Below are 72089 nucleotides of genomic sequence, written 5' to 3' on the forward strand. Positions count from 1 at the left end.
CTTGCCGACACAGTCTTGTGTAGTGTTTATACTTTCACTGAAGGTAGAAACAGATGTAGCAGAGTTGAATATATCCTTTTATTGTAATAGTGTGTCATTTGATCAGGATCAGAGACTGTGGATGTCCCGTGCAAAACAATAAGGGGAAAGAGTAATCAAAACTGGTGCAAAGAAAAAGTGCAGAAGATTCCAATAGTAACCAGATTACCTGCTCATTTCCAAAAGGTCACTACAGAGAATTGCTCCTTTGGAGGGGTAGCTAGGTTTTCCAGCACCTGGGTCAAAAATTACATTTGCTATCCCATTCCAAAGCTTAACATTTGTTACAACCACTCGAATTCGTATGACGCAACTTAAGGGCTCTTTCACAGGAGCGTATATCGGCCACTGTTTTCACAATATATGCTATGATCTGATGCATTGGATTCCAATGCAGCAGATCACATGGGCGTATTCCCGCGGTGTAAAAGCGCCCGGCCGGGCAAATATAGTGCCGGGCGCTTTCACGCTGGGCCAAAAAGATAGTCCTGGAACTATCTTTCCGGCCGGAATATGTTGCTGCAGGGCTCCTTTGGCAGCCAATGACAGCGGCCAGAGAAGGGAGGCGGGAGGTGTGACTGCTAAACTCCCTCCCTCTTCTCTCCTCCTCTCTCCTCTCCTCTGGCTATTTGCTTTGCCCCCTCCCATTTCTGGCTGCAGACAAGGGGAGGGGGCGGGTGTTTTGCTCCATACCCATCCCGCCCATTCCCATTGCAAACAGCCGAAGAGAAGGAGACAGGAGGAGAGTCAGCGAGGGGGAGGGAAGGGGAGGCAACGGCATTGCGGCCTCGGCGTATATGTGCCGGGGCCTGTGCCGTCTGAACTGGCGCACAAACATTAGATTTGTGCGCCCGTTCACGCGTTAGTACAGCGCCAGCGGGTGCATGTAAAAACACCTACAGCCATGTGAAAGAGGCCTAAATTCTGCATTTAGACAGAATGATTATTATTGCAAAAATCATTCAAATGAACTAAAGTGAAGAATCATCGTTCAGTTTGAAGGCGAGCCAACAAGGAATGAGAATCGTGCACTCCTCGATCATCATTCAGATTCAGTCAGCATAAAAATCATCGTCGTCATGCTGACTTCTCATTGCATTTTACATTTATTGTTTAGTGCTTCATATAGGAATGGGAATTACCGGGCGATAAGTGAACGAGAAGCTCGGGATTCGCAATGATCATTTGGCTGCCTGAACAGACTGCAGTGGTGTCAACGAGCTGGTGATGACGATCATGAGGTTCTCCTTCAGTGTAAAAGGGACATTAACTCCTTAATGCTCCGGGATGTACATTTACGTCCTCCAGCAAAGGTATGTATGTACGCGGGGTGACCTCTCCTCATACAGCGCGGGCGTCAGCGGTTTATTACAGCTAACACCTGCAGGCAATAGCTGCAATCAGCTGCACAGCTAATCAGCGCTATTAACCCTTTAAATGCCACTGTCAATTCGATGTTCGGGGGTCCTATACGGCCCCCCGTGATGAGATCGCAGGGAGCCATGCAGGTGTCATGGCAGCCGGGGGCCTTCTGAAAGGCCCCAGGGCTGCCTTAGCAGACTGCCTATCAAGCTGTCCCCATGGGGTGGCTTGATAGACTGCCTGTCCAATTGCAGTATCATGTAATGCTATGGCATTACATCGTACAGCAGGAGTGATCAAAGCATCACTAGTTGTGGTCCCCTAGGGGGGCTAAAAAAAGAAAAACGAAGATCAATAAAGTTTTACTAATTGTAAAAAAAAAAAAAGTAATAACATTTTAAATCACCCCCTTTTGCCATATCTATAATTTAAAAAATCAAAATCATAAAACAAAAATACATATTTGGTATTTCCACGTCCGTAAAAGTCAGATCTATCAAAGTAGTGTGTTATTTACCCCGCATGGTAAACGTCATCAGAAAAAAAAAAAAAAGAACGCTAGAAATGCACTTTTTCGGTCATCCTATCTCCCAGAAAAAATGCCATAAAAAGTCGTATGTATTCTGAAATGGTACCAACATAAACTACAGGATGTATCACAAAAAATGAGCTCTCACACAGCTATGTCAATGGAAAAATTTAAAAAGTTATTGTGCGCAGAAGATGGCGGCAGAAAATAATTTAAAAAAATTAAATTTGTTTGAAAAAAAATAAAAGTAGTATGGCAAAAAAAACTATACAAGTTTGGTGTCATGGCAATCATACTGATGCATAAAATAAATTTATTGTGTCATTTTTGTTGCAGTTTGTGTGGTGTAGAAACAAGACGCACTGAAAGATGACGGAATGTGTTGTTTTTTTTCATTTTACTACAATTTTTTTAACGTTTTTTCAGTATATTATACGGTACATCAAATAGAAATGTTGAAAAACACAACTCATCCCGCAAAAAAACAAGCCTCCATATAGCAACGTCGATGGATGAATAAAGGAGTTACGATTGTTTAGGGCTTGGTCAGATGAGCAGATATCCATGCGTCTTTCCGCGCGGAAAAGAAAAACGCACCGCGTGCCTGGCCTCAGATCTGCACCTACCAAAGATAGAACATATGGGTGGCAATGGACGTAGTCATGTGGATTTTTTCCCGCACACGGTGCGGTTTTTTTTCTGCGCGGATAAGCGCTCATCTTACCAAGCCCTTAAAAGGGGGAGGAAAAAATTAAAATGGAGAAAAAAAAGGGGCGGCGCGTCTTTAGGGGTTAAAGATGCAGGTATTTTCTGGGTCATGAGGCAACTGTTAGATGGATTCACAACTGGCTGAGTGATCGTACTCAAAGAGTGGTCATAAATGGCTGCACATCCAAGTGGAAGAATGTATCAAGTGGGGTACCACAAGGCTCTGTCCTGTGCCCAATGTTGTTCAATATTTTTATAAGTGATCTGGAGGAGGAAACTGATGGGAAACTGATCAAATTTGCTGATGACACAAAACAAGGAGGGATAGCTAACACTAGTGTGAGCAAAACCATAATGTTTGCTGTCCTCCACTTTGTTCTTACTTGACACGTATTCAGAAATCTTGGTACATGAATAGCAACAATCAGAGGTTTGCAAGGCCATATACAGAGGCCTCAGGTAGAAGAACTGCAATCAACCTCCGCCCAAGCTAGTGTGTACTGCGCACGACCTTCACAAAGGAACTATATGGTTAAGGCTGGATCTCAATCAAAAAGTATACATCACGCTACATAATCAGTCTGCTTAGCTTATAATAAACCAGATGATAAAGAACTCTTTATAATGATATGCATGCCTAGATAGATAGACCTGCTTACAGGTTAAGTAACGATTTCAGAGACAATTAACATATAAACAGCAGTTGACTAGAAAAGAGTTTTGCCCAGAGACCGATGTCAGTGCATGTACTACATTTTAGTAACCAACAATAATAACAAATCGTAACCAGTTATGCAGACGTATAAGTAAGTTGCCGTTTAGCCTCGTTTTCCATGCCTTTTTCTGGAAAGGCTATAAATACTTGTGCTTGTTAACAAATAAACAGAAATAAGTCTTTATTACACGTAGTGCTCTGTGATTCTCTGATCAGCTGGTACTTAACCCCTGATTTGGAACACAAGAATATATCTGTAGCACTCCATTGCATTGAGAGAGAGAGGATTCATAAAGATCTAGACAAGCTTGAACAGAATGGCATTTAACAGGGAAAAATGCAAAGTCCTACATCTGGGCACGAAAGATGAAAAAAGCACATACAGAATGGGAGGAATTGGGCTAAGCAGCACATGTGAAAAGATATAGGTATGCTAAAAGTTCACAGACTGAACATGAGTCAACAATGTGATGCAGCAGCAAAAAATGGTAAACACAATTCTGGGATGTATTAAGAGAAGCATAGAGTCTAGATCACATAAGGTAATTATCCCCTCTACTCTTCCTTAGTCAGACCTCAACTGGAATACTGTGTCTAGTTCTGGGCAGCCCACTTTAAAAAAGACAGACAAACTGGAGCAAGTTCAGAGAAGAGTTACCAAGATGGTGAGCGGTCTGCAAATCATGTCCTATGAGGAACGTAGTAGTTATGGACGGACCTCCTCTTGAGGCTGAGAAGAAATAATGATAGCATGAAAATGGGCCTTACAAGGTGGTGGAGGGGTGCACTTCTGACCCAACTTCCTTCCTATGCTGTCAACATCTATCAGTGGGTAGAAGTTCTGTACACTTAGACAAGTCAACTTTCTAAGTCTTACTGAATGCATTGTCCCTTATCTGTAATCACATATGGTTGAAAATTTTTAGTTTAGAGTGAAAACTGTGGAGGCCACAAGTGTTGATGCTGTAGGGGCGTAAGAGGAAGGTTGTGGTTTTCCATGTGCATGCCGCTTAAAAATGCTGTTATTTCTGTGCAGTGAGTTATCTAAGAGACCAGAACTGGAAATTGGCTGACATTGTTTTCAGACCTGTGTGAAAGGTTGCGGAATCAGAAATTTTGCTGACGAGAGAAAAAGAATGACTAAAGAAAGGCACTTTGGTGCCAAAGTTCAGAGTACAAGTTGGCCTATACTTAGCCGGGTCCTAAAAACTGCTTCCTAGTCACTCCTTTTGGCTGTAGCCATACTGAATGCCAGTAGGGAATTATTTTACAGCCAAGCCAGCTTGCAGAGTGTGTTGATATGATCCTGCAGGATTCTGCTTGCAGCTACTTATAAAGCGGACCCTGCACCACAGCAAGAGAGAGACCATGATGACCCGACCTCCATGCTTAACGAGCCTGGTCAAATTCCCCCTAGGCCCATTCCTAACCTGAGCAGAGCTACACCTGGAGACCACTCTTTTTGAGCACAATTAAAAAGGTCAAGTTTTGCCTGAAAGGAAAGAAGGAAGATTGTTTTAAAGTGAGTGCGCACCTTCTGACACTGCAATTCTATGTTCACAACCCTGTGCTGATAAATTCAATAATATATACTATCTTTAGTGTCATTGGAGCGCCATTTATTTTGATAAAGCGTGTCAAATCTCCTGAAAAGAGATACATCACATCTTATATTCCTATAGTCCTCATTAGAGGGAGCTCAGGTGTTTAATGTATACTAATTATACAGAACACAGTATACAGTAAGCTCCTGAGCTCCCTCTAGTGGTGGCTGCAGGCAGCCATGATTGTATCACTCAAAGTGTGGAGTTATATAACCTGCTGCCATCCTTTTCCCAGTTTGACTACTGTTTCACCAATTTCTGGGGTCTCTCTTCATATTTTAATGGTCATTCTTAGACTAACCGCTGAACACTTACAGTCTAAGGCAGTTGTGTTGAGCTCATTTTTGCCAAAGGCCACATCAGCCTTATGGTTGCTTTCATAGGGTCAATTCTAATTGTAATCCTGTATAGTAATAGTGACCCTCATAGTGGCTGCAGTAGTAATAGTGACCCCAGTAATAAGAAAGACCCCCCATAGTGGCCCCAGTAATAAGAGTGACCTACATAGGGGCCCTAGTAGTAAAAGAGTCCCCCATTGTGGCCCCAATACTAATAGGGTTCCCCATAGTGGCCACAGTAGTGATAATGACCCTTCATAGTAGCCCCAGTTGTAATAGTGATTCCCACGATGGCTCCAGTACTAATAGTGTCCCCTATATTGGACCCAGTAGTAATAGTGATCCCCACAGTAGTCCCAATAGTAATAGCAACCCCCTCTATTGGCCTCTGGATGGGCAGCATCCCTACAGGTATTCCACTCGCCCACCCTGCAGCTCCAGTTTACCGGCAGCAGTCACTTCTAAGTTTGTGACTACAAACCTCTCCCCGCAGCATCTGCGCTGCATACATGACGGCATATGCAGACCCCAGATGGGATGAGGTCAACGGACACAGACTCTGCACTGCTACCGCCAGGCCGGACCTGCAGGCTGGGTGAGTGGAATGCCTGTTAGGTTGCTGCACGGCCAGCAGACCACATAAAATGATATGGTGGGCCATATTCAACCCACGGGCCTTGTGTTTCCCATGTGCGGTCTAAGCCATTGCATGCTGCTCTGAATGCCCAGCACTGAATCAGAAAACCACATGCACTGTCTGACAACCCAAGCAGAGTACGTATCGAGGAGTAACAGAAGCGCTGCAGCCATGTTGGAAGACTGAACAGGTGGATCGGCAGCAATGGGTAATATAACTCCCCCCTCCGATCCCTGTACCAATGTTGTTCCCAGGGCAAGGGCATTGCTTTAACTCTATGGAGGGAATTTATAAAAGTACTTACACTAGAATGTTTGTGTAAAAGTGTCACAAATCTTTGCACAATCTATTCTTCCTCAAACATTTATGCGGACTCATAGCTCTGCTGTTATTCTCTCAACTGAATGGACGGGCAGAGATGCAATAAATGTATTAGGATGATGATGAAGAGGAGCATCTTACTCCAGTGGCATTGCACTAATATGGCATATTATAGGCCAGTCTTAGGTAAATGTTCCCCTATCTCTATAAAGGGGATTTAGAGCTGTCTTGTGGAACTACATGAATTCTCATCCTCTTGGCTCTGTCTCTTCCACTCTGATCTTTCAAGGCCCTAATGACAGCCCATTAGCCCCCTGCAATACAATTGTTTTTATATTATGAATAGAGATGAGCGAACGTACTCGTCCGAGCTTGATACTCGAGTATTAGCGTGTTCGAGATGCTCGTTACTCGTGACGAGTACCACGCGATGTTCGAGTTACTTTCACTTTCATCTCTGAGACGTTAGCGCGCTTTTCTGGCCAATAGAAAGACAGGGAAGGCATTACAACTTCCCCCTGCGACGTTCAAGCCCTATACCACCCCCCTGCAGTGAGTGGCTGGCGAGATCAGGTGTCACCCGAGTATATAAATCGGCCCCTCCCGCGGCTCGCCCCAGATGCATTCTGACAGAGATCAGGGAAAGTGCTGCTGGTGCCGGGGTGCTATAGGGAGAGCGTTAGGAGTTATTTTAGGCTTCAAGAACCCCAACGGTCCTTCTTAGGGCCACATCTAACCGTGTGCAGTAGTGTGGAGGCTGCTTTTTGCAGTGTTGCACTTTTTTTTTTTTTTTGTATATCGGCCGTGCAGAGCATTGCGCCCTGCAGTAATTATACATACTCCAGGGCCAGTAGTGGTGAGGCAGGGACAGAAGACATATTTATTGAATATAGGCAGTGGGCCTTTCCAAAGACATTTGGGGAAAAAAATCTATTTGGGCTGCCTGTGACTGTCCTCAGTGTACTGGGTCAGTGCTGGGTGTAGTTGTCCTCCTAATTCATACGCAGCCAGCTAAGTGTTACAGCAGGCTTGTGCAAACTTCTTTCCTGGCTCTGTGTTGGCTGTTACATCACCGCTGTATTCCAGTCCACAGTGCAACAGTCTGCAGTTATTTTACATACTCCAGGGCCAGTAGTGGTGAGGCAGGGACAGAAGACATATATTTATTGAATATAGGCAGTGGGCCTTTCCAAAAACATTTGGGGAAAAAAATCTATTTGGGCTGCCTGTCCTCAGTGTACTGGGTCTCTGCTGGGGGTAGTTGTCCTCCTAATTCATACGCAGCCAGCTAAGTGTTACAGCAGGCTTGCGCAAAATTATTTCCTGGCTCTGTGTTGACTGTTACATCACCGCTGTATTCCAGTCCACAGTGCAACAGTCTGCAGTTATTTTACATACTCCAGGGCCAGTAGTGGTGAGGCAGGGACGCTCTGCTGTGCGTTCGGTAAGCGAAAACAGCCTCCAACCACAGGCCAATAAGCGGCACATTTAATTACAGCGTTCTGTTTCTGCACTACTGGTAATACACCATGCTGAGGGGTAGGGGTAGGCCTAGAGGACGTGGACGCGGGCGAGGACGCGGAGGCCCAAGTCAGGGTGTGGGCACAGGCCGAGCCAGTGCGGTGGCCAGGGGTAGAGGCAGGGCCAGACCAAATAATCCACCAACTGTTTCCCAAAGCGCCCCCTCGCGCCATGCCACCCTGCAGAGGTCAAGGTGCTCTACGGTGTGGCAGTTTTTCACAGAGACGCCTGACGACCGAAGAACTGTGGTGTGCAACCTTTGTCGCGCCAAGATCAGCGGGGGAGCCACCACCACCAGCATGCGCAGGCATATGATGGCCAAGCACCCCACAAGGTGGGACGAAGGCCGTTCACCGCCTCTGGTTTGCACCACTGCCTCTCCCCCTGTGCCCCAACCTGCCACTGAGATCCAACCCCCCTATGAGGACACAGGCACTACCGTCTCCTGGCCTGCACCCACACCCTCACCTCTGCTGTCCTCGGCCCCATCCAGCAATGTCTCTCAGCGCAGCGTCCAGATGTCGCTAGCGCCACTGTTTGAGCACAAGCGCAAGTACGCTGCCACACACCCGCACGCTCAAGCGTTAAACATTCACATTGCCAATTTGATCAGCCTGGAGATGCTGCCGTATAGGCTTGTGGAAACGGAGGCTTTCAAAAGCATGATGGCGGCGGCGGCCCCGCGCTACTCGGTTCCCAGTTGCCACTACTTTTCCCGATGTGCCGTCCCAGCCCTGCACGACCACGTCTCCCGCAACATTGTACGCGCCCTCACCAACGCGGTTACTGCCAAGGTCCACTTAACAACGGACTCGTGGACAAGCACAGGCGGGCAGGGCCACTATATCTCCCTGACGGCACATTGGGTGAATTTAGTGGAGGCTGGGACCGAGTCAGAGCCTGGGACCGCTCACGTCCTACCCACCCCCAGAATTGCGGGCCCCAGCTCGGTGCTGGTATCTGCGGCGGTGTATGCTTCCTCCACTAAACCACCCTCCTCCTCCTCCAACGCAACCTCTGTCTCGCAATCAAGATGTGTCAGCAGCAGCACGTCGCCAGCAGTCGGTGTCGCGCGGCGTGGCAGCACAGTGGTGGGCAAGCGTCAGCAGGCCGTGCTGAAACTACTCAGCTTAGGAGAGAAGAGGCACACGGCCCACGAACTGCTGCAGGGTCTGACAGAGCAGACCGACCGCTGGCTTGCGCTGCTGAGCCTCCAACCGGGCATGGTCGTGTGTGACAACGGCCGTAACCTGGTGGCGGCTCTGCAGCTCGGCAGCCTCACGCACGTGCCATGCCTGGCCCATGTCTTTAATTTGGTGGTTCAGCGCTTTCTGAAAAGCTAACCACACTTGTCATACCTGCTCGGAAAGGTGTGCCGGCTCTGCGCACATTTCCGCAACTCCAAGACGGACGCTGCCACCCTGCGGACCCTGCAACATCGGTTTAATCTGCCAGTGCACCAACTGCTGTGCGACGTGCCCACATGGTGGAACTCTACGCTCCACATGTTGGCCAGGCTCTATGAGCAGCGTAGAGCTATAGTGGAATACCAACTCCAACATGGGTGGCGTATTGGGAGTCAGCCTCCTCAATTCTTTACAAAAGAGTGGGCCTGGTTGGCAGACATCTTCCAGGTCCTTGAAAACTTTGAAGAGTCTACCCAAATGGTGAGCGGGGATGCTGTAATCATTAGCGTCACCATTCCTCTGCTATGCCTCTTCAGAAGTTCCCTGCAAAGCATAAAGGCAGACGCTTTGCACTCGGAGACGGAGGCGCGGGAAGACAGTATATCGCTGGATAGTCAGAGCACCCTCATGTCTATATCTCAGCGCGTTGAGGAGGAGGAGGGGGAGGAGCATGAGGAGGAGGGGGAAGAGACAGCTTGGCCCACTGCTGAGGGTACACATGCTGCTTGCCTGTCATCCTTTCAGCGTGTATGGCCGGAGGAGGAGGAGGATCCTGAAAGTGATCTTCCTAGTGAGGACAGCCATGTGTTGCGTACAGGTACCCTGGCACACATGGCTGACTTCATGTTAGGATGCCTTTCTCGTGACCCTCGCGTTACACGCATTCTGGCCACTACGGATTACTGGGTGTACACACTGCTCGACCCACGGTATAAGGAGAACCTTTCCACTCTCATTCCCGAAGAGGAAAGGGGTTCGAGAATGATGCTATACCACAGGGCGCTGGTGGACAAACTGATGGTTAACTTCCCATCCGACAGCGCTAGTGGCAGAAGGCGCAGTTCCGAGGGCCAGGTAGCAGGGGAGGCGCAGCGATCAGGCAGCATGTACAGCGCAGGCAGGGGAACATTCTCCAAGGCCTTTGCAAGCTTTATGGCTCCCCAGCAAGACTGTGTCACCGCTCCCCAGTCAAGGCTGATTTGGCGGTAGCACTGTAAAAGGATGGTGAGGGAGTACGTAGCCGATCGCACGACCGTCCTCGGTGACGCCTCTGCCCCCTACAACTACTGGGTGTCGAAGCTGGACACGTGGCCTGAACTCGCGCTGTATGCCCTGGAGGTGCTTGCTTGTCCTGCGGCTAGCGTCTTGTCAGAGAGGGTGTTTAGTGCGGCTGGGGGAATCATCACGGATAAGCGTACCCACCTGTCAACCGACAGTGCCGACAGGCTAACACTCATCAAGATGAACAAAGCCTGGATTTCCCCAGACTTCTCTTCTCCACCAGCGGACAGCAGCGATACCTAAGCAATACGTAGGCTGCACCCGCGGATGGAAGCATTGTTCTCTATCACCATCAAAAACGTGGACCTTTTAGCTTCATCAATCTGTGTAAAATATTCCTTCTCCTCCTCCTGCTCCTCCTCCTGAAACCTCACGTAATCACGCCGAACGGGCAATTTTTCTTAGGCCCACAAGGCTCAGTCATATAATTTTTGTAAACAATTTTTATACGTTTCAATGCTCATTAAAGCGTTGAAACTTGCACCTGAACCAATTTTTATTTTAACTGGGCTGCCTCCAGGCCTAGTTACCAATTAAGCCACATTAACCAAAGCGATTAATGGGTTTCACCTGCCCTCTTGGTTGGGCATGGGCAATTTTTGGGATGTACATTAGTACTGTTGGTACACCAATTTTTTGGGGCCCTCGCCTACAGTGTAATCCAATTAATTTTTTGCCCACCTGCATTACAGCTGACGTTACATCAGCTGTGCTAGGCACTGCAATGGGATATATTTATGTACCGCCGGTGGGTTCCGGGGAGCCACCCATGCTGTCGGTCCACACGGAGTTGTAACTACATGTGTCCACTTCTAACGAACCCCAGTCTGACTGGGGCATGCAGTGTGGGCCGAAGCCCACCTGCATTAAACATGACATTACCTCAGCTGTGATGGGCAATGCTATGGGATATATTTATGTGCCACCGGTGGCTTCCTGGCACCCACCCATGCTACTGGTCCACAGGGACTTCACAATAGGGAATAGTACCTGCCTGTGTCTATGAATTAAAAAAGCCCGGTCAGGTTGGGGCATGCAGTGTGGGCCGAAGCCCACCTGCATTTAATCTGACGTTAGCTCTGCTGCCCAGGGCACTGCGATGGGATACATTTATGTACAGCCGGTGGGTTCCAGGGAGCCACCCATGCTGTGGGTGCACACGGAATTCCCATTGCGGAGTTGTACCTGCCTGTGACTATTTATAAAAAAAACGCGGTCTGACTGGGGCATGCAGACACCTTGACAGAATAAATAGTGTGTGGCACATAGGTTCCCCATTGCTATGCCCACGTGTGCAGCTCCTGATGGCGGTGGCACAGGATTATATTTATCATTGCTTCTGTACAGCATTGTGGGCTATCGCCCCGCCCCTTTTAAAGAGGGTCGCTGCCTAGCCGTGCCAACCCTCTGCAGTGTGTGCCTGCGGTTCCTCCTCATGGCAGATGCACTTATAAATAGACATGATGGTGGTGTGGCTATGAGGCCAGCGTGTGGCATGAGGGCAGCTGAAGGCTGCGCAGGGACACTTTGGTGTGCGCTGTGGACACTGGGTCGTGCGGGGGGGTTGGGCAGCATGTAACCCAGGAGAAGTGGCAGCGGAGTGTCATGCAGGCAGTGATTGTGCTTTGTTGGAGGTAGTGTGGTGCTTAGCTAAGGTATGCATTGCTAATGAGGGCTTTTCAGAAGTAAAAGATGTTGGGGGGGGCACTCTTGCCGCTATTGTGGCTTAATAGTGGGACCTGGGAACTTGAGATGCAGCTCAACATGTAGCCCCTCGCCTGCCCTATCCGTTGCTGTGTCGTTCCCATCACTTTCTTGAATTGCCCCGATTTTCACAAATGGAAACCTTAGCGAGCATCGGTGATATACAAAAATGCTCGAGTCGCCCATTGACTTCAATGGGGTTCGTTACTCGAAACGAACCCTCGAGCATTGCGATAATTTCGTCCCGAGTAACAAGCACCCGAGCATTTTGGTGCTCGCTCATCTCTAATTATGAACTTGTTTCTGATATTGTATCTATGTACAGAACTTGGTAATGGTGTTGTATTTACTTTATGAGCTTGGTCCTGGTGTTGTATTTATGGTATGAGTTTGGTTCTGGTACTGTATTTATGTTATGAGCTTATTTCTGCTACTCTATGTACTGAGCTTGGTTCTAGTATTGTATGTATGTACTGAGTTTGGTTCCGGTGCTGTATTTATGGTAGGAGTTTGGTTCTGGTGCTGTATTTATGTTATAAGCTGGCTTCTGAATACGCTGCTATCTTGCTGCTTTCTGCACAAGTAGAATGCATGCAGACTGCCTATCAGTACAATATGTACTGTTTTTTTTCTTATGACTAGAGTGGGGGGGGAGCCATATAATTAAAGGTTGGCGCTGATTGTAGGGTTGACAGTTACTTTGTGGAAGTCTTCATAACTGCCATGGGGCCAGGTTAGCCTCCTGCACATTTACAGCTTCAGATGTGGGTTTCTATTAAAATGGTCAGTAACCCTGAATGAGGAGAATGTACAGAATGGGAAGGGCAGGATATGCTAGAAGAATAATATGCAGCCAGGTATCTTACACAATACCAGTACGAGTTTTCACAAGAACATTCAATTTGTCCCTTTGTGGACATGTCTGGATATCACCGGAGGCAGAACAACATCGTCTTTTGTATTTGGAATGTTTTGCCTTGAACACATCAAGCAGGACTGAGTTGGCCGGGTCCTATCTCTCTATAATAATCCAAGTTTATATTTACTTCTGACATGCTATGACTAAGACTCTGCGTTGAAACACGTAAGTGATTTTATCTGTATTTGCATTCCATCTACAGTTTCTATGTGATCAATTACAGAATAAAATTTCAAGTTTTTTATTTGGCACCGGAGTTCCTGCTACCTATTTCTCCTATCCACCCATGATCTGGCCTGGTGTTCCTTCTCTGTGCGCCACTCTTTCCATGATTTTTGAGTGTCAGAGATGCTTTTTCTCGCAAAGAAGTCGATAGGACTTTCTAATGTTAAAAAACTCATTGCATTGCAGGAAAATCGCAAGTTCATGATTTGTGATGCGATAAAAAGGAGGCTCCATAGGAAAACACGGGAGATAAAAAAAATCGCAATCTCAGACAGATAGGGCATGCTGCGATTTTTTTCTCTTGCAACATGACATCAGTAAAAACATCGCAAATGTAAAGGAAACCATTGAAAGTGATTGGTTCTATAACTCTATGTTTTTACTCTCACTCTCGCATCGCGTGATTTTATCGCCCATGTGAAACCAGCCTCAATGCAGCCCCTTACTTCACCTGTCCCTCTAGGTCCCTCTATTTGGATAGTCATAGAAAACTCTAGAAGGTTTCCTTCAGACATAATTTTTATTGCATTTTTTTCTGGCTTGTAAAAAGCACCATGCAGTCTTTACAAGCGTGTTCTGTTGACAGTTTTCAGGGTTTTTCAGGCTGTCTATAGAGAACTTTATGGGAAAACACCAGGAAAAAATGGCATTTCCTGAGCAACCTGTGATTGACCTGTGATTTTAATGATTATAACAGTCTGCAGAAACTGTGGGGCAAGTGTCAGAAAAGCTGAAGCTGATAATGAATTGAGGCTTGCAACAGAGGCCAAAAACTTTGAAAAAGGATTTCGGGGGTATGTCAAAAGCAAAAGAAAAATCAAAGATGCTATTGGATGCTTACAAGATGAAAATGGTGAATTGGTTAAGAATGATGTTGAGAAGCTGAACTTTTAAATTCCTATTTTGTTGCTGCTTTCTCTCAGAAAGTAGATGGAACATCAACTGATCTTCCCTGTGTTATTGGGGGAATAAAAGAATGCAGACTATCTATAAGCAGTGAGATGGTGAGGGAACACTTAACTAACTTAAATGAATTCAAGTCTTAAGTTCCAGATGAATTACATCCTAGGATGCTTAAGGAAGCAGCGTAGGTAATTGCCGAACAACTCGCCATAATCTTTGAAAATTCCTGGAGAACAGGAGAAGTCCCAGAAGAATAGAAAAGGGCAAATGTTGTCCCCATCTTCAAAAAAGGGAAGAAGGTGGATCCAGGAAACTACAGGCCTGTGAGCCTGACTTCTATACCGAGAAAGATCTTTGAACAAATTATTAAACAGCATGTATGCAAGTACTTGGATGGAAATGGAGTAATTAACCAGAGCCAGCATGGGTTTGTAACAAACAAGTCATGCCAGCTTAATCTAATTTCCTTCTATGACAGAATTACCGACTGGGTTGATCAGGAAAATGCGGTAGATATAGTATATCTTGACTTTAGTAAAACATTCACAAAATATCTCATACTATACTTATTGAAAAAATGACCAAATATGGGATTGACAAGGCAACTGACTGAGTGATCGTACTCAAAGAGTGGTCATAAATGGCCGCACATCCAAGTGGAAGAATGTATCAAGTGGAGTACCACAAGGCTCTGTCCTAGGCCCAGTGTTGTTTCTCCATTTTTTTTATGATCTGGAGGGGAGAATCTGGATGGGAAATTGATCAAATATGCTGATGAAACAAAGTTAGAAGGGATAGCTAACACTAGGGAAGAGAGAGTATTCAAAAAGATCTAGAAAAGCTTGAACAGTGTGCGGTGACTAACAGAATGGTATTTAACAAATGCAAAGTCCTACATCTGGGCAAGAAAAATGAAGAAACCACATACAGAATGGGAGGAATTGGGCTAAGCAGCAGCACATGTGAAAAAGACTTGGGTATACTAATAGATCATAGACTGGACATGAGTCAACAGTGTGATGCCGCAGCAAAAAAGGCAAACATAATTGTGGGATATATTAAGAGAAGCATAGAGTCTAGATCACATGAGGTAATTATTCCCCCTCTACTCTTCCTTGGTCAGAACTCATCTGGAATACTGTGTCCAGTTCTGGGCATCCCAATTTACAAAAAGACATCAATAAACTAGAGCAAGTTCAGAGAAGAGCTACCAAGATGGTGAGCGGTCTGCAAATCTTGTCCTATGAGGAACGGGTAAAGGATCTGGGAAGGTTTAGCTTGCAAAAAAGAAGGCTGAGAGGAGACTTAATAGCTGCCTACAAATATCTGAAGGGCTGTCACAGTGCAGAGGGATCAGCCCTATTCTCATTTGCACAAGGAAAGACCAGAAGCAATGGATGAAACTGAAAGGGAGGAGGCACAGATTAGATATTAGACAGTGATGGTGATCAATAAGTGGAACAGGTTACCACGGGAGGTGGAGAGTTCTCCTTCAGTGAAAGTGTTCAAACAAAGGCTGGACAGACATCTGTCTGGGATGATTTAGTGAATCCTGCACTGAGCAGGGGGTTGGACCCGATGACCCTGGAGGTTCCATCCAACTCTAGTATTCTATGATTCTCTGACCCAAAGAGTGCAAGACTAGTCAGAAAAAACACTAAAACATTTTTTTACTGCATTTCATAATGTCCTACTGACGTACAGCTGCTTATGTTAAATTTCCATAGTCTATTGCAGTGTGTAATATGCACCAAAATAGGGCATGCTGCGTTTTTTTTCACATGCGTGAAGACAAACGCGGGTGTGAGTCACCCAATACAAATCAATGGGCTTTTAGCACCGTGTTATACATGGGCGACATACACCCATGTGAGTGGGTCCCCAGTGCACCACACAAAGCACTGACACCCCAGGCTTTCTTTGCATTACAGGGTTGATGTCACACGGCCCTGTTTGCACACTAAAATCTGTGCATGCTAAACAGAGAGAATAGAACCCATTTATTTTAATAGGGTCGCTCTCATAAACACACGCAAAAGGATAGGACCTGCCCTGTATATTGCGAAGCGAAACTGCTATAGAAGTCTATGGGAGTTGCGCAAATACGCAAGAGGTAGGGTGTGACACTGCAATATGCAGGAAAAGAAGACAGCTGGACGTTATTAGGCTTACATAGCCATTAAATTCCACGGAAAGGATGTGTCGCACGTGTGTGTAAACTGGCATTGCGTGCGCAAAAATTACAGAAATATGCGCACACACACATGTAAAACGCTGATTATGTTGCTCTTCAAAACTTCTTCATGTGCAAATACTCTGCGGCGAGCTTGTGTATCTCTGCCCTTAGCCCTGCTACAGAAATATGGTATAGGTATATTCACTCTCATGCTGAAAAAATTGGTCCGAAATTGCGCGGAAATAGAAGACATGGATCTGCGCCGGAATATTCATGTTTACACTTTTTTCATTAGAAGAACAGTACAAAGAATAAGAAAATGCAGCATGTACTATTGGTTGTGCGATTTTCTAGTGAAATTCGCCCATTCATGTAAATGGGTGTTTTAAATAAAATGCATTGCTCTCGCTTGATGAGATTTTGAGCTGTTTTTAACCCATGAAACCATGGGGACCTCTATGGGGCTTTTTGTTACGCAATTGTGCACAAAATACAGCAGGTGCTAAAAAAAATGAGAATAAACCCATTGAAATCAATGGGCTCTATTCTCCGTTTATTGCGCGCTGGATTTTTCCATGTGCAAAAACGCATGCAAATACGGTCATGTGAAGAAGCCCGTAGAAACAGAAAACATACAAGTGACAAAAACTATAATAAAGCATAAGATTTTACATGCTTAGGGCTTATTCACAGGAGCGTATATCGGCCGCCGCTTTCATGGCCGGCCAATATACACTTCCATCTGAGCTGTCTTCCCCTTTCCCTCCCCTTCAATGGCTCTCTGCTTCTCTCCTCCCCTCCGGCTGTTTGCAATGAGAGGGGGTGGGAGCATAGCTCCGCCTCCATCCCAACCCCTCCCATTGCAAACAGCCAGAGGGGAGGAGAAAGGCAAGAGTTAGCGAGGGGGAGGGAAGGGGAAATACAGCTCAGATGGAAGCGTATATCGGCCGGCTGTGAAAACGACGACCGATATACGCTCCTGTGAATAAGCCCTTATATTCATATGTGCAATTATTTTTAAAAAATGGATTGCTCTCACTTGTTGAGATTTTGATCCATTATTAAAGCATGTGACCATGGGGAGCATAAAAAAAAATTGAGAACCAGGAAGAGCAGAGCCTTTATTCTCGCACGTAGTAATACAGACGTGAAAACAAAACCATTGAAATCAATGGCTTCACTTCGTCACATTTTGCAGGTGTGATTATCACACCCGTAAAATGTGACAAAATCATGACTGTCTGTTTAAGCCCTTTGGGTAAAACCGCGGCAAATCTGCCCTGTGTGAACCCAGCCTAAATGTTATATAGTATCAACACAAAATACAGAGTCATGATGATGATTAACTGTTTAGTCACATCCGACCTTCGGTCACTCAATAGATCAATGTTCTGCACGCATTTCTGTCTTTCACGGCTTCTTTCAGTTTGGCGATTGACATGTCCGTGGTGGCCTTGATTGTAACTAGCCATCTAGTTCTTAAAAGAATACAGAGTAGAGTCACATTATTATGACCACCAGCTAATATCCAGAGTAACCGTGTGCCGCACGGACCGCAGCTAGACGGGCCGCCGGGAGTGACTCAATAAAGTGCTGGTAGGTGGTCACCGATATCTGGCACCATGCTGACTGCATCCCACAGTTGTTGGAGGGTGTATGGTGGGGATCCATACAGCCAACATGATGGTCCCACAGATGCTCAATTGGGTTCAAGTTTGAGTAGGTAGGGGGCCAGGAAGTACTTAGAAGTCTTGGTGGTGCTCTTCAAACCAATGTTGGACATTTTACAAGCTGCGCTGTTTGATAAATACCGCCACCCTTGGCGCCAAAGCCAATAATTATCCCTTTGTGCTCTTCTGATGAATCGCCCCTTTTACCCGCGACAGCAATGAGTGCTATGAGAGCAGAAAGACCTTATATACCCACCAAGTCAGACCACCACATCCTTCATGGGCTACGTGCTGCCAACGACAAAAGTAGGAGGTGGTCATAATATTGTAACTTGACTGTGTAATATGCAATCAGAATGATACAATGTACTGCGGAATATTATAGCACAACATCCAGTAGTATACTACAATACATGGTATCATATAATACGGAGTCCAGTCATAAAATACAACAGGTAGCATCATATAATGCAGAGTCCAATAATATATCATAAAATATCATATAATACAATATAATATATGTAATATAATACAACACAATATCATATAACAATAAATATAAGGCGGGGTCTCACAAGAGTGGATTTAATTGCGGATGATAAGCGGAAATACGCAGGCATTGAAATGCATGGACCTTTGCCCGTTCGCTTACACTTGAGGGTAGAAATTGCAGATGCTGCAAGCAGAAGAAACTGCAGTGCATACAAAATTAATATTGCATATGGACACGGATTCGCTTGCAAGTTGCTAACGTGTTTCCACGAAAATAAGCCCTAGCCCAATAATAAGCCCTACCATGATTTTTTTTGGGGGGGGGAGTGTAGTGAGGGAAAGGGACTTGAAATATAAGCCCTCACCTGATGATAAGCCCTACGCTGCATGAAAAAAACTGCAATACTCACCTAGCCAGCAGAGTCCCTCGCTCTGGTCTTCCGTGCTGCGAGATGCTGCCGTATCATCAGTGTTGACAAACACCAACAGAGAAGGTCGAAACGTTACCATTCCTGTGTGATGTAGAAGTGTCTACTTTGTACTCCTGTGGATACATAAAACTACCTGCACTGAAAACCTGCTGCCTGACGTTTGTTTATTTATTGACTGTATCTTTTGGGATTTGGATCTAATCCCGTTCTAGGCGTGCATACTACTTGTATAACGGAAAGACCCCCTGGATTGGTGGTGGTGAGTGCTGTTGGTTTCCTATTTTTCTTCGTATCCTCAGTGTTGACACAGCACTCTCTTTCTGGTGACGGGGCCTTGAATACCCTGCCTCCAGCAAGCGAGCACTGTGATTGGATGGAGCGCCATCCAATCAGAGTCGGTGCTCGATCATTCACAGCCATTTGGTGAATGACATCACTGAATAGCTGCGATTGATTCACCGAGCACTGACTCTGATTGGCTGACCCAACGCCACCCGTGATCCAATCACAGCACTCGCTTGCTGGAAGCAGGGTATTCAAAGCCCCATCACCAGAAAGAGATTGTTGTGTCAATGTTGAGGACACGGAAGCCTGCCGCAGTGCCGGAGACCAGCGCGAGGAACCCAGACACCGCAGGCCAGGTGAGTATAAGACCCCTCCCCCACCCCCTGAAAATAAGACACTGCGCCTCTTTTGGGGCAAATATTAACATAATACAGCGTCTTATTTTCGGGAACAGTACTCTGTTCTCAAATGGTCTATACTACTTCCAAAATAAGTAGTATAAAACCAGCCAAGCCAAGAGAGCAGTATCCCGTTCTGAAGGCTCTCAGAACCGCTCTCACTACTACAGCACAAGTAAATGTTGCCTGAGTGATAGAAGGAAGTTTCGAGGGTGTTGGGCAACTTTCTGATGTCTTTCCCTGCTTGCGATCTTTCTTCCGCGCAGACGATACTCTGTCCATACATCCGCATGGAAAACCGCATGCAAAAGCAACAATGCACAATTCGTTTCCGCGATCAAGCGAAATCCAACCTATTCGTGTGAGCCAGGCCTAATACGTAGTCCAGTAATATAACACATTGTATCACATAATACAAAATAATATAATATAGAATGCAGTCATAGAATACAAGACAAGGTATACTATAAGCACAACACATGATATCATATGGTACAAATAATACAATACAGATTGCAGCAATATAATACAACACAATATCATATAACAATAAGCATAACACATAAGACCAGTTATATAATACAAGACAAGGTATCCTATAATACAGAGTCCAGTAGGACAGTAATATAATACAACACAATATCATATAACAACACATCTAACACATAGACCAGTAATATAATACAAGACAAGGTATCCTATAACACAGAGTCTGGTCAGACAGCTCAACACATTATATCATATAGTACAAAGTAATATACGATACAATACTAATGAATATATAAAGCATGAATTGCATTTTTTTCTGTTAAACTTCAGCCCCTGGAACGATTAGTCATTGTTAAATGTTCACCTAATGCTACATAACGCACATTCCTGCCTGCCTAGACGTGCATTTTGGCACTTGCATCTCGCTCCTGTCAGACAGGGGTGTGTGTTTCCTAAAGCAGGGACCAGAGCTACTGCGATTATCTCCTACGCAGCTGCCCTGTTCTCTCTTCTACTTTTGAAGTCTTCTTCCTTCCCCCTTTGCTCACTTACTTCCAAGGACTCGAATGTCATCCACTTCACCACCTATCCTGTACTCGGCTGTGGCCTACCAAGTGAGTCTGGGATTTAAAGGGTCATTTTCAGCACTCAAGAAGAGTTTGTGGCTTGAAGCAATCTGCCAGGTCAAGACTTGATAGGGCATCTCCTTCCAACAATCTCATCTCATGTAGCTTCGTAACCTCAAGCTACCTGGAATTGTGTCAAGGACGAGAGGTTTTGCTAGATAGATCTCGTAAAACAAGGACACCTACGACTGTCGCCAGGTCGGATTAAAGGGAGAAAAGGGTATATTGTAGTTAAATAAGCTGGCTTGTTGTGGGTAATACAAGGTAAAGCAAGAAAGGAAGAGTCTGACACATGGAAACTTTGTTTAGAGATCTGTGAAGTCATCCCAAGATCCTTCATTCACTGGGCTACTTCTTGGCACTCGGCACCTGCTTTCCCTGCAGAGGAAAGGAAGCACCATGATGTTCATCCTCGTTGTCTGTTCTGCTCTACTAATGGCAGGTAATGAGGCGTACCTTTATTTAATTATGATGTTACCTACTATAAGTTCATTGAACAGCATTTGAATAAGTCTGCTAATATGGGAGAGATTTGGGTCAAATCCAAAACTGACATCAAATTTCAAGCTTGATTTGGAATTTTGTGATTTTTATATTTTGCATGCAAGTTATTGTACAGTTGTAACTAAAGAAAATCCTGGAGATGTAGCAGAGATGACTTTGTCATTCAGTATACTGCCATGAATTATGCTGCTACAGTATATCAAGCCAAGTCAGCACGTCTACATCTCTAAGAGTCAAGATGATGCAGCAGGTTTACTTGCCTCCCATTTAAGACCACATAGCTTGATCAAAATAGATCTCACATTCATCTCTATTACATATGTGATGAAAGCTGTGATCCCTAACTGAAGACCCGTTACATAAGTGACATTTTAGATTGCTATTAGGGCCTTTTGTATCTGTGTAGTATTTTTATCCTTGACAACTATTACACGGCTGAGCCAGCAGGCAAACCTTACTGAGAGAGATTTTGATGGGCTGCCAGAAAACAAGTTGTGGCCAAATATATATATCATATTACAAGGTCCCATGATCTGGCCTATTTTATTGTGTCCTTTATGCAGGAAGTAGAGATGAGCGAACATACTCGTTTCGAGTAATTACTCGATCGAGCACCGCGATTTTCGAGTACTTCCGTACTCGGGTGAAAAGATTCGGGGGCGCCGGGGGGCGGGGGGAGGCGTGGCGGAGCGAGGATAGCAGCGGGGAACAAGGGGGAGCCCTCTCTCTCTCCCTCTCCCCCCCCCCCCCACTCCCGGCTGCAACCCCCAACTCACCCATGGCGCCCCCCGAATCTTTTCGCCCGAGTACAGAAGTACTCGAAAATCGCGGCACTCGGGTGAAAAAGGGGCGTGGCCGAGTAGGTTCGCTCATCTCTAGCAGGAAGTCTTGAATTAATTTTTGTTTATAACGAGCATACATATATAAAATTCCCCTTTCGTGCCCCCATTCCACCTTGTTCCCCAAACAAAGCAATACTGCCTCATTAGTGCCTCACAGTGATTGTGTGCCTCTGCACAACAGTTATGCTTTTCTACGCCCCACCCAGTAATAGTGCCCCCTTTGTGCCCCCAGTTATAGTGTCCTTCTTTGTGCCTCTGTACAGTAGTACCCCCCTCGTTCTCACACGAGGTAGTAGTGCCCCTTTGCGCCTCACAGTTATAATGCCTTTCTTTGTACCCCTGCACACTAATAATCCTATTATGCCCTCACAAGTTAATAGTGCCTCCTTTGTGCCCCCCAATTTTAGTGTCCTTCCTTTTTTTTCTCCAAGAAATTTCAATGGGTTTTCCAAAAAACTGAAATATTTCCGTTTGCTTCAGTTCCCCGCTGCACTATTTGTTCAATTTTGAAAACAGAAATGAAATGGAAGCAAAAAAAAAAAACATTTCAGTTTAAAAAAAAATATTAAGCCTTTTCAATTCAGTTTTGCATTCAGGATTTCCTAGGGAGCCTTCTCTTTCTGCCATTATACAATGGCGCCATCTGCTGGCTAGAGCCAGTACTGCAGTATGGGACATGCTGGAGAGGCCCCCCGACAACAGAGCGGTCAGTAATATACAGTAAGAATACCCTGCCGGACGTCTTCCGACATCGGAGCTGTACAGCCTTCAATCAGAATGTCTTCAGACGTCAGACAGTGGATTGGAAAGGGTTAAAATCAATGGGTAAAAAAATGGAAACATTAATTCCTTTTTATTTCTGTTTGTTCTAAAAAAGCAAAAGAGGATCGTAAATAATCCATGATAGTGTCAACAAGCCCTTACTTTGTATGTGTGTGCGCAGAGGGGAAACAAAAGGGCGCTTTGTTACTTTATCAAGAGCATAAGAGGGAGACTATTCATGAGGGCACATAAGAGGAAGTAAGGGGCCACTATTTGAGGGCGCACAAAAAGGGCACCTGTGCACCATTATCTTCTGTGAGCCACAAGATGGCATTATAACTTTGCTGAGGACTGAAAGCGGGCACTGTCACCTTGTGGGAAGGCATATGGATGCCCTGTTACTTTATTGGACACATAGAGGGGGCAATGTTACCTTGTGGGGGTGGGGCACAATGGAGGTACTTTGGCACTATTGCTTTGAAGGGGGTACAAAGTGGGCACCATAACCTTGTGAGGGACACAAATTGGCTAATTTAACTATGGCGCACCTTGTGGCACAAAGGGAAAGTATCACTGAGCAGAGTCACCAAGAAGATCATCATAACTGTGAGACATAAGGAGGCACTATGATTTTGTGGTGGGTACACTGGGGAAATTATTACTGTGTGTGGGGCACTGTTACTTTATAGGGCACAAACAGGGGTACTAGTAGTGTGTATCTAGCACTCAGAGGGCTGAAGGTAGCATAAGGGTAGGGAGAATGTACAGAGGCAGATTGTGACTGGAAAACATTTTCTTGACTCAGATAAAACAAAAATGAAAATGGACATCAATCATATGATCACTGGAGGTAACTGCACTGTAATCACTATTACCGTGTAGAACTGGTATCTGACTATTATTTGATGGCTGCATTATTTAAAGGTACACTAAAGCTGAGCCTGCATGTTATCAAAGTTACTTTATGTTGTCACCGATATATGTGTGTGCGCGCATATTATATACATATATATCTGTTAAGACTCCAGCGATGCCTCTGACTGCTAGTGCTGCATTGATGGGTCCAATTAGTGACCGAATAATACATCTAAGTCACGCATAAACTGTGGCTGGTGGTCTGAAGAGAAAATGCTGGGATGGGGGCAGATGAACTTTTGCACCAGGGCCCATGAGATGTTAGCTACATTCCTGCGGCCCTGCCTATGCCTTTGATTGAAGAAAATCTAAAGAATTACAAAAGTGGCTATAAGCATAAGATGTGGTCATGAAATTCTCACATTCCTTCCACCAAAAAACAATATGGGGTGGTGGTGGTAATGGAGGCTTCTTTATTTGAGTGGAAGACCCATCAAAATAAGGATAGATAAAAGTATAGCTCAGATGACTTTGGAGAAGCTCCCACTGGGATCTCTGGTCTGGATCCCGACATGCTTTCTTTTTCATCATTCTATGGTTTTTTGTTTTGCTCATACTGGACACATGTGGAATTCATTTTGTTCTTGGCGCATCCAAGTAGAATTACTGACTTCCTGAAGTCCACTCTGCCAAATTCATGGGCAAGCGCAGCACATGTCTACAGGCTGGCAAGGATCCAGTGTTCACCAGCAACGTCCTCTTCATTTTTCTCCAGTAGTTTCATGCTGTGCAAGAATTTCACAATTTTCTGCATTTTTTTCTTGCAAATCAGTTATTAAAGAAAAAAGGAATATTTCACCACAGATCAAAGAGTTTCTTCAAATAAATCATAAATCTGATTCATTGTTGGAGGCTACACGATCCCAATTTAGCTGAGATTAATTAACTGAGTCCAGGAGATATAGCAAATATTAACTTGACCTTTAAGGTGCTATGGTGACTCAACTACAAAATACTACAAAGCTGTAAATGGAGTTATCACGATGTACTCAGTCATGTTAACGATTGCTACATCTGAATCTGACAATATGGTTACTATGAATAACATTCAAACAAGCATTGTACAGCTAGCTCTGATCCCGGCCTTTTCAGCACTGCATCCACCACTCACTCACTATCTGTACTCGAACTAATGACAGAGGAAGAAGTCTCCAGACTGCTTTCTACTGCTCGTCCCACCACCTGCACTAGCGACCCTCTTCCCTCTCATTCCCTCTGGTCCCTTTCCCGGCTGTCATCGCCCACCTCACTACCATCTTCAACCTTTCCCTGTCCTCTGGTATTTTCTCCTCCTCTTTCAAATATTCCATCCTCTGCTTAAAAAAAACAACCCTTGACCGAACGAATGCTGCCAATTACTGACCCATCTCTAACATCCCCTTCATCTCCAAACTACATGAACGCTTCGTCTATTCCATCCTTACATGCTTCCTTTCTGATAACTCCCCTATCGACCTCCTCCACTCTACCGAAACCGCCTTCACAAAAGTGTCTAAAAACCTGATAACGGGCAAGTTGAGGGGTGACTACTCCCTACTAATCCCCCTCGGCTCTATCGCTGCATTTGACACTGTCGACCAAACCCTCCTCCTTGCTATGCTCCGCTCTATCAGCCTAAAGGACACTGCTCTCTCCTGGGTCTCCTCCTACCTCTCTGACAGCTCTTTCAGCATCTCTTTCACTGGCTCTATCTCCTCTCCACTTCCTCTTGCTGTCAGGGTCCTCCAGGGCTCGGTCCTTGGCCTCCTTCTCTTCGTTATCTATACAGCCCCAATTGGACAAACCATCCACAGATTTGGACTCCAATACCATTTATATGCTGACGACACTCAGCTATACACCTTCTCCAACCACATCTCTGAGCCATTCCTCCAAAACCTCACCGACTGTCTGTCCGCTGTCTCTAACACCATGTCCTTCTTTTTTCTCAAACTGAACCCCTCAAAGATTGACCTTCTCGTTTTTCCACCCTCTACCAGCCGACCTCCCTGCAACTTCTCCTTATCAATATCTGGCACCTCCATATTCCACAGACAGCGTGCCCACTGCCTAGGGGTCACATTGGACTCGGACCTCTCCTTCACCCCCCACATCCAATCCCTGGCCCAAACCTGCCACCTGCATCTCAGGAACATCACAAAAATCTGTCCGTTCCTGACCACTGACAAGCTGACAACTCTCGTGGTTGCCATCATCCATTCCAGACTCAACAATGGAAACTCTCTGCTAATTGGCCTTCCCTGCACCAGACTCTCCCCTCTCCAATCCATACTAAATGCATTAGCTAGACTCATCTTCCTATCCAGCTGCTTCTCAGACACCTCCATACTATGCCAGTTGCTGCACTGGCTAACCATTTACTACAGAACTCATTTGAAACACAGAGCTCTCTATGGCGATGCACCACTAATACCATACATCGCTTCCCTCCTGTCTATACATCACGCATCCTGCGCTTCGCTCTGCCAACACAGTCAGACTAGACGTCCCTCTAATACAGACCTCACAAGCTTGCCTCCAGAACTTTACCAGAGCAGCACTGACCCTATGGAACGCTCTACCCCAAGACATCTGGACAATCACTGACGCATGGAATTTCAGACATGCCCTAAAGACTCACCTCTTCAAAAAAGCATACAACCTCTCCTGATTTAGTCCCCTGCTATGAAATCATACCCACCATGAACACTTCTGTTTGAACTCCCCATGCATCAAAAGTGCTGCAGAATAAGTTGGCACTATACAAATAAAGATTATTATATTATTATTATGAATACATCGCCTACTTTTGGTCCATAAGGTTGTGAGATAATCGATCTGTAGCAACCAGTCTGTCTTCCTGCTCTGAACCCTTACCAATCAGCAGTCTAAAGTGGCCTTAACATTTGGATGAGCACTGCTGTCTCTTCAGTCCATACCAGGCACAGCAACATACATTTTATAGTGACTGTGCCTGGTATTGCAGCACAGTCCTATTCATTTGAATGGATTTGCCTTGTTTTGCCAAAACCTACATGAAATCTGCTAGAAGTATGTGGGAGAACGTGTTATAGTCTGATGAGACCAAGGTTGGACTTTTTGGCCATAATTCCAAAAGGTTTGTTTAGCACAAAGCCAACACTGCGCATCTCCAGAAGAACATCAGACCCGTAGTGGAGATGGTGAAGGCAGTGTTATATGTGGGGCTGTTTTGTTTTTTTTTGCTGCTGGGACTGGGACTTTGGTCAAGATGGAACGAATTATGAACAGTTCCAAATATCAGTCCATTTTGGTGCAAAACCTTCAGGCTTCTGCTAAAAAGCAGAAGATGAAGAGGAATTTTACCTTTCAGCACAGCAACGACCTAAAGCATTGCTCCAAATTAACAAAAGGATGGCTTTACCAGAAGATCAAAGTTTTGGAAAGGTCCAGCCAGAACCCAGACCTGAATCCCATTGAAGATCTGTGGGTTGACCTGAAGAGGGGGCTACACACGAGATGCTCTCACAGTTTGACAGATGTGGAGCGCTTCTGCAAGGAACAGTGGACAAAGATTGTCAAGTCAGGATGCACAATGCTGATAGACATCTACCCAAAAAGACTGAATGCTGTCATAAAGTCACAGAGTACACCAACAAAGTATTAGTTTTAGGGTGTGCATATTTATGAAACCACATTATTTAATTTAACTTTTTTTTTAAATTTTCAATCTAAAAGATTTCATTTTGTTTTTCATTGGAATTGTACGGATAACGGATCACATTGAAGGTGGAAACAAATCTGTAATGATTCATCCTTGTCAGATTTTATAACATGACAACAACATGGCAGTTTATTAGGGGTGTGTAGACTATTTATATTCACTGTTACTGGCACTCTAAATGATCTTCAAACAGCCATGGAAAAGTCTTAATCCCTTGTAATCCGCCACAAGGTAGAGCATTTCCACAGGGCCGTAATACCCAAGGAGCCACAAATGGCTTAAACCGGTTTTAGTAACCTTAGACTTACATTATGTTTTGCCAGAAACTATTCTATTGTGTGGTTGTACTGTTCGAAACATTCTACAAAAGACTTGTCTTTCAAGTGACTGCTATCTGAAAAGATTTATTTTGTATATAGTTGTCTGAAACAATGTTTAAAGAAACCACAAACTGGTACATTGCAGAAAAATCTGGATTGGGTGTATTGATTTTGAAACGGAATGTTCATTGATAATAATCTCGCAACCTGGACATATCCTTATGTGATTTAAGAGATCTAACATAATATTCACCCATACCTCTGTAGACACCTTCTAGAGCAGCGGTACTCAACTAGTTTTAGTAAGGGTCCACTTACCATTATCTGCGGTCACGTAAAGGTTCAAGATGAGAGCCAACAGTAAAAAACAGTTGCATAAATATGTATTATTATATGCTAGTGGTAAAACCAGACTACTTCAAGGACAATAAATCGTTCAGATTCCCAAATCCAATGACTATCATTCAGTGTAACGAATGAGAATGCATTCACTTTTTACTCATCGTGCAGTTTCTGCATGCTAGCAGGCCGTTGTTCATCTATGAACAACCATCTGTTTATTATGAATAAAGGCGGGAGACCGGAACAATTCCTGGCCCGCCACCCCTCAATTCACTGAGCCATGCTCCTTCCTGTGTAAACACTCAGGAATTATTGCTGGGATGACCTATCGGGCATCTGCACTCAACAGGTTGTTCCGTGTAAAAGGGGCCCAAAATTAGACCAGAGAATCCTAAACTCATTTAAACCTCAGATCAGATCCTTAAAATTAATTCAGACCCCAGACCAGGCCTTAAAATATTCAGATGCCAAACTAGATCTCTACAATTAGGCCCTTGACGCCATCCTCCATAGATGTACCATGGATGTGAACGTTGTTTGTATAGAGTGGGCTTAGCATTATAGCTGTCTTTAAAGGGCCATTTATGAGCACTTTTTCACATGGGCTTATTTGCGCTCCGTATAATGGGCATATATTTTATGCACAGTATACGAAGAACGGAAACAGCATTGATTTGCATTAGGATATTTAGACATACGTGTTTTTCATGCGAGTTGCGGAGTGGTGTGGAGGTACGCCGAAGCTCAGAATCTAAGATAGCACCCGCTCCCTGTGCTGGCGCCATTGCCTCCGCCAAGCGCTGGCCGTGTCTTCTGGGAAAAGTGGAGAGCGGGTCTTTCTGCATCTAGACCTCATCGCAGGCCACATAAAATGACGAGGTGGGCCAGATTCAGTCCATGGGCCTTGAGTTTGACATGTGGTTTAAAGGAAGGGTTATTCAAGCTCTTTTAGAGTTTTAGAACTCTTGAAGAAAAAAAGTGAAAATGGAATGTTTTTGAGTCATGTACGTTTATACTCATGTCTGTCAATCCCGAGCAACGTCTACCACCATGAAAGAAAACTATGAACCTCATTTGAATTTTTTCTACAGCTCAATCCATTGTCTACTGTGAGACATAATTTCTTTTCCCGCCTCAGGTGCTGCTCTGAAGTGTGAAGTCTGCTATGCAATGAATGCAAATGGCTGTTCCGGCAAGTCTGAGCTCTGTCAGTCTCCTGAAAGTCGGTGTATGATGACCCTTACCGAGACCTCTCTTAAAGATGGTGAAGGTAAACGAGTGCTTGGTTACAGCAGAAATCTAATTACTGTTCTAACTAAAATTTCGAAAAACAGAACACTTTTCTATATGAAATGAAAGATTATATTTTTCCAGTAGTAATGCCACCAGTTGATATACTGTATGTGATAATGTACACCAAACCACTACGTCCAACACACAAGACACAGGATCATGAGAAAAAGAATTTTATTAGAACACAAGATTTAAAAAACATACTATGCAGTGTCCATATAAGCCGTATCTGGTACCATTACATTTAAACAAGCCAATACATTGGTATAAAAGTATGGAAGGAGTCAGTCCTTGTATATGTAATAATTCAATCCCAATATGGTCGACCCCTTAAGAAAGCAGGTGGTGAAACACACGTCGGGATGCAGGAACGCACTACTGGCATATTTGTAGTCCTTCTTATTTTCTTTATGCATATTGGGATTGAATTATTACATATACACGGACTGATTCCTTCCAGATTTGTAGGCCAATGTATTGGCTTGTCTAATGGTAATATTAAAAATGCAATCTCGAGTTCTCATAAAATTCTATTTCTTATGCTCTTGTGTTTTGCGTGTTGGACTTAGTGGTTTCGTGCAGCTTATATTTATACACACAGACTTCATTTGTGATTAGAGTCGTTTTCCTTTATTGTGTTTAATGTATGTGATAATGGGAAGAGGCCTTTTTTACCATACATGTGGGATGTGAAAATTATACCTGGGGTCAAGGTCAGTGGATGTGGACCTGCTGTGCCAAACACTGGTTTTCCTTTGGGCCAAATCCAGAGACAACATCTGCAATACCCCTGTTTTCACCCTTTAACCCCACCATTTAAGATCTAGCCTTCACTTCGCTGACCCAACTGAAACTACTTTAGAAAAGGTACGATACTTGAGCTTGTAAACTGAGGCATAGTTGGACAATCCGGGTCAGGGCAGGCAGCATAACTTTAGAACAAAGAACAAGCCAGAGGTGAGGACACACAGACCTGGTTCAGTATGGTACAACAGGCCAGAAGTCAAGGCAAGCAGCAGACAGGAGACTGGTTAATACAGCAAGCCGAGGTCAGGAGTGGGGAATACAGCAAAGTCTGGTACAACCAGAGTCAGAAATCAGAGCAAAAATGTAATAACACCTTAAGCTGAGCAAAAAGACCAAAAACTCAGGCACCTTTCTTACAGGAATGATGCCTGATATAGCCAGGGGTACTTAATAATTGGCAGGAGAAGATTTATTAAGGTACACGCTGTGCTGTAAGAGTGCGGGCATGTGCACGCACATGCTCTGTAGGCTGCCAACAGAGACATTGCAGACTCCAGAGCTGGGCGCCTGAAGGAGACGAGAGAGGCTGCCAGTGGAGAGGTAAGATAGCGGCAGCGACCTGTTACACCTGGCTATTTATGTCTTCTGTCAGGAACAGTAATAATGTATATTTCCAGCCATTGTTATTATAAGCATATTCGATTCCACAAAACACGGGCTGAGAACCCTTGGGCTCTCAAGGTTTTGGCTTTGATCATTTGGTCACAGACAGACATGATAGCATTCACCCAGATTTTCTTCCTATCACTGCAGCGCTTCTGTGCAAGACATGGGAACACAGGGTGGGGGTATGCCCCCTTACAACAGTACCTTATCAGACTTTTGTCCAGTATTGTTTTCTGGTAGGCAATAGAGAGACACATTTCCCCCTTTAGTAGTCAACCAAAGAGAGCCCTTCTCACGGCGATGGTCACAGCTATCCTAGAGGGCGTCACCAACCTAGAGAATGTGGCTAACCTACAGAGAAAGAAAACGAGGAAAAACAAAAGACTGTGTTCAAATTGTGTTGTCTACTCGAGTTGCCGGTAATACTATGGTATGTTTAATATATCAAAACATTATTCGAAACTCATGATTTGCTGTAAACGTTTCTACCACATGAAACTACAACTCCCAATGTGATCTCAACACGGTAAGGACATGCAGAGAGGTGTAGTATAGAAAACTAGAATACGAGGAGCGCAATACTGATCTGATGCAGACAGAGATAAAATACACAATGATACTGAGTGACTCACAGGCGATGTTCTCCGGATTCCTTCCTTTTCTTCTCTGTCTGCTCCAAACCTTCATGACTTCTACCAGCTACGTCTTGCTTCTGCAGAGTTTCTGGCCCAAATGTCTCTGGTTCCTCTGAAAATAATAGCATCACACATTGAGTCACCTGTAAATAGCGGTTATCTTTAAGCCCCCCAAAATAATTCACTGTACCCCCAGAAATAAATGATGATCTTCTCTTCTCTATTTGGGTCTGGACCATCATAAAGACTTCATTCAGCCTCAAATTGTCTCTACACACTCTATCCATTCTGCTGCTACCTCCAATGTCTCCATACTGTAACAGTTCCAACACTGTTACCTCCACAAATAATAATGCCCCCTTCGGGGCTCCAACAGTAATTAGATTCCTCTGTTATGATCCCCACAATAATTAGATTCCCTCGCTGTGAACTCCACAGTAATTAGATTATCTCCATCAATTGTAGCCCCCACTGTACTTAGATACCCCCTGGGTATTTAGATTCCACATTTGTAACCCCTTCAGTAATTAGATTTTTCCCTGGTGTCCACACAGTAATAAGATTCCACCTTCTGGCCCCCCACAGTACTCATATTTCCCCCTTATGCCCTCCCCCTATTATTCAGATTCTTCTTCAGGTGCCCTCAAACAGTATTAGAACCCCCTTGCCCTTCCACAGTACTCAGGTTCTACATTGCAGCTCTCACCCCCGCCCCCCCAGGTGCTCAGATTCCCCTTTGTGTCCTCCCCACACATTGTTGCTCAGATTCTTCACCCCGCAGCACTGTTTTTGTTACCATGCAGGGCGGCGCTGGGTCCCGCGGCCGGCGCGCGCCGCTTCGAGGTCGGCTTCGGCGTCCCGGAGCTGTGCTGTCAGGGATCTCCCGGCGGCGTGGAGCAGCCAGCGGGCAGCAGCGTGGAGCAGCCAGCGTGCTGCGGCGTGGGCGTGTCCGCCCGTAGGGTGCCGCCCGCTCTCATCCACCTCCCTTACGCAACAGTGGGAGAGTCGGCTCCTCCCACTCTCCGCCCCTGGGCGGAGGCTTTTAGTTATAAGGCTGGCAGTGATCTGAACTCACTGCCAGTTATTGGTTCTGCTAGCCTCTAGTCAGGTCTATTCTAGTCTGTCCTAGTTGCTTGTCAGTTTCCTTTCGTTTGCCTGTGAGCTACACCTCCAGCCTTGATTCACCCAGTAGTTTTGTTGGTCTGTTACACCTGCCTCTTCTGTCGGCACTCTGTCCCCTGTTAGTAGTTCCATCTAGGTAGTCGCCAGGTCCCTAGCCAGCGCAGGGACTGCCGCCCAGTTGTCCGCCTGGGGTTAGCCAGGGCCGAGGCAAGTAGGCAGGGACAGTGGGGTGCAGGAGATCAGGGCACCCCAACTGGCGCTCGGGGGGCAGAGTGCCGTAACATAATAACTGGCCCTTTAAAACCGTTTTGTCATGGAGGCGATCAGGTCCCTCACGAACCAGCTGCAGGCCCTGGTGCCTGTGATCCAGGATTTATCCGCCCGCATGGTGGCCCAGGAGCAGCGGGGGGTGTCGCAGGGGTCGGACGCCTCAACCAGCCCCGAACCCAAGTGCCCTCTCCCCGAAGTGTTTTCTGGGGAGAGGAACAAGTTTTTTGTTTTCCGACAGGCGTGTCGCCTGTTTTTTCGCATGCGTCCCCGTTCTTCCGGCTCAGAGGCTCAGAGGGTCGGGCTGATAATGTCCCTGCTGCGGGGCTCGGCCCAGACATGGGCTTTCTCCATCCCCGAGGGCTCCTCCTGCCTGCAGTCCGTGGACTCCTTTTTTCAGGAACTCGGGGGTATCTTCGACGAACCGGACCGAGCGGGGTTGGCGGTTTCACGGTTGTTGGCGCTGCGGCAGGGGTTGTCGTGTGTGGAGGATTATTGCTCCAACTTCAGACGCTATGCGGGGGACACGACATGGAACGATAGCGCGCTGAAGGACGTTTTTCTGCAGGGCCTCTCGGACGCAGTTAAAGACCTGTTAATTTCCCATCCCGTTCCCGGGTCCTTAAGGGAGGCTATGGAGCTAGCGGTGAGGGCAGATAGGAGGCTCAGGTCTAGGAAGCAGGACAGGCAGAACCGTAGAGTCAGGGAGGTCAGTGGCCCTGGTCCCTCCTCCTCCTTACCAGTCTCTGCGCCCGAGCCGATGGAGGTGGACCCGCTGGACCCCAAAGAGCGACGCCGGATCCGTTTGTTGCATCGTCTCTGCCTCTACTGCGGGAAAGCTGGACATCGGGTGATAACCTGCCCACTGAGGTCTCAACGCCCGCAGCCGGAACTGGCGGAAAACTCCGAGTCCTAGGCGATTGCAGGGAGGATCGCCTAGGACTTCAGGTACTTCCTAAACTTTTGGTACCGTGTCATGTTAGATTCTGGGATTTTTCCCGATCAGGGCGGGCGTTTATTGATTCCGGAGCAGCCGCTAACTTGATAAGTCTGGGTTTTGTCCGTTCTCTGAGGGCGGAATTTGTGGCGTTGAAGACGCCAATTCATTTTACCAGCATTGATGCTACCCCTCTCTCTACAGGCTTGGTACGATGGAGGACCCCAAGATTACAGTTCACGGTGGGGGTCCTCCACTCGGAAGAACTGTCTTTCTTGGTTATGGAAAAAATGTCGGTTGATGTGGTGCTTGGTATGCCCTGGTTGGCACTGCACAACCCCCAATTTGATTGGTCCACCCGGGAATTGACTCATTGGGGGTCATCGTGTCACAATCACCTGTCTACCATAGCTGTGTGCTCCGCAGATACGGTGCTCATTCCGGAGTATTTGTCAGACTTTCAGGATGTATTCTCCAAACGACTGTCTAAGGCTCTGCCTCCTCATAGGGAGTGGGACTGTGGTATCGACCTGATTCCCGACGGTCCCATCCCTAAGGGAGCCATTTTCAATCTGTCAGGTCGTGAGCATGAAGCCCTCAAGTCCTATGTCTCGGAAGCTCTGGCCAACCGACATATCCGGCCGTCCAGGTCCCCTGCCGGGGCAGGTCTCTTCTTTGTAGAGAAGAAGGACGGGACACTAAGGCCTTGTGTGGATTATCGGGCCTTGAATAAAATCACTGTGAAGAACCAGTGCTCCTTGCCCCTAATTCCCGACTAGCTGAATCAGGTGGTAGGGGCTCACTGGTTCTCCAAACTGGACTTAAGGGGGGCTTACAATTTAATTCGCATCAGAGAGGGAGATGAATGGAAGACAGCGTTCAACACCCCGTTAGGACATTTTGAATGTCTGGTCATGCCTTTTGGACTCTGTAATGCCCCCGCTGTGTTTCAGGGTTTTATGAACGCAGTCTTCCATGACTTCCTGGGGGTATTTCTGGTCATCTATCTGGACGACATCCTGGTGTACTCACCTGACTGGGATTCACATGTGCGGCACCTGAGGTTGGTCCTGACCCGTTTGCGCGAGTATCAACTTTTTGTCAAATTAGAGAAATGTACATTTGGCTCTAAACAAGTATCCTTCCTTGGTTATGTAATTTCCCCCACAGAGATTCAGATGGAGTCTGATAAAGTAGCAGCAATCTCCCAATGGGTCAGACCCGACAACCTCAAGGCTCTCCAGCGGTTCTTAGGTTTTGCAAATTTCTACCGCAAATTCATTAGAAATTACTCAGTTATTGCTCAACCTCTGACCGACCTGACTAAGAAGGGGGCTGACTTGGGTAAGTGGTCGCCTGCAGCCCTTGAGGCCTTTAGCCGTCTAAAAAAGGCATTCACGACTGCCCCGGTGCTAATACAGCCGGACGCACGACTACCCTTTTTTATTGAGGTAGACGCGTCGGAAGTGGGGACAGGAGCAGTATTGTCGCAGGAAGTCAGTGGGAGGTCTGGCTATAGCCCATGTGCGTTCTTTTCGCGAAAGTTCAATTCAGCAGAGCGCAACTACGACGTGGGTAACCGTGAATTGTTGGCTATCAAATGGGCTCTGGAAGAGTGGCGACACCATCTTGAGGGTGCTAGACACCCAATTACCGTATATACTGATCACAAGAATCTGGTATATCTCGCCAATGCGAAAAGACTCACTGCTCGTCAAGCCAGGTGGGCGTTGTTCTTCGCCAGGTTTAACTTCGTCGTGACATATATCCCCGGAGAGAAGAACGTGAAGGCGGACGCCCTGTCACGGAGTTTCGGGGTACCAGACAGTGGGACCATGACTCCCGAGAATATCTTAGCCCCCGGCGTGGTGGTGGCAGTGTTAGAGTCTAACTTCGTCCCTCAACTACAGGATGCTCAGCAGGACGCTCCGTCAGGGGTGCCGGAGGGCAGATGGTTTGTACCAGAGACCCTACGCCCTAGAGTCATGGATGAGTCCCACTCGTCGGCTCTCGCCGGGCATCCAGGGTTCCAGGGGACCCTGGAGCTTTGCTCCCGATACTTCTGGTGGCCAGGCATGTCTCAGGAGATCCGCAACTTTGTGAGGGGTTGCTCGGTCTGTGCTCGCAATAAGAGTCGGCGGCGTCCTCCGGAGGGTCCTCTGAGACCACTACCGGTTCCTTCCAGTCCCTGGTCTCACTTATCAGTAGATTTCATCACTGACCTACCAGAATCCCAGAAGTGCACCACTATCTTAGTGGTGGTCGACCGGTTCTCAAAGATGGCACATTTTGTGGCGTTAAAAAAGCTACCCTCGGCAAAAGAATTTTCCACGATTTTTGTAAAGGAAATAATTCGCCTACATGGGGTTCCCCAAAATATTGTATCTGATCGCGGGGTTCAGTTTGTGTCGCAGTTTTGGCGTGCCTTCTGCAGAAACCTGGGAACGTCGCTTTCCTTCTCGTCAGCGTTCCACCCGCAGACTAATGGTCAGACTGAGCGGAAGAACCAAGACTTAGTGCAATATTTACGGTTGTTTGCCAGCGAAAAGGCTTACCAGTGGGCAGAGTTCCTGCCGCTGGCAGAGTTTGCACTAAACAACCGCCTTTGTTCTTCTACTGGGGTGTCCCCATTTTTTAGTGTATACGGTCAGCATCCTCGCTTCCTTACAGCAATCCCTACTCCGTTGCTCTGTCCGGCAGCTGATGACGCCACAGATACGCTTCGGGGAGTATGGAAAGAGGTGCAGAGAAACTTGGAGGCAGCGGGGGCCCGTATGCAGTTGCGCAGTGGGAAGAGTCTGTCTGTGTCTGAACCTTACAGGGTGGGACAGAAGGTATACCTGTCTTCTAAAAATCTCAAATTGCGGGTCCCGTCCTTGAAGCTGGCGCCACGTTACGTGGGGCCGTTTGCCATCACACGTGTGGTGAACCACTCGCCTACGAGCTGGGGTTGCCAGCCACATGGAGGGTTCACAGGGTATTCCATAAGTCGCTGCTGAAACCTTTTGTCCCTTCGGTGATACCCACCTCCGGTCCCCCTCCGCCCACCCTGGTCCGGGATGAAGTCGAATACGAGGTCCAGGAGATACTGGACTCTCGTCGGTGTCGAGGAATCCTACAATACTTGGTGGCCTGGAAGGGTTTTCCACCAGAAGATCATTCCTGGGTGGCCGCATGTGATGTTCATGCTCCCGTGTTGGTACGGCGGTTCCACCGTCGTTTTCCAGATAAGCCTGGTCGAGTTTCCGGGGGCCCGGAGGTCCCCCGTCAGAGGGGGGGTAATGTTACCATGCAGGGCGGCGCTGGGTCCCGCGGCCGGCGCGCGCCGCTTCGAGGTCGGCTTCGGCGTCCCGGAGCTGTGCTGTCAGGGATCTCCCGGCGGCGTGGAGCAGCCAGCGGGCAGCAGCGTGGAGCAGCCAGCGTGCTGCGGCGTGGGCGTGTCCGCCCGTAGGGTGCCGCCCGCTCTCATCCACCTCCCTTACGCAACAGTGGGAGAGTCGGCTCCTCCCACTCTCCGCCCCTGGGCGGAGGCTTTTAGTTATAAGGCTGGCAGTGATCTGAACTCACTGCCAGTTATTGGTTCTGCTAGCCTCTAGTCAGGTCTATTCTAGTCTGTCCTAGTTGCTTGTCAGTTTCCTTTCGTTTGCCTGTGAGCTACACCTCCAGCCTTGATTCACCTAGTAGTTTTGTTGGTCTGTTACACCTGCCTCTTCTGTCGGCACTCTGTCCCCTGTTAGTAGTTCCATCTAGGTAGTCGCCAGGTCCCTAGCCAGCGCAGGGACTGCCGCCCAGTTGTCCGCCTGGGGTTAGCCAGGGCCGAGGCAAGTAGGCAGGGACAGTGGGGTGCAGGAGATCAGGGCACCCCAACTGGCGCTCGGGGGGCAGAGTGCCGTAACAGTTTTCCCCTTCTGCCCTCCCACCCCCCCAGTACTCAGAATCCCCCTTGTGGCCTCCCTCAGTAGTGTTTACCCTCTGTGCCCACCTCCCCAGTACTCAGGTTCCTCCTTGTGGTTTCCCACAGTACTGTTTCCCCCTTGTGCCTTCCCCCCCCCTCCTCAAATTCAGATTTCAGCTTGTGATTTCCCGCACTACAGTTTCCCCCCCCCCGTGTCCCTTCCCCCCAGTACTCAGATTCTCCCCTGTGGTCTGCTGCAGTAGTGTTTCCCCCTTGCCCCCCCCCCCCCCCCTCCAGCACTCTGATTATCCCCTGTGGTTTCCTGCGGTACTGTTTTCCCCGTGTGTATCCCACCAGTACTCTGATTTCCCCTTGTGGTCTCTCCCAGTACTGTTTCTCCCCTGTGCCCACACCCCTCCCCCAGTACTCAGATTCCCCCTTGTGGTTTCCCGTAGTACTGTTTCCCCCCCAGAACTGAGATTTCCCCTTGTGGTTTCCCATAGTACTGTTTTCCCCCCTGTGTCCCACTCCCCTCCCTCACAGTACTCAGATTCCCCTTTTTGGCCCTCATTCAGTAAAATAAGAAAAAGTAACTGTACTCACCTCTTGGCTTCCTGCTTCAGCTGCTCCTTTTACTGTCTCTCATGTTTCTCACCAGTCTCTGATTTCTTCCTGGCAGTTGGTCACATGATCTGCAGCAGTCACATTGTCAGACCACGCGACCACGTCAGGAAGTGATTGGAGGACCAGAGGGACAAGGACAGAAGCTGAGAGAACTGAGTATAGTATGACTGGTGGGTAGTGTAGGTGACCAGGAGAGCAGGCCCTAAACCCGGGTGTCTCCCTGGAAATCCAGGTGACCTAATAGTTCTGGTAATGATGGCAATTCAATGATAAAAAGGTTGGTTATCAGACCAATATCTTATCCAATGAACTCAAGCAGATATTTTCCTTCCATATGTTCTGTCTTTGTAGAAATGAAAAGTTCCATCCTAGAGAAAGCCTGTGGAAGTGTCTATGACTGCATTCATCCTGCGACTCTAACCACAAACGAATACCGTGTGTCAGTGACTACTAAGTGCTGTAATGAGGACTCCTGCAACAATGGCACCATGGACTGTAAGTACTTTCAAAGGGGTTTTTTGTTCTCTTTTTTCCTTTTCTTAAATAAAGAGTGATTTTCTCTGATGGAAACGTACAAAAGTCAAGTTAGAGCCATGGAAGCAACCAAGATGGGGCCTCCTCTCCTGGAGTATGCCTACATCATCATACTCTACATCCAGAGAAGTAGTCTTCAACCAATGGCACTATAGCAGTTATAAAATTATACTTTGGAGGAGTAAAGCTTGGAGACCACTTGTCTGGAGATATAAAGATGTGTCCTTCCTTCTTGCTGATGGTAAGAACATTCACCTTAATGGTGAGAATACCCCAACCAGTCTCCGTGACTCAGCTTTAAATAATTTTGTATTCATTTACTAAAGCAACCCTCCTGTTTCAGGACAAAATTCTCTCCCTGGACTGAAGTTGGAGGGGAGTATTACCTTCAATTGTTCTCTGTGGTCTCTCTGATCCAATGGTTCTGTGCCTCATTTTTTGCTGTCCAAGATGGCTGATGCAATTTTGTAACTACCTGCGTATCACTCTCTGATTAGCCAGTGCTGATCACGTGAGCAACTATGGCCAATCAGAGAGCAGGGAGCAGTGTTAGACTGGTAGTCTAACATTACAGATGCATTGCATAGGTAGTCTGAAGACTGTGTTGGCCATCTTGGACAGCCAAAGCAGAACTTGGAACCAGTAGATCAGAGGGTCCTCTGTGAAGAACAACTGCAGGTAATATATTCCACTTCCCTCCAATCCTGGGAGGTATCTTTAGCCCAAAACTGGAGGGTCGCTTTTAATTTATTTTATCTTTCTTCAAGTTTCAGGGAAACCGCTGAGTTCCACATATAATGGGATGAACTGTCCATCATGTTTTGCGAAAAATTCTCAAACCTGTGATGTGGAAACCCATGTAAACTGCACAGGAGACGAAAAGTATTGTGTTGAATATTCAGTCAGCCGAGAAGGAGGTAAGCAGTTTCCTAGGTTATGGGGGAGGGGTCTTCTTAGGTTTTTCACTCAGGTCTTTTCACTTTTCCCAGAAATTGTCAAATTTCTTTTTTGCCTCCAAATTTTTTGGGTGGTTATTCTGATCTTCATTAATATCACTGGCAACTGTTTGGGTGGTAGCAACTGTTTCAATGACTTCTGAGATACTGCTTATTGGGAAGATCATACAGCAATCATGCATGATACTGTCCCAGCGTACCATCACGGCCACAATCTTGGCTCACATGTTCCTATTGCCGTCCACACTTCCCTTTACATGGCGTCCCTTTCTTCACACAGTCTCTAGCCTCTGCCTATAGGGTACGTGCATGTGCCCACCCCTAAACGTAAAGGGTTAGCGTGCATCCTGCTAATCTTTCTCCAGCCTATCCCCACAAGGTCCTGGCCATATTAGGCGTCCTCATCCTATAATGGATGACTAAGCAATTTGGTTCCACTTAAATCTTGATCTGTTGTTTATGTGCAATTATACTTTACTGACTCCTGCTTGTTCTTGACTATTCTGACTTCTTAATGCCTGACCTCGGTTGCATCGATTTGGACTGCCACCTGCCTCTGACTAAGACTGTTTATTTTATTGCTGTGACTAAGTACTTCATCTGGAAAGTATCGGGAGTCACTGTGTCTGTCTTTGGATCTGCTGCTGCTGTTTTTTAATGGCCTAAATAAAAAATGAATTTTATCGACTACTTGCATGCTGGACGCTCCTGCTATTTGTGTTTATTGTATTGCACCTATTCTGCCACCCCTAACCTCTTACTTGATTCACGTACCTAAGTTTATGCTGACTGCCTTAACCTCAGCTATGTCTCCTGGTTACGTCTCCGTTCACACCCTCAGATACTCTGCCTTGGTCTCGTGTAGCACAGCTGCCACATAACTGAGACTATAATATAATAATAATCTTTGTATAGCGCTAACTTATTCTGCAGCGCTTTTGATGCATGGGGGAACTGAGTCAGGAGGGGGTGCATAGTACAGGAAATATGGGAGAGGGGAGTGTACATGATGGGCGTAATTTGAGGGAGGGGGAACGAAATTAGTAGGCTTGGTATGCTTCTTTGAAGAGATGAGTCTTTCAGGCACGTCTGAAATTCCATGCATCAGGGATTCTCCAGATGTCTTGGGGTAAAGCGTTCCATAGGGTCGGTGCTGCTCTGGTGAAGTCCTCAAGGCGAGCATGTGAAGTTCGTATTAGGTTGACATATAGGCTGGGTTCTCACACACTGGATTCCCGGCGGAAATCTCACAGTTTGGCCGCTGCAAAAAAACGCGAGATTTCCGATGGGAAAAGCGCTGCTTCAAAACCCACGGCACTTAGCCGCGGGTTTTCAAGCGGCCTGGCCGCTCACTTTTCCGCTGCGGCCGGCGCTCCCATAGAGGAGAGCACGGCCGCAGAGGAATAAAAAAAAAATTGACATGCTGCGGCCAGCGAATCCGCTTTGCCGCAACGGATTCGCCGTCCCACGTGGACGAGATTTCTCAGAAATCTCGTCCACATGGCTGGCCAATGCCGGGATTAATGGCCGCAGACGGACTAGCCGCGGAAAAATTCCGGACGGCACGCGCCGTTGAGAGCTCTGTGAGTGAGGGTGATGAGTTTCAATTAAGTTTTGCAGTTCATGGGCAGCCAGTGCAGCGACGTCTGAGAAGCGGATGGGCAGGAAGTTGAGTCTAGCTGCCACATTTAGTACGGATTGGAGAGGGGAGAGTCTGGTGCAGGAAAAGCCAATTTTCAATGAGTTGCAGTAATCGAGTCTGGAATGGGAGAGGGCAACAACGAGAGTCTTTAGCATGTCCATGGCCAAGAATGGCCGGATGTTTGCAATATTTCTGAGGTGCAGGTGGCAGGTTCAGGTCAGAGATTGGATGTGGGGGATGAAGGAGAACTCAGAGTCCAATGTGACCCCTAGGCAGCGGGCTTGCTGTCTTGGGGATATAGTAGTGCCAGCTACTGATATTGAGATGTTGGGGGGAGTTTGGCTGGTATTGGTTGAAAAATTAGGTCAGTTTTTGAGAGGTTAAGTTTAAGAAAAAGGGAGTTTGAGACAGCAGACAAACAGTCAGAGATGTTTTTGAGGAAAGGTGCAGAGATATGATGGGAAGGGGTCTATAATTGGTTCATCAGCATAGAGGTGATGTTGGAGGCCAGATCTGCAGATGGTTTGTCCGATTGGGGCTGTGTAGATAGAGAAGAGAAGGGGGCCAGGGACCGTGCCCTGAGGGACCCCAATAGCAAGAAGAAGTGGAGAGGAGGTAGAGCCAGCGAAAGAGACACTAAAAGCTGTCAGAGAGATAGGAGGAGAACCAGGAGAGAGCAGTGCTCCTAAGGCCGATAGAGCAGAGCATAGCAAGGAGGAGGTTATGGTCGACAGTGTCAAACGCAGCAGACAGGTCAAGGAGGATTAGTAGGGAGTAGTCGCCTCTCAACTTGGCCGTTGTCAGGCCGTTAGACACTTTTGTGAGGGCTGTTATGGTTGAGTGGAGCGGGCTTAAATCAGACTGGAGGGAGTCCAGGGGAGACTTGTCAGAGAGAAAGCGTGTGAGGCATGAGTAGACCAGGCGCTCCAGTAGTTTGGAGATGAAAGGGAGGTTAGAGATGGGTCGGTAGTGGGCAACATCAGTCGGAACAAGGATTGGTTTCTTTAGAAGAGGGAATGTTTGAAAGAGTAGTGGAAAATGCCAGAGGACAGGGCGAGGTTTAAGATGGTCATGAGGTGGGTGATGACAGCTGGGGAAAGGGACAGGAGAAGGTGTAAGGGGAGAGGGTCGCTAGCGCAGCTAGTGCGGTGGGCAGCAGAAAGCGGTCTAGAGACTTCTTCCTCAGTAGTTGGTTCAAGTATAGATAGTGAGTGGTGGGTGCCGTGCTGAATAAACCAGGATCAGGGCTAGCTGTGAATTCTTTATGGATGATTTCAATTTTTTCTTTGAAATATGCAGCTAGCTCTCCAGCAGTGAGGTCCGTCATGGGGCCCTTTTTTGGGGGGCTAAGAAGGGAGTGGAAACGGCCGAAGAGTCATTTGAGGTTATGGGATAGTGAAGAGACAAGGGAGGTGAAGTAAACTTGTTTAGCATGGAGTGTGAGATTCTAGGTTTTTAAGCATAAATTTGAAGTGGACGAAGTCCGCAGGCTGTTTAGATTTATGCCACAGCCGTTTGGCACATCTGGAGCACCATCGAATGAAGCGCTTTTGGTGCTTGAGCCACAGGCGTTAGAGACTACTTCTGTGAGTTATGGCCTGGGTACCTTGATACAGGGCAAAACGTCCCCTTTCTTCTGGGAATTCATTGAGATTTCATTTTATGGTACCTCTGTTGATGTTAATTCCTTGACATCTCAACCATTTGTCATAAGATGACAAAAGTTCAATTCCCCTCTAATAGCTTCTGCTTCTTGCCACATAATCCCCAATGACCTCTTGTTGTTTCCCAATATCACTAAGCTATGTAATACGAAATGGCTTGTTTCATTTCTATTAATGTGGATAATTTGTAACAACTGTGAGTCATCAACGTTTCACTCTATTTGGCCCCAGAGGAAGTTTCGTGCCTGTTCCTTACGTCAATATTTCTTTTGAACTGAAGTTCAAATTTGGTTCAAAATTTTGCCAAGTTGAAACTATGTGTATACACTGAGACAGTGCCAATGATATTTTGTAGGAAAGGGTGGATGCCGGACATTTGGTTCCCTGTCAAACCCCATGACGATTTAACTTTCATCCATCTTCACTTATAACAAGTTGAAGGTTGCTGACAAAACTTCAAAAAGAACAACATCTTTCAAATTCTTGGCACATGATAAATTGTTCCTAGAAGATACATTAGGGAAATTCTAATCATTCAGTTAAAAGGCACTAATCACCAGATCATGTTCCCTTAAGAGCAGGACATCTGTACAATGCGCTATGGAATCTGAACTACTGGACACATTAACACCCTTAAAATGGAATCTTAGAATAGCAGTCAGTGGGTTAGTAGACAGAAGCAATCTTCCCAAGCTCCTTAGAAACAATTATTTTACTGAAAGTTATGAAGAAGTTAAAGTGATTTTACCAAGATTACAAATTATTTCCTATCCCCTGGATAGGGGATAACTCGCTGATCAGTGGTGGTCTCACCGCCGAGTCCCTGCCAATCTAGAGAATGGGACTCCCGTATCTTGCTCTCCTGCAACTCTGGGGTTCGCTTCTTCCCCTGTAGTAAAATCACTGTGAATGACTCACTGGCCGAATATGTGTGGTCGGCCCTCCATTCATTTCAATGGGGGGGAGGGAAATACCTTAGCGGGTGAGACACTTAGGTATTCAGCAGTCTCACAGTCTGCTCCTCATTGTGGCGGGTGCAGTAACCCTGCAGTGAAGAAGATAGGGGACATGGGACTCACGTTCTTAAGATTGGCAAGGGTCCAACAGTCACTTGGTTTTTAGTTCTGCTAATTCAGTGATTTCTCTCTCAGTGTCCTGTTGGCAGCCACCTCTACGTGGGATGATTGTCGCTAGAATTCTCTATTTCCAGCAGTAATTCGGGTGATAATTGCCCTGAGTAAAGATACCTTTAGTCATTCAACTCTTTTTAGATCTCCTGAATGTGTAAGGGGGCTGACAGAGAGGGAGAGCATGTTTTATAACCTATTATGAAGCTCCTAATTGTGCTCCATTTATCTAAAGGGACCTTTTCCAACCATTCACTTGAATTAGCTCCAATGCCAGACGTTGGCTATGAACAAGAGTGGCACTATGTCTGGAAGACCCCTTTTCCTAACCCTGAAAAAACCGACTTTAAGTCACATTGATATAATGAAGTCCTAAGAAGGTGCTCCTCCAAGTTCAAAAAGAGAACAATACAAGTAAAAGAGGACTCACCTGGTGTTAACAGCTAAGCCTAAAGATAGACCAGCTGTCACTCCTGTAGTCCCCGTGAGTCGACAGTATATGTAATCCTTAGACCTTACACGTCCACAAATGGGGAGAGCATCAGAGAGAATACAAAATTCTCAGGGAAATTTCGGAGAGGAAGAAGCGGATAACAAATAGTAAAAAATCCTGCACTCAGGAAGGTCCATGGAAGCGTAATTACATATATAAGTAAGGAAAACGTTCACTTACTTGGGGAACGGGGTCTAATGTACAATAGACCCCCATAATAGGATTCCCACAGGTAGAGGAATAACCAGTGGAGCAGGTGATTCCAATATAAATTATTTAATGATGCCAAATACCGTAAGGTAAGACAGACAATTAGAGCTTACAGAACCATATGCAATGTATTTTGGGGTCCACACCCTTTCTTAAGCATAAATAGAGCATCTATTGTAACATTAGAACCCCTAGTAAGTAAACATTTTCTTATTTATAAATGAAATTAACCTCCTATGAATCTTCCTGAGTATGGGACTTTTTACTATTTTGTTGTCTGTTTCCTTCCCCAACATCCTTTCCCCGCCAATTGTAGCCCATAACATCCCCCTCCTGTCAGATGATGCACCATCCAGTCTGTCAAGGCTCCTGTAACTGCTGCTCATAGACGGATATGTCCCTAGTTATTAAAGGGACCCTCCCCTACTGAAGGCTGCCTGAGCAATTAGTTTCATAGGATTCTGCAAAGATGCTATTGTACCCTGACTCCTGGTTTCACCCATGCCTGATTCACCCAACTTGCCTATCCTCTCCTGTCCACACCTCAGCTTGTACTTTAATCACAATATATCGGTTCGCTGCCTGCCCTGACCTTCTGCTTACTGTATCTCACACAAGGGCTCAGCCTTTCCTGATCTCAGCTTTATATATCGACTATGTTCTTGCCTGTTCATCTGGTGCTTTTGACTTGTCCATGTCAGCTGCCACTGAACCACAACTACTCTTGGGGTAATGATCTATGAGTCCTTGCAGCAAAGATCAGATCAGATCCCAATTGGAGGGGTTAAAGGGTGAAAACCAGAGATCCCGTAGGTGCTTCTCTTAGGAGTAGCTCAAACTCAAGTCGATCAGTGACAGGGTAGGTCCACACCTGCTACTTAATAGAAGAATATCGGTGCTTGAAATAACATGAATAAAATGGACATCTAGTTAAATAGGGTAATTACTTTTTATGTTTTGTACATCTACCTCAATGCCATAGAAGAGAAGAAACTCTAAATACTAGAACCATAAATTCAGGTGAAAGAATAGGACGTCTCTTGTAAGAAACATTATGTTCCGTACAATAATGGTGCCTGAAGCTAGATATAAGATCTGCTGCAAATGACCTCACCTTACTTACAGCTTCGCAGCTGAACCGCATCATGATAATTATTAGTGGTGGATGCTGCTTGGCTGGAGACAATGATTGCTTATGCTAAGGATCTGCTTCGCATACATAAGCAATTATTATACTCATTGTAAAAAAAACAATCCCTCTTCTAGAAGGAGCTGTTGGCATCAAATGAAACTTTCAAAGTCTTCAAAGTAAGTGATTACAATATCGGAGCAAAAGAGGCAGAAGCCAGTTAGACTTTTTGGGGGAAAAATTCCTTCCCGACTCCCTAATGGGAATCAGACTGTTCCCAGGATCAACCCCTAATAGTTCCTACCTGCCTGCATACCCAGATTAACAATTAACCTAAGATTTATATCCTGTAATATCCTTCCCCTCCAGAAAGACATCAAGTCCCCTTTTAAACTCCTCTATAGATTTTGCCATCACCACTTCCTCAGGCAGAGAGTTTCACAGTCGCACTGCTCTTACAGTAAAGAACCCTTTTCTGTGTTGGCGATGAAACCTGCTTTCTTCTAGACATAGCGATGACCTCTTGTTACCGTCACAGTCCTGGGTATAAACAGATCATTGGAGAGATCCTTGTATTGTCCCCTCATGTATTTATACATGGTTATTTGGTCGCCCCCTAGCTGTCTTTTTCCCAGGGTAAATAATCCCAATTTGGAGCCCCTCTGGGTATTCCAGTCCCTTCATTCCATGTATTAGTTTAGTTGCCCTTCTTTGAACCCCCTCCAGCACTGTAACATCTTTCCTAAGCACCGGTGACCAGAACTGTACGCAGTATTCCATGTGAGGCCTGACAAGTGCCTTATATAGTGGGAGGATAATGTTCTCGTCACTCGCCCCTATACCTCTTTTAATGCACCCCAAGACTTTATTAGCTTTTGCAGCAGCTGACTGGCAGTGATTGCTCCAGTTAAATCTACAATCCACTAGTACCTCCAGGTCCTTTTCCATATCACTTTTCCCTAGCAGTACCCCATTTAGTGTATATTGGTGACATCCGTTTCTCCTGCCCATGTGTATAACCTTACATTTATCAACATTGAACTTCATTTGCCATTTTACTGCCCAACCCCCAGCTTATCTAGGTCCGTTATATTCTTGTACACTTGAGCAGTATTATAGTAGCTATATTCTTGTACATAAGGCCCAGTATTATAGTAGTTATATTCTTGTACATAGGGGGCAGTATTATAGTAGTTATATTCTTGTACATAGGGGGCAGTATTATAGTAGTTATATTCTTGTACATAGGAGGCAGTATTATATTAGTTATATTCTTGTACATAAGGGGCAGTATTATAGTAGTTATATTCTTGTACATAGGAGCAGTATTATAGTAGCTATATTCTTGTACATAGGGGGCAGTATTATAGTAGTTATATTCCTGTACATAGGGGGCAGTATTATAGTAGTTATATTATTGTACATAGGGGGGCAATATTATAGTAGTTATATTCTTGTACATAGGAGGCAGTATTATAGTAGTTATATTCTTGTACATAGGAGGCAGTATTATAGTAGTTATATTCTTGTACATAGGGGCAGTATTATAGTAGTTATATTCTTGTACATAGGAGGCAGTACTATAGTAGTTATATTCCTGTACATAGGGGGCAGTATTATAGTAGTTATATTATTGTATATAGGGGGGCAATATTATAGTAGTTATATTCTTGTACATAGGAGGCAGTATTATAGTAGTTATATTCTTGTACATAGGAGGCAGTATTATAGTAGTTATATTCTTGTACATAGGGGGACAGTATTATAATAGTTATATTCTTGTACATAGGGGGCAGTATTATAGTAGTTATATTCTTGTACATAGGGGGCAGTATTATAGTAGTTATATTCTTGTGCATAGGGGCAGTATTATAGTGGTTATATTCTTGTACATAGGAGCAGTATTATAGTAGTTATATTCTTGTATATAGGAGGCAGTATTATAGTACTTATATTCTTGTACATGGGGGGCAGTATTATAGTAGTTATATTCTTGTACATGGGATGCAGTATTATAGTAGTAATATTCTTGTACATAGGAGCAGTATTATAGTAGTTATTTTCTTATACATAGGAGCAGTATTATAGTAGTTATTTTCTTATACATAGGAGGGCAGTATTATAGTAGTTATATTCTTGGATATAGGGGCAGTATTATAGTAGTTATATTCTTGTACATAGGAGGGCAGTATTATAGTAGTTATATTCTTGTACATAGGGGGACAGTATTATAGTAGTTATATTATTGTACATAGGGGGGCAGTATTATAGTAGTTATATTCTTGTACATAGGAGGCAGTATTATAGTAGTTATATTCTTGTACATAGAGGGCAGTATTATAGTATTTATATTCTTGTACATAGGGGGCAGTATTATAGTAGTTATATTCTTGTATATAGGGGGCAGTATTATAGTAGTTATATTCTTGTACATAGGGGCAGTATTGTAGTAGTTATATTCATGTACATAGGGGGCAGTATTATAGTAGTTATATTCTTGTACATAGGAGGCAGTATTATAGTAGTTATATTCTTGTACATAGGAGGCAGTATTATAGTAGTTATATTCTTGTACATAGGAGGCAGTATTATAGTAGTTATATTCTTGTACATAGGGGCAGTATTGTAGTAGTTATATTCTGGTACATAGGAGACAGTATTATAGTAGTTATATTCTTGTGCATAGGGGCAGTATTATATTAGTTATATTCTTGTACATAGCGGGCAGTATTATAGTAGTTATATTCTTGTATATAGGAAGCAGTGTTATAGTAGTTATATTCTTGTACATAGGGGGCAGTATTATATTAGTTATATTCTTGTACATAGGGGGCAGTATTATAGTAGTTATATTATTGTATATAGGAGGCAGTGTTATAGTAGTTATATTGTTGTACATAGCGGGCAGTAATATAGTAGTTATATTCTTGTACATAGGCAGCAGTATTATAGTAGTTATATTCTTGTACATAGGAGGTAGTATTATAGTAGTTATATTCTTGTACATAGGGGAAGTATTATAGTAGTTATATTCTTGTGCATAGGGTGCAGTATTATAGTAGTTATTTTCTTGTACATAGGGGCAGTATTATAGTAGTTATATTCTTGTACATAGGGGGCAGTATTATAGTAGTTATATTCTTGTACATGGGATTCAGTATTATAGTAGTTATATTTTTGTACATAGGGGGCAGTATTATATTAGTTATATTCTTGTACATTGGGGGCAATATTATAGTAGTTATATTCTTGTACATGGGATGCAGTATTATAGTAGTTATATTCTTGTACATAGGGGGCAGTATTATAGTAGATATATTCTTGTACATAGGAGCAGTATTATAGTAGTTATTTTCTTGTACATAGGAGGGCAGTATTATAGTAGTTATATTCTTGTACATTGGAGGCAGTATTATAGTAGTTATATTCCTGTACATAGGGGGACAGTATTATAATAGTTATATTCTTGTACATGGGATGCAGTATTATAGTAGTTATATTCTTGTGCATAGGGGGCAGTATTATAGTAGTTATATTCTTGTACATAGGGGGCAGTAATATACTAGTTATACTCTTGTACATAGGCAGCAGTATTATAGTAGTTATATTCTTGTACATAGGAGGTAGTTTTATAGTAGTTATATTCTTGTACATAGGGGCAGTGTTACAGTAGTTATATTCTTGTACATAGGAGACAGTATTATAGTAGTTATATTTTTGTACATAGGGGGCAGTATTATAGTAGCTATATTCTTGTACATAGGGGCAGTATTATAGTAGTTATATTCTTGTATATAGGAGGCAGTGTTATTGTAGTTATATTCTTGTACATAGCGGGCAGTAATATACTAGTTATACTCTTGTACATAGGCAGCAGTATTATAGTAGTTATATTCTTGTACATAGGAGGTAGTTTTATAGTAGTTATATTCTTGTACATAGGGGCAGTGTTACAGTAGTTATATTCTTGTACATAGGAGACAGTATTATAGTAGTTATATTTTTGTACATAGGGGGCAGTATTATAGTAGCTATATTCTTGTACATAGGGGCAGTATTATAGTAGTTATATTCTTGTACATGGGGGGCAGTATTATAGTAGTTATATTCTTGTACATGGGATGCAGTATTATAGTAGTTATATTCTTGTGCATAGGGGGCAGTATTATAGTAGTTATATTCTTGTACATCGGGGCAGTATTATAGTAGTTATATTCTTGTACATAGGGGGCAGTAGTATAGTAGTTATATTCTTGTACATAGGGGGCAGTATTATAGTAGTTATATTCTTGTACATGGGATGCAGTATTATAGTAGATATATTTTTGTACATAGGGGGCAGTATTATAGTAGCTATATTCTTGTACATAGGGGGCAGTATTACGGTAGTTATATTCTTGTACATGGGGGGTAGTATTGTAGTAGTTATATTCTTGTACATAGGAGCAGTATTATAGTAGCTATTTTCTTGTACATAGGAGGGCAGTATTATAGTAGTTATATTCTTGTACATAGGAGGCAGTATTATAGTAGTTATATTCCTGTACATAGGGGGACAGTATTATAATAGTTATATTCTTGTACGTAGGAGGCAGTATTATAGTAGTTATATTCTTGTACATAGGGGCAGTATTATAGTAGTTATATTCTTGTGCATAGGGGCAGTATTATAGTAGTTATATTCTAGTACATAGGGGCAGTATTATAGTAGTTATATTCTTGTATATAGGAGGCAGTGTTATAGTAGTTATATTCTTGTACATAGCGGGCAGTAATATAGTAGTTATATTCTTGTACATAGGCAGCAGTATTATAGTAGTTATATTTTTGTACATAGGAGGTAGTATTATAGTAGTTATATTCTTGTACATAGGGGCAGTATTATAGTAGTTATATTCTTGTACATAGGCAGCAGTATTATAGTAGTTATATTTTTGTACATAGGAGGCAGTATTATAGTAGTTATATTCTTGTACATAGGGGCTGTATTATAGTAGTTATATTCTTGTACATAGGGGCAGTATTATAGTAGTTATATTCTTGTACATAGGAGACAGTATTATATGTTATATTCTTGTGCATAGGGTGCAGTATTATAGTAGTTTTATTCTTGTACATAGGGGCAGTGTTATAGTAGTTATATTCTTGTACATAGGGGGCAGTATTATAGTAGTTATATTCTTGTACATAGGGGGCAGTATTATAGTAGTTATATTCTTGTACATGGGATGCAGTATTATAGTAGTTATATTTTTGTACATAGGGGGCAGTATTATAGTAGCTATATTCTTGTACATAGGGGGCAGTATTACGGTAGTAATATTCTTGTACATAGAAGCAGTATTATAGAATTTATATTCTTGTACATGGGGAGTAGTATTATAGTAGTTATATTCTTGAACTTATGAGCTGTTTTTTAGTAGTTATATTCTTATACAGAGGGGCAGTTTTAGTTATATTCGTGCTCACTAATACGAGTATAGCAGTTTATATAATCTTGACTGTATAGACCTTTGAACCAAAGTATTGTTCAGCATGATTTGAGGAATCAGCAATGCCTGTGGTTTCACCTGTCTGTTATTAACACAATGATTTATTATTCTACATTCATTAGGCTTCTTTATGTTCTTTAGTTTTCTTACAAAAGAGTTTTACAGAAGACAGTATTACTTATTATGTGTTATACTTCATAGTACAATATAACCATTGTACAATAATCACAGGATACAATTGAAGCCTGCAATGTATGGAGGATGTTCCCCTAGTATGACAGGAAACAAAAAACAAATGTTTAACTGAACTTCCTTAGTTACTACAGAGGGGTATTTTTTTCTTATAAACTGTACATGGTATTTGGAGCATTCATTGTAATATAAAATAAATGCATTGCACTAGTAAAGCTTCGGATGAGAAGTGTGATTTCCATTGCACAGCTCCACCTACTGGGAAGGGTGATAACTAGTCTCTTTAGTTTCATTGAGGTTTTCATTCAACCAAGTCATGGTACATCTAGGAGTGATTTTTGGCTCCCACTACTTCATACAGATGTAGCAAATGTAAATCAAATGTTTGTTGCGTCGTGTGGTACAATGAATATTTGCACGCAATTTGTCCGCTACAATACAAAGCAGATGTGAAACCATGCTACACAAATAGTAATATGAATGTAAGTGTGCCTCACGTGATCTTATGACGCTTGCCACATTTATAAAGGTGGGGCCAGAATAACGTTGTGCTGGTTCCTATAAACAATAACTCACCATAATCTGGTCACCGGTGGAGCAGTCGTACTTACCATTATTTTTAGTTTATTTTCTTCTGGATGCCTTTATAAACTATTATCCACGTACAAAATAACAGCAGCCTAAGCCAGTCAGAACTAGATCAGAAATTCGGTATTATTGAACCTTGTCACTACCGGAAGTTAGGGGTGGTGACAAGGTAACAGCTATCAAATCATTTAGTAACACCCCCAGGCTGGGAGCGACGGCAGGGGCACCGGGAGACACTGGCGACTGTACTAGTTGTGGGCAGTGTAATCATCCAAGTGCCATCCTGACACCCTAGGAAGAGGACCACGGCAAGACTGGGTGGGTGGCTGAGGCAGACGCACAGCGGATAGCAACTGTAAGTTAGTGCGGCAATTGACAGGCAAGACGCAGCTCACAGCTGCCACAGCAGCTGCAAAAAACTGGCCGGCTGGAGCACTCACGGAGCGCAGGGACAGCTGCAGCATCGGTAGTGATTTTTGGCAGCCCTGGCAGGGTGGGGGTTAGTTTACCAGTTAGGCTTATATTTTTAGCTGTAAAGGCTTCTACATTTACAGCAAATAATGTAAGCCTAAATGGAAAATGAACCCCTAACCCTCCAGGGCTGCCAAAAATCACTACCAATGCTGCAGCTAGGACCCTAAAGAACCTTACTGCATTCACCCAATTGGAAGCCTGGGGTGTGATGTGGGCATTCATGCATCTAAGCCCTGTCAAACGCCTAGCTTCCTGGTGGTGACAAGATACAATAATACCCAGAAATTCATCATTCAGGAAATGTGTTTTCCAGTTTTTCTGTAGGCAAACTCTGTTAAAGCGTTTAGATCAATTAAACTTTGATAAACAGTACTGCGATAGCATTTAATTGAGTCTAACCAATTGTCTTCTATGTTGATGTTATGTGTTTGTGCATACTATAGACAGTTGGAGAAGAAAATATCCTGTTCTCTCAATGTGCAGTGTATAGAGGATATATAACAGCAGGTTCCTCAAACCAGCTTAGAGAGAACTGAGAGTTAGACATGCCTATCAATGCAATACATATCACTTTTTTCATATGATAGGAGGGGGGTAGCGAGGTGCAAAAAAACCCCATGCTACACAAGGTGCCATCAAGCCTAGGGCATACAATGCGCCTGTAGATATTCTAACAAATGCAGCCTTAGTATAGCAGTTTTAGGCACTAGTGTGGAGCCTTGGGTCTGGAGAGTAGTTGGGAGGAAGCCAGAGGTTGTCAACAGGTAGTCACAGTTTGCAGTACGTATGGAGGAGGTGGGTAGGGTAGTCAGAAGAGAAGCCAGAAGTCAGTTATGGAAGGTCTCGGTTGGCAATACAGATGGAGAAGGTGGGTAGCGCAGTGGGAAAAGCAAACCAGAAGTCAGTATGAGGAGATCTTGTAGAAATAGCAGAGGAACACTGCTGTGGAGCTTGATCAAATGGTGCTATGGAGCAGAATATATAATGGTTACACTTCATCTTCTCTACAGAAGCTTTTTTTGTCTTTAGTAGCATGTTGTAGCTTGTAGCAGTTGCTACAGTAAATAGATCTTGATTGTAGAATTAGTGATAGAAAATCTAGAAATTTTTCAACAAAAGTATTAATTAAGGAAAATTTAAAATAGGATTGCAACATGGAAGCTCTTAACCTTTCCTTGGAAAACCATACAAACACACCCTTCATAATTACTATACTAGACAATTTCTTACATGTGTAATGATAAATTCTTATGACTTACACTGCATACCTGTATTTACAACCTCGACTTTCATATCTATTACTGCCTTCAGTAATGGATGACCTTGGGCTTCACCCCTGCTTAAAAGAAAAGTATTACCTTATTATTACTACTAATCTCTTATGTTGATTATACATTTTTTACTTGGCAAGCAGAAACCTCGGTACCTGCTGCCACCAAATCTTGCTGCAGGTTTTTTTGCAGACACTCGAGGGTTTTTGGCCAACTGTCTCCTCAGGAATCTGGTTGCAGCCGGTGATGGCTTCCTCTTTCTGGCACGTCCAGGTAGTGAAGCCAGTGTTCTTCTAACTTTGAAGTTCTGAACTGCTTCCAACTGTACCTCTAGGAATATTCAGTTCCTTTGCTATTTTGTGATATCCTTTTCTTTGTTTGTACATGGAAATGACCTTTTAACTTTTTGGACCACTCTCTTACATATTTCTAACATGCAATAAAATATCACAGCCACCAAAGCCCTAAATATTCAAGGCATTTATGTGTTTTATGTCAAGCTCACCCGATGCAATTAATTAAACGCTTAATTAGTTGCATCAGGTGTGTTTGAGACAATACCTGATGTACAAACGTGTGCTGTTATGAGAGATTTTATTGAGGGTGTTGAATAATTTAGAGACTGCAGTACACATTAAAAATAGCATTTCATTACTTTTATTTGCAAACAGCTAAAAGTTTGTACATTTGGCAAATAAACCTAATTTGCAATGAGGGTTGAATAATTTTAATTGCAACGGTAGCTGCTGGTTGTTCTCCCGGTGTATACATCAAAAGCTGAAAAGTGACTAAAGTGTCAGCCTGTTGTGAGAGTTGAGTAGTTTAAAGGTTTTTTCAAGTTATTACTTTTACAGTTTCGGGCTCCCCAGTGCTCAAAACTATATAAAAGTGATAGACTCACTGTGGTGCTGGACTGCCGTTTCGGGAGTCCCTTGCCACAGCATTTGACAGGTAATGCCAGCAGGCCTGGCGAAGTCCCTGACGGCCTCCCATTGGCTGTGGCAGTCGTGTGGAAAAACAATCCACGTCACTGCTGCCACCGAAGTTAATAAAAGACTGGAGCGGCAGCAGGAGAGTAGAGCTCAGCGAGAGGTGAGTATGTAAGTTTTTTTTATTTTATTACATACTCCATCTCCTCACTACCACCAATGTTGGGGTTCTCAGAAAACCCCCTTTAATGTTGCACAATCATTTTCTGTCCCTATATTTCCACTTTTCCTTTTTTTCCACTTTTTACGGCCCCTCAGCTCATGGGGTGTATATATAATGATAATTATTGTCTAATACTGTGTTATCTTGCAGGGGCTACCATCACAGTGGCTGGTTGTGCTTCTGAGAGCATGGAGAAATCTCATGGGGTAACTGCCTTCCGTGGATCTAGAGTCACCATACGTGATCTGAAGAATGGAAACAGTGGAAAGTCTTTGAGATACAACCCAATTTTGCCACCATTCCTGGCTATGCTAACCATCCTATCAAAATATTCACAATAGTACAAATGTTGACTTGCGTGACTCTTCATTGCATTGTCTGTGTCCTAAGGACCTTACTTATATAAATGTGGGGATACAGTATGATTCAGTGTTCTTCATGAAAAGCCAAGAGCTTCATGAAGGACCTAGAAACCAAGATTTCACATTCCTTATTTCTGTAGAACCATATCTCAGAATGTTGTCTTCTTCTAAGACCCACAAACACCATTGAGCTGTTTGATATAATTCACTCTACCAGTACTACAGTCGACGAGCCAATTACTACTGGCAGAGGATTTGTATTCCTATTACTATGTATGTATTGATCAGAACCCGTACCATTTATTTATATCCAGACACTGAAAACCTAATGTGATACATTTATATGTCATATATTTTATGTTCTGCACTGCTTTTTCATTAAAAGACTAATCATTATTATGGTATTACTGGACTTTGTAGATGTATTAGTGCTAAGTTTGTCATCATAACTTGTATTTGTGTATTTTGGTGTATGAAATCTTCTTTTGGACTCCAGGGAAGCCTATGAGGCAATCAACATGGGCGATTAAATATGGAAAACCCCTGTTAAGGTGCCCAGAGAAAGGTAAATGGTCATTAAACCTCCCAATAGCATTACATAGCTTTGATAAGGTTAGATACATTGGTTGATACGGTTCTCCACAGTGCCGGCCCTAGGTTTAATGTCACTCTATGCAGAATTTATTTGTGCAAATGTAAAGCGTATGTGGATCCAATGTACTATACAATGGTTTGGTTTAGGGCCGAATCCAGAGACAACACCTGAGGAACCACAGTCTTTATCCTTTAATCCCACCATCCGGATCTGTGTGGTCCCCAGGCCATTACTCTGGAAGTCGTCCCAGTAATCTGGCAGCTGACATTAGTACAGAGCAAAGTGCAGTATCTGAGAGTGTGAACAGGAGCGTAGTCAGATACTCCAGGTTGGGGCAGGCAACGCAACTTCAGAACATAGAGCAAGCTGGAGGTCAAGATACACAGATTAGGTTTAGTATGGTATTACAAGCCAGAGGTCAAGGCAGGCACCAGAGAGAACTGTGACAGTATAATTTACGGATTGGGTCCCGTGTCCATCATCCTCCTCACTTTAGTGTTACTACACCCCTGCAGTCAAGAGGAGACTGAATGGAGTGCTGGTTGCACAAGCACGTTAATGCTCCATTCACTTTCAATGGGTCTACGAGCGCAAGCGCTTGGTTATTTCCATCAGCCCCATTTAGTTTAATGGTGCGTTGATCGTGATGCTCAGCCAGCTTCATTCATTCTGCAAACCCCCGCAGTAAGAGGCATTAGAGGACATGAGATCCCCAATCTTAAGATCGGCAGGGGCCTCATCAGTGCAGCCCCCATGATCAGTAAGTTAACCTCTATCCTGCGAATAGGGGATCACTTATAATCTTGGTACAACCCCTTTAATATAGTATGTTAGGCTGAAAGAAGACAATGTCCTTCTAGTTCAGCCTATTGCCACCCCCCCACCCCCACCCTTGTTGATCCAGAGGAAGGCAAAAGAAAAACCCAATAAGGCAGAAGCCAATTTAGCCCATTTGGGGGGAAAAAATCCTTCTGGACTCCATAATGGCAGTCAGAATAATCCCTGGATCAACGTTGATTAACGGTAGGAGCCCTCTTTATTGTCAGAAGTGGTGTGTCAAAAATAATCTTGCTCCTCCTGTGATCCAAACAGAGAATATACCAATGCTAATCCAAGAGCGATTTACATTTTTTTCCATTGCTTATTGTACCTTGTAATAAACTGGAGACAGCCATCCGGAAACCTCATTTGTGGTTGCAGTGTTTGCTTGTGGTCGGCGTCATGTGCCGCTTGGTAAACTAGTTAAACTATTTTGCTGGGATAACCTCGACCCACAAACCATTTTGCAGGATCTCCGACCTGGGACTTAAAACCCCTGTGGTCTGAAGAGTTAGGTTTTGCTTTCAAAAATACATGGTGAGAATGGAAGCTTGAGAACTGTAACAAGTTTTTGCTGGTTGTGGACTTCCTAAATAATGAAGAATGAATGGTTTTACTGTCAACCGCTAGTCGTAAATCCAAATATTCCACCGCAGTCTCTGAAATGAAGTGTGTCAAGTGTATATTCTGTACATTGTTGTTTAAACACGAAATAAAATCAACACCTCCTCTCTTGTCTCTTGCCATAGTGCAAAATGTCAATAAAATAAAAACTATTTAACATTTTTTCTGAAGGAACCGTGATGTATACATGCACTCCCGCTGCCACCAACCCCATAAGTGGGGCCCAACATGCACCCATCACAGCGCCAGACACCTGACCGAAAAATGTGCCACTGAAAATTAAAGTCTTGTGACATAAAGTCAAGTAATTCAATCGAAAATGAGTCCTGCATACAGTCTGTATGTGACTGTAGATCCAGAAAGTAAGAGATAGCTGGCATACTAAGACTATAGGAGATGTTAGAATGTAATGACGCCATGTCACATGTGACCAGCAGAAAATCAGATGGAAGAGTCAGTGCATCAAGATGCACAGAATCATGAAGATGGTAGTTGGAGAATCAGAGGCAGTCAGAAAAATCTACTGTATATATACGTAAACATGCACACTATATGCTAGTTCTACACAGTGATAGTGATTACAGTGCTGTTACCTCCAGTGATCACAGGTCTTCTGTAATTGGAGTCATCACTTTTGGTTTTTATATCAAGGCATAACCCACCAGGAATACTGCTTTCATGATGACTTGCCTCTTTCAATCCTGTTACTACCCACTCCTCCAAAAGTAATAGTGCCCCTTCTCTTACTGTCCACACAGTAATAATGCCCCCTCTAGTCCCACACAATAATAATGCCGCTTCCGTAGCACCAGAAAGTAATACTGTCACCTCTGTGAACCCATTTAGTTATACTGCTCCTTTTGTTTCCCACCACAAGTTATAGTGCCCACCTTTGTGGCTCACCACTAGTCATAGTGCCCCTTCTAGCCCATGTAATTTACAGTACCTGCTTTCTAACCTCAGGAACTATCTCCTCTATTGACATCACCACTTGTAGCTTCTCTCCATCTCTTGTAAACACTCTACAAGGAGCTAGTAAAGGAGATGGAGGTATAATGTGCACAGGGTGGGCAGCATCAGCATGGGCTATGTGAGCAAAAGACATAATCCTGCTGATATTACTGTGGGAGGTTAGAGAGCGGTGACTTTTGGCACAAGAACATGGTGTGGGGCCACTGATCCCCAGGTCACCCTCTCCCTCTAAACCTCTGTTCAGCCAAACCAGAAGGTGGCATATCTGCCCCTGGTACATAGTAACTCACCAGCAGAATGATAATGAGTGAAGGTCTGGGGTACAATATGAATGCAAGTTAAGTAATGCAGTGTATCTATAAAGTTGCTTGTGTTTTACATAGACGGGATAAGATAGTCCCACCATAGTACCAAAGATTTCTCTGGTGTGTCCATGGTCTAACACAGGGGTGTCAAACTCATTTTCACAGAGGGCCACATCAGCCTTATGGCTGCCTTCAAAGGGCCAATTCTAATTGTAAGACAGTATAGTAAAAATGAACCCCATAGTGGCCCGATTGGTAATAAGGTCCCCCATAGTGGCCAGTGGCGCACACTATTATACATATATATATATATATACTGTATATACACACAGGCGCAAACTATTATTATACATACATATATATATGTATACACAGTTGCACACTATTCTAAATATATATGCACAGATGCACACTGTTCTACTCATATACGCACACTAACATACATATATACACACAGACACACACTATTCTACATATATACACGCACGCACACTATTCTACATATATACGCACAGACGCACACCATTCTGCACATATATACGCACAGACGTACACCATTCTGCATATATACGCACAGACGCACACCATTGTACACATATACGCACAGGCGCACACCATTGTACACATATACGCGCAGACACACACCATTGTACACATATACGCACACTATTCTACACATATAGCACAAACGCACACTATCATACAAATATACGTACACACACACACACACACACATATATATACATATACACACACACACATACACACACACAGGTGCACATACATATATTACATATACACATACATTCGGCCCGCGGGTCTTGTGTTTGACACCTGTGCCCTAGGATATAAGTCATTATTATTATTGGCCTGGATTTCTGCTGCGGTTTTTAGAGGCGAATCCACAAGGAGAAAATCCGAGCTGAACTGTGCGATCTAAACATACTGTTATAGGTGTGTAGTGAGAGGGTTCCTTTAGACTGTAAGCTCTTAGGAGCAGGACCTCACTTGTCACGTCAGTGTATTGTAAGCCTTGATTGGCAGGAATCCTCTCCGTATTATAAGATATAATATTACATTGTAAGCCTTAACCTCTTAATGACCAGACACATTGCTGCCCTGATCATCATCACAGCTTGCTAGGGGCCCATTCACACAGGTGTATATTCATATCTGGGCTGGCTGTGTATTTTACAGACGCACACGGACACATTATAACTCATCAGGCTACTCATACATGGATGTTGTTACGCAGACAAATGGTCCGTGTGAGAAGAATTGGAGCTAACTCGCACACAGCCGTCTAAATGCGCTCTTAATTTATGGTATTTTTTGCTATTTCTTTTACCATTTTTAATATATACACAGACGCACACCATTCTGAATATATACGCACAGACGCACACTATTCTACATATATACACACAGACGTACGCTATTCTACATATACGCACAGACGCACACTAAAATACTACATATATACGCACAGACGCACACTATTCTACATATATACGCACAGACGTACACTATTCTACATATATACGCACAGACGCACACTATTCTACATATATATGCACAGACGCACACTATTCTACATATATACGCACAGACGTACACTATTCTACATATATACGCACAGACGCTTCTAGATTTTTTACACCATCTGTATCCATACGGTCATAAAGTCATTGAGAGGTAAGGTCCGTCTCCCTAGATTGTAAGCTCCTCGGGGCAGGATTATGTGCAGCACTAAGCAGGAGGGTAGATGAGATCCAGGGTGACATCCGATCGCCACATTTGGGGTCAGGAAGGAATTATTTTTCCCCCTGAGACTAAGCTCTCCGGGGGTTTTCTTCGCCTTCCTCTGGATCTTTGGGGTGTGGCTCCTAACTCCGGACCCCAGAATAATGCTAAGTGCTATATATGACAAGTGCTGAATGCTCACACTATGGGGGTCACACCAGCGCTGGGTTGTTCTGTTTGTCTCCATCCTAGGAGCTGAACAACATGTAAACCTGGACGGTGCCAATTGGACCTCATTGACTATAATGGGATCCGTTTGGCTTCCTGCATGATGACAGAATGTTTCCCGGATGACATAGTGCAGCATACTGAGCTATCTTGTTTGGGACGTCATGCTGGATCTGTGCCGGAGGCTCCAGAAGGATCCTCCGCTGCAGATGTGACCGATGACCTGACTTAGGAGTCACCACCCTCGTTATTACATAGGATATAAGTCATTATTATTATTGGCTCCACTGCTTATTGCTAATAAATAAAGGTGTAACAACAAGCGGCTCTCGTGTCGTTCTTCTCAGGGTTATTATATCTCACAGTTACCAGGATGAGTTAGAGAAGACTTCTCCATAGACCATGCCGATCTGGAGCAGAACCGGACTATTCTGGGTCCATCATCCGCTATCCCGATATAATATAAGGCTGCAGTCACACAATATGATAATCCACCACAACAGCCGGATTGACAATATCAGAGACTTAATGTCAGACGTTGCGTTATCTGCGTTGTATCACTGGGTCGTTATGTGGGGTCTGTGGCGGGTTCTAGAAGGGGCTCTAAACTACATTCCCCCACCACATCTGAAGCCGCTCCTGGGGGCTCCTTCACACGGACAGATTTGCGTGTGCAAAATGTACATACACAATACATAGAGAATAAAACCCATTGACGGGTTTGTCTGCTGCACGCAAATGGCCATGTGCAAAAAGTACAGTAAAATACGCCATTGTGGATGCAAAAAAGCCTCGCACATAGCACAAATATATTGCGCTGAGCCGCGCACAACAACGCATACGCCCGTGTGAAGGAGCCTTAAGGCCGGCATATTTCCGCACGCATTAGCGCTGCATATTTGCGCTACGGGTGTTGCATTTCTGTGCACATGTATGTTACTATATTTTTTGCTCACATATGCTCCTGCGTATTTGCGCGCGCAAAAAACACACGTAAGCACGCTCCCAGGGATCTTAATGGGCAATTCAGTTTAATTAGATATGCGCTATTTTTGTGCTCAATACGCATGAAAAGCGAACACGCTGCGTATATTTTTGCTCAAACAGAATACATGCATGTGAACGAGCCCATTTAAATCGATGGGTTCTATTCACTGCGTATTGTACGCGGGCGTTTTACAAGCATAATACGCAGCGCAAATGTGTTCGTGTGAATAAGACCTAACTGACTGACACAAAGCAGAAGTATATAGTAGCAGATACACCGATCCCAGCCATAGCATTGGTTCATCCAGCGCTCCACTGATTGGGTGAGGAGTGGCTGAAGAACCAATCAGAGCCATCGCTTTCTGGTGGTGAATCCCGTAACCAGTAAGTGATGTTGTACGAGCGGCGGAGGTCTGCGGGAACCGCACCGAATCATGCTAAACCTCTAGAGAGCAGCGGGAGGGGCCTGGACCGAGCCTGTTGGGTAATGTATTCTTTTTTTTTTATGTAGTGTAACTAAGGCTTATTTTCGGGGAAACAGGGTAAATATAAATATATATATATATATATATATATATGGGACTGTAAGATATTCGATTGTCACCCGTCATCTGTGTAATGAGTCCCTTAAGAGTTCCAGCGATACAGTCACGATACAGCCGCGCCCTGCTGTGGGTGGCACCCAGGGAGGGAAGGGACTGTTACTGGGGAGTCGGCAGCCAGTTATAGGCTGCAGAGTCCCCTGTCGCTTGGCCCTCCCTTCAGCTGAGAGACTGCAGTTGTGATTGGTCATTACTGCACTATGTCAGTGCACTGCCGGTCATGTGATTGTCTGGCTGCCAGTGCACTGAAAGTGAAAATGAGAGCGCAGTCTGCTGATCATGCGGTAGAACCAGGTATGTACCACATGTAATCTTATGTGTATAGCTGCTAAAACTTATAACAGCTGTACATATATAAATATATAGAGCACATATCCGGGTTATATCAGCATGCCCCATATCGCTATGGATGTATATCTCCTGTATATAGTGATATGGAGCATGCTGGTATAACCTGCAGGTACTAGTGTATCTTGATGCCACCAGGAAGCCCTGGTGGAATCAAGATTGAAAGGGGTTTTACACCCCCCGTACCTGATTGGCTGTAATAGGTGGGTGTGCTGCAGGTCCTGGCAGCCAACCCCCTTTTCTCTGTCGCCCACCTTGAAGAAGGGAGCATGTTGCTATTTAGGGCAGGACAATAGACCTAACTAGCGGTCGGCCACAACAAGTTATTCTGCAGCAAAGCATGGAGGGCTGCACCTCCATGACTTCCAAGCCCCCGCAGAAGTTGCCCATTGCCGCCGCTGAAATCCCCGCTCCTCCTGCAGAATACAAAAACGCAGCACGATGCGCCTTACACTGCTGAGCCAGGGTGGCCATGAGGAAGCGCACAGCGCCCTGAACGGAATCAGCCTGTGGCGGCAATGAAAGCGCTCCCTCACCCATCTGTTTCCTTACTCCCGGTCGCTATAACGCAGGACACAGCGGTGGACACAGCCGCCGGCCCGCAGACACTTGAAGCAGTAGGACACCTGGGAGGACGGGGGACAGACGCTTAGCTGATGTAACAGCGCAGCAGGTAAGCGGCCCATTACACACACCGGGCACTCCTCACTCACTGAGTACGGCGCTTCCCCATACAATTTAGCCAATTACAGGACCTTTGCTTCTTGACCCTATCAGGAGCTGGGGGAGTGACAGGGACGTTCCTCCTGTCAAACCCCTAGTTTCCTGGTGGCATCAAGATACACTAATACTTAACCTGCGTATGTTCTGTATATAATTATATATGTGCTACTGGTATAAGCTATACATCCTGTATGTAGTAACCATGCTGTTATATCACTATATACAGGTGATGTATAATTTATACCAGATGTACATACATAATTATATAGATTTATAACAGCTGTACGTATATAATTATATAGAGCACATATCCAGGTTGTACCAGCATGCCCCATATCACTATGGATGTATATCTCCTGTATATAGTGATATGGAGCATGCTGGTATAACCTGTATGTGTCCTGTATATAATTATATATGTGCTACTGGTATAAGCTATACATCCTGTATGTAGTAATATCACTATATACGGGTGATGTATGAATTATATCAGCTGTGCATATATGATTATATAGACTTTTAGCAGCTGTACATATATAATTATCCAGGTCACACCAGCATGCTCCATATCACTATGGATGTATATCTCCTGTATATAGTAATATGGAGCATGCTGGTATAAGCCGTATATGTCCTGTATATAATTATATATGTGCTACTGGTATAAGCTATACATCCTGTATGCAGTAATATCACTATATACAGGTTATGTATACCTTATACCAGCTGTACATATATAATTATATAGACTTCTAGAAGCTGTACATATATAATTATCCAGGTTACACCAGCATGCTCCATATCAGTATATACAGGTGATGTATAACGTATACCAGCTGTGCATATATAATTACATAGACATACCAGCTGTACATATATAATTATCCAGGTTGTTCCAGCATGCACCATATCACTATGGATGTATATCTCCTGTATATAGTGATATGGAGCATGCTGGTATAACCTGTATATGTCCTGTATATACACCAGCAAGCTCCATATCACTATATACAGGGAATTGAGCATTCCACTTTTCTGCTCTATTCGGGGAGCATGAAAGAAGACTTCCCGCAACCGAACGGCTTTGTCTCTAGATGGAACCGAGCAGCATTAGACAGACAGAGGGGTCACTGACCGTCGTATGCGTTGGCCTCCCAGATCATCACACCAGCAGGGGGCAGTGTGCTGCTCTACAGCAAAGAGAGAATTGAGGAGCTCCCCCTGAGATCTCCAGACGCGAACACGGCTGTCACCAGTACCCAAACTAAGCCTCGATTTGTGCTGAAGACAACCCGATTCCACTCTGTAGCGTCAAATTTCATAGTTGCAACACAACTGCAAACAGAGGCAACAATGGGTACGAGCCAAAGGCAGTACATGTTATGGACACCATGAGATCAAGTGTCCTTCACACAAGCACCTGAAAATGGTTCCAACAGGCACAGGGGTATAACGATGGGCAACAAAGCAGTTGGAGCTGCTGGTGCTTATCGGACGATCAGACGCTCCTCCCTACTGGTGGTCTGTTGGGGGTGTCCTGAGCCCGGTCACCTTGTGTGCCCCTCACACATCCACTGGTCCCAACACCTCCTAACAGCCTGGTCAGACACTCCTCTCTACTGGTGGCCTGTTGGGGGTGTCCTGAGCCCGGTCACCTTGCGTGCCCTCACACATCCACTGGTCCCAACACCTCCTAACAGTCTGGTCAGACGCTACTCTCTACTGGTGTTCTGTAGGGGGCGTCCTGAGCCTGGTGACCTTGTGTGCGCCATAAACATCCACTGGCCCTAAGACCTCCTAACAGTCTGGCTAGACACTCCTCTCGACTGGTGGTCTGTAGGGGGCGCCCTCAGCCCGGTCACCTTGTGTGCCCTCCAACATCTACTGATCCCAACACTACCTAACAGTCTGGTCAGAACGGCCCGGTGGGGGGCAATTTGTTGATACGGCCATCCAGCTTCTCAAACACCAATAATGCACCCCTCTCAGACTCTGGTAATGGGGTGAAATTTCTTCTCTGCGTCATAGAGGCGTCCAGTGGTCAACAAGCTCTACACAAGCGGAAGAAGAGGTCACTACACACAAGGAGCCTCCGAGAGCCTTTTATAGGCCAAGGGGTAAACCACTTTTAGGGCCTCAGGTGACAAGACTGTTCATCTAATCACACAACTCTCATTATTTACATATCTGCCTGAGATGGAACTGCATGCTGAGCTTTGCAGCAAAATGACAACTTTTTCTAGGGACACGATTGTTTTTGACAATGAGTGTATATTATTCCCCCTCGTTCCCAACCCCCTTCCTTGCCGCCACACATGTTAGATAACTATCCAGCCAACAATTACCACATCAATGCCCCCAGTAACATGCAAACTTGCCATGGCTGAACGTTACTTTTATAAGAGAGGCCTGTCTTTAGAAATATGGCCCCTGCCTTTAGCCACGCCTCTTTCTTCCAACAGTTTTTAATACTGTCAAAATAGGTGTAAACGTGTAGAAAAAGGATGGGGATGTATAATATATAATTGGACATACTGGAAGGACTTATTTAGGGATCACCCACTTTGCCTTTATCTACTGGCTTATGGGGGAGTTTGTCTGCTTTTCACTACTAGGCCATGTTGTGGTACAAAGGTGGGGTAAGACCCAGTAGTCAGAGCCTGGGAGGATCAGTGAGCCTTAAAGAGGTATTCCATCTTAGCCACTCATGGCAGCATTAGAAATACTCCTCTGTACAAGTGTGGTCAGGAGTACAAAAACAACTGAGTGGGCTGCGCTTTGCTGTTTCTGTAACTTTCATTCATTTCTATGGGAGTTATAGAAATGATGTAGAGCAGCCCACTTGGCAGTTTCTCTGCACTCGATCATCACCTCATTAACCCGATCCAGGGGGACTTCGTTTTAAAGTTCGGTGCAGATCTCATAGGTGGGACTCGATCTGTTAGACTTTTGTGGCATATCCTATGAATGGGAATACCCCTTTAATTATTGGGGTGTGAGAAGGCGGATGGTCGTATCAATGAATTGTCCCCCACTGAGCCGTTCTGACCAGATTGTTAGGGGGTGTTGTGACCAGTGGATGTGTGAGGGCACACAAGGTGACCGGGCTCAGGACCCCCGACAGACCACCAGTAGAGGGGATCATCTGACCAGACTGTTAGAAGGTGTTTGGACCAGTGGATATGTGAGGGCACACAAGGTGATTGTGCTCATTCAGACCACCAGTCGAGAGGAGCATCTAACCAGACTGTTAGAAGGTGTTGTGAGCAGTGGATGTGTGAGGGCACACAAGATGACCTGTCTAAGGACCCCCGACAGACCACCAGTAGAGGGGATGATCTTACCAGACTGTTAGGAGGTACTGGGACCAGTGGTTGTGTGAGGGCACACAAGGTGACTGGGCTCACGCAGACCACCAGTAGAGAGGAGCATCTGATAGTCTGACAAGCACCAGCAGCTCCAACTGTTTTGTTATCCGCCATCCAGAGACAGGTGGCGCCATTGTTACACCCCTGTGTCTGTCAGAACCATTTCCAGGCACTTGGCGGACGGACATTTGGTCTCACGGCTCCCATTACATGTACTGCTTTTGGTTCAAATAAATTTTTATTGTGCATATCACTTGGTTGACAACAGAATGATTTTTCAACACGGTCATGTGAACCCGCGATATGAACAATATATATTTAACAATTTTAGATGCATAAAAGAAAAAGGGGAGACAAAACTTAACCTGTTTGGTAACACGAGGGAGGATGGGGGGGGGGGAAGAATGGGTTGGGGGGGAGGAAATCGCCATTATCTAGGGGTCCTGAGTCTTTGGCGGGCTCTTGGAGGATTGTCATCTGCTGGCTCCTCCCTGTCTCTTCAGTATTGTTCTATATCTCTCAGAATTGGCCTTGTTCAACCCAGCTCTTGAGGTTGTCAGAGACCCTGAACGCTACCCACGGCTGCCACGTCCTGTGAGTGGCTTCCCAGGTCTTGGGGTCCTCCGCTCCCAATTCGTCGTATCTCATGAGGGTGTGGAGCTCCTCTACCCACATACCCCTGGTGGGAGCACATGGGGAGCGCCAGAACCTCGGAATGAGTCTCCTCATTGCTATTATAAAGAATCTTAACAGGCCTGATTTGGCCTCGCTCACCGATCCTGGGAAGAGCGAAAGCAGAGCCAGTTTTGGCGACATGGTCACCCTCGTATGGTGAATTCGATTGAATAGGAATGATATGTCCTTCCATAGTGAGGCTACTGGTCGGCATTCCCACCATATATGTACCATTGTGCCTCTGCTCTCACTGCATCTCCAGCACAAGGGCGAGGTGTCACGGAAAATCTTCTGGAGCTGGTCAGGGGTTCTATACCATCGTGATAGTATTTTGTAGTTGAGGTCTTGGACTTTACCCGCTGAAGAAAGTTTATGGGTTAATGTCCAAATCTTAGACCACTCTTCCTCTGAGAAACCACCTCCCAGTTCTTGTTCCCAGGCCTCTCTGCATCTCGGGATTTCGTTCTCCGCCTCCCGAGCCAACAACATCTTATACAACCTGGAGATCATGTGCCTGTGGTTCGTGTGTGATAGGTATAATTGTTCGAACGCCGTGAGTGGGGCTGTTAGGTTTTCCTTCGGCGTCAATGAGCTTACAAAACCCCTTAGTTGGAGGTATTGGAGCCAAGATCCTGGTTGTGGTGGATTCTGTCCTAGGATTTCTGTCATGGGTTTTAGGCCCGTCTATGACACTACGTCTCTTAGTCTGGGAATCGGCGAAAGCGGGAGCGATAGGATTTTCTGGTGTTGTAGCGTGGTTTCAAATAAGGGGTTTGCTATGAGCGGAGTTAGTGGGCCTGGTATATTAACGAGGCCGTAATTGGGCGCGAAGCTTGCCCATGTTTTGATTAATTGGAGGCAGAAGGGGGAAATGTTGGGGATGGATCTGATTCCCTTTGGTGGGATCCAGAAGGCTCCCTCTAGGCCGTCTATGTCGCCTGAGTGCTCTATTTGCACCCAGAGTCTAGAGCTCCCACTTTTAAGTATGTCTAGGGCGCAAGTTGCGATATTAGCTTTATAATATAGGGAGAAGTCTGGGAGACCCATTCCCCCCCTCTCTTTTTCCCTTGTCAGCAAAGAGAAACGCAGGCGAGGCTTGCGCCCCCTCCAAACGAAATCCGTGATTAGGGACCTAATTTTTTTAAGGTAGAGGCCTGGAAGTCTAATCGGGATTGTTTGACATATATAGAGGAAACGGGGTAGTACGTCCATTTTTATGGCGTTTACTCGCCCGTTCCAGGATAGATATAGAGGATTCCATCTGTCTAAGTCTCTTTCCAGTTTTTCGACAAAGGGTGTGTAATTTAGTTTGAAAGCCTGTGTGGGGTCTGTTGGAATCCGGGCTCCTAAGTATTTGATATGAGAGTTGACCCAGCGAAATGGGAGTACCGACTCTAGATGGGAGACCTCGGCCTTCGGGAGGGAGACATTTAGGGCCTCCGACTTCTGGGCATTGATTTTATAATTGTTGACCCTTCCAAACTTTTCGAATTCTCTCAATAGGACGGGCATGCCCACCCGGGGGTTCGATAGGTAAAGTAGCAAGTCATCTGCAAAAAGTGACATTTTATGCTCCTCTGAGCCTACCTTTAGACCTTTAATTGAGTCATTTTTCCTGATTGCATTTGCCATGGTTTCCATTGTCAGTATATACAGGAAGGGCGAAAGCGGGCACCCCTGTCTCGTTCCGTTTTTTCACTTTAAAGGGTTCTGACAGTGTCCCGTTCACCCTAATTCTTGCTGTAGGATCGTGGTATAGCGCCATGACCCTCTGGAGCATCCGTGGGCCCATTCCGATTTTTCCCAGCGTGGCAGAGAGGAAGGACCAACTCACCCTATCAAAAGCCTTCTCTGCATCAATTGACAGGAGGCATAAAGGGTCTTGGATTGTTTGGCCCTGGCTATTAGGGACATTGTTTTGATAGTGTTGTCCCTTGCCTCTCTGCCTGGGACGAAGCCGACCTGCTCCAGATGGATCAGTCGCGGGATCACACTCTGCAGTCTGTTGGCGATCAATTTGGCGAACATTTTAATGTCAATATTTATTCGTGAAATTGGTCTGTAGCTCCCGCAAGCCGAGGGATCCTTGTCTGGTTTGAGTATGACCGATATGTGGGCCTGAAGGGCCTGTTGTGGGAAGGGGCAGTTTTTGTTTATCATGTTGAATGCCTCTAATACCATAGGAGATAGCTCCTCGGCGAAGAGTTTGTAGAATCTGGCTGTATACCCATCCGGGCCCGGGCTCTTATTTATTTTCAAATTTTTTATTATGTCTGCCAGTTCCTGGGGGGCGAAGTCTAGTTCTAGGTCTTCGATTTCCGCGGGGGTCAGGCGTCTGGGGGCGTGATCTGTCCGGTAGGCATCTATCTCGTCTTTGTGGCTTGGTGGGGGTGTTAGAGAGTCAGTTTTGATATTGTATAGTTTGTTATAGAAGGTTTTAAATTCCTTTAGGATGTCCGTGGTGCTGTGTACTATTTGACCTCTGTTGGTTTGAATTTTGGGGATGTATGTGAGCGGTGTCCTGGGGTGTAGTGTCCTAGCTAGGTGGCTGCCGCATTTGTCGCCATATTCGAAGGAACCCTTTTTGAGTTTATCTCTGAGTGCTAGTGAGCGTTGGTCCAGTATCTCGAGGATCCGCTGACGGGTGGCGGATATTTTCGCGCAAGACGTCGTTTTGTTGGCGTTTGTTGGCTGTTTCTTTGAGAACATGGAATGCAGTTTGCCGGAGGACAAATTGATTCAGCTGCAACGTGATTTACAGGGCATACGGCAGACGAGGAAGGTGACTCTCAAGTCCCTTTACAGTCGTTGTTAGGGAAATCAAATTTTGCCTGTGGCATTATGCCGATGGGGCGAATAGCAGAGGCTACGGCTGGAGTAAAGTCAGGGCCTAATTTTCTTTGCGTGTCGAAGGGAATGAAAGCGGACTTGGATGTTTGGGCTGAATTTCTGGTCGGATACAATGGAAGGTCATTGTTTTTGGAAAAAAGTTGAGCAATTTTGACTGTGAACTGTTCACAGATGCAGCAGGGGCAGCGGGTTTGGAGACTTTTTTTTTAAATGTGAATGGTGTGTTACTCCGTGGCCTGTTCAATGGGTAACAGCTGGGCTAACCAGGAATTAGATTTTTTTTTAATTGTTTCCAATTGTAGTTGCAGTTTCAGTGTGGGGGAGTTGGTTTCGCAACAAAAAAGTACGTTTTCATTGCGATAACCTGGGAGTAGTCCAAGCCATCCATTCAATATCGGCGCGTTCACCACCAGTAGTGGACTTGTTACGCCACATGGTGTTATTGTGTTTGTCTCTGAATGCATGGGTGGTTGCGGAGCATGTTCCTGGAGTAGATAATTCTATAGCAGATTCCCTTTCTCATTTCCAGTGAGATCATTTTTGTTCCCTGGTGCCGGACGCAGCGAAAAAGGGATGTCCATGTTCTCTGGAACTTTGGACACTGGTCGATGTGCAGTGGAAAGTTTAATTCGGGGTTCATTAGCAAGGTCAATGATACAGCTTGGCAAGAATGGGAGAATTGGCTTGGTGGGAAGGAAGAGGTGCGGCATGAAGAAGATGCAGTCAGTGATTTTTTACTTTTTTTAAGGGAGGCATCTATTAAGGGATGGTCAATAGCTAAAGTAAACCGCATGGTTTCTGCGTTGGCTTTTGGCTTTCAGTTGAGGGGTTTAAGGGATGTGACAAAGAATCTTTTGGTGAGACGGGTGTTGAAGGGATATAGGAGAGGTAAGGTGGCAAGAGATTTGAGGAAGCCGGTTACTTTTGAAATTCTGGAAAGGATGAGGTGCAGTTTAGATAAGTGTTGTATGAAAAGTTATAAAACCAGCCTTTTTCAATGTGTCTTTGCGTTTGCCTTTTTGGGGGCTTTTAGAGTAACTGAACTAGTGTTTCTCAGTAAAAGGGTTAAGGGGGTTTAAATTTGAGAGAGTTTCGGGTCCTCAATAAGGGATTAGAGATACTATTGCATAGGTCAAAAACCAATCAAGCAGGTAAAGGTAAGACGGTGTGGTTAGCAAAGGTGCCAGGGGCTTTAATGTGTCCGGTGGATCGTTTCTTAGCTTATCGGGCTTCAGTTGTTGGGGAACAAGGACCGCTGTTTAGGCATAAGGATGGAACTTTCCTTTCTAAATTTAAATTTGGCAAAGTTTTTAAACTAGTTTTAGGTAATTTCGGGGTAGGAGGTGTGTATTCTTCACACTCGTTTCGAATTGGGGCAGCTACTGAAGCTTTTGAGAGAGATTTGGGGTCCGAGACAATTAATAGGATTGGGAGATGGCAATCAAATCTTTTTAGGCTATATATTCAGCCTGAAGGGATGAGTGGAAGTAAATTTTAAAGGGAGTTGTTTAGTTGGGTTGTTGAGTTTTTTGGACTGATGTTGTGCTTTCATTTCACAGGCCAAAATTCCCCTGCATTAGTATGACTGTTGGGCCATTCCTACGTCTACAGGGTGGCAAAACAGGCAAGAGTGCGTCCAAATGGTTAACAATTAAATTTTAATAAGAGAATGCTGTAATTTGGTGGATAGGTAGGCGAGGGATGTTGTGGAGACACGTATTGCAGGAAGCTCATTAGTGTGTGGGCAGGGATAGAAGCCTGGATATGCTAGTTTTGCATGTTGGTGGGAATGACCTGGTGAGTCGTCCTGCGTGAGACCTGAGAAGGGACATCCAATCTGATATTTAAAGA

The 72089-nt window shown here is 44.9% G+C and overlaps 1 protein-coding gene across 2 annotated transcripts; it reads left to right on the plus strand.

Moving 5' to 3' along the window:
- The first annotated feature begins 20360 nt into the window (after window positions 1–20360).
- Window positions 20361–55795, plus strand: LOC136632020 (phospholipase A2 inhibitor and Ly6/PLAUR domain-containing protein-like). 2 transcript variants are annotated; one of them, XM_066606561.1, is made up of 6 exons: window positions 20361–20780; window positions 20870–21002; window positions 29066–29197; window positions 38465–38608; window positions 39415–39564; window positions 55188–55795. In XM_066606561.1, the coding sequence occupies exons 2-6, from the start codon at window positions 20960–20962 to the stop codon at window positions 55376–55378; spliced, it is 660 nt and encodes a 219-aa protein (XP_066462658.1). In that variant the 5' UTR covers window positions 20361–20780; window positions 20870–20959; the 3' UTR covers window positions 55379–55795. The 2 variants fall into 2 exon arrangements, with proteins under 2 accessions (XP_066462658.1, XP_066462657.1); XM_066606560.1 differs by having other exon boundaries at window positions 20361–21002.
- The last annotated feature ends 16294 nt before the right edge of the window (window positions 55796–72089 follow it).

This window comes from Eleutherodactylus coqui, chromosome 6 (assembly GCF_035609145.1).
Source record: "Eleutherodactylus coqui strain aEleCoq1 chromosome 6, aEleCoq1.hap1, whole genome shotgun sequence".
In the NCBI taxonomy this organism is placed as follows: Eukaryota; Metazoa; Chordata; class Amphibia; order Anura; family Eleutherodactylidae; genus Eleutherodactylus; species Eleutherodactylus coqui.

Coding starts and splice junctions, on each gene's coding strand:
- LOC136632020 (XM_066606560.1), top strand. CDS start 20,960: ATGATGTTCATCCTCGTTGTCTGTTCTGCTCTACTAATGGCAG. Junction 21,003..29,065: donor TTCTGCTCTACTAATGGCAG/GTAATGAGGCGT, acceptor TTCCCGCCTCAG/GTGCTGCTCTGAAGTGTGAA. Junction 38,609..39,414: donor CAACAATGGCACCATGGACT/GTAAGTACTTTC, acceptor TCTTTCTTCAAG/TTTCAGGGAAACCGCTGAGT.